At 57.0% G+C, this 60,948-nt stretch overlaps 3 protein-coding genes across 3 annotated transcripts; 2 read left to right on the top strand and 1 right to left on the bottom strand.

The window, feature by feature from the left end:
- The first annotated feature begins 26,119 nt into the window (after window positions 1–26,119).
- PDK4 (pyruvate dehydrogenase kinase 4) lies at window positions 26,120–35,190 on the top strand. The gene is made up of 11 exons (XM_031940763.1): window positions 26,120–26,458; window positions 26,855–26,996; window positions 28,425–28,496; window positions 29,103–29,287; window positions 29,380–29,466; window positions 29,712–29,789; window positions 30,912–30,988; window positions 32,530–32,628; window positions 32,751–32,861; window positions 33,065–33,178; window positions 33,910–35,190. The coding sequence occupies exons 1-11, from the start codon at window positions 26,317–26,319 to the stop codon at window positions 34,051–34,053; spliced, it is 1,251 nt and encodes a 416-aa protein (XP_031796623.1). The 5' UTR covers window positions 26,120–26,316; the 3' UTR covers window positions 34,054–35,190.
- A 72-nt stretch (window positions 35,191–35,262) lies between these two features.
- Window positions 35,263–37,671, top strand: LOC116419569 (retinitis pigmentosa 1-like 1 protein). The gene is made up of 3 exons (XM_031940292.1): window positions 35,263–35,448; window positions 35,695–35,781; window positions 36,081–37,671. Exons 1-3 carry the CDS (start codon window positions 35,263–35,265, stop codon window positions 36,939–36,941), a joined length of 1,134 nt encoding a protein of 377 aa, XP_031796152.1. The 3' UTR covers window positions 36,942–37,671.
- A 6,864-nt stretch (window positions 37,672–44,535) lies between these two features.
- ASB4 (ankyrin repeat and SOCS box containing 4) lies at window positions 44,536–60,601 on the bottom strand. Its single transcript, XM_031940764.1, has 5 exons — window positions 59,665–60,601; window positions 51,552–51,851; window positions 47,734–48,224; window positions 45,543–45,656; window positions 44,536–45,032 (listed from the first exon to the last, which is right to left on the bottom strand). Exons 1-5 carry the CDS (start codon window positions 59,843–59,845, stop codon window positions 44,844–44,846), a joined length of 1,275 nt encoding a protein of 424 aa, XP_031796624.1. The 5' UTR covers window positions 59,846–60,601; the 3' UTR covers window positions 44,536–44,843.
- Between the last annotated feature and the right edge of the window lie 347 nt (window positions 60,602–60,948).

Raw genomic sequence — 60,948 nt, forward strand, 5'->3', positions numbered from 1 at the left:
GGGAGCTCCGGAGCCAGGCTTCGGGGACAGTTGGGGACGAATCCCTATCAGGGCCAGCGCTGGGACTTCTCATTTCCCGGGCCAGGCCCACCCCTGGGTAACCGAGGCAGAGGCTCCTGGATCCTGGTTCTGAAAGCTGGAGGAGTCTGCTGTGGCCCCCCAGGAGGAGCTCGGGGAGGACGAGGGCTCGGGGCAAACTTGGGGAGGTGGGGAAAGGGAGCTCTGAGCTGGGGTGGGAAAATCATTCCCGGGAGGGATGAGCCCGCTCCTTGGGGCTGGAGGGCTGAGGTTCCTGATGGGCAAGAGAAGGAAGAGCTGCCCCTCCCCGTGGCTGATGAGGGAGCTGGTGCAAGATGAGGAAGGAGACGGGGAGACCGCTTAGCTGCCCGGGATGAACTCAAGGCACTGGTCCTGATGAGCCCCTTCTCAGGGGAAAGGGCTGTCGGATGTGATTAGGGATTGTGAAAGGGTGTGGGGGATGGGGCTGGAGGTCGAGCAGTCAACAAGCATTTTTTAAATAATAGCTTTTTATTTTCAAAGTACGTGCAAAGAGACTTTCCAACATTCGCCTTTGCAAAACCTTGTGTTCCTAATTTTTGTTCCTCCCCCCTCCCCTCCACTAAACAACAAGTAATTCAATATATGTACAACATGTACCATTCCTCTATACATATACATATACATATTTCTCCCTGCACAAGAAAAATCAGATCAAAAAGGGAAAATGAGAAAGAAAATAAGATGCAGGCAAATAACAAAAAGGTGAAAATGCCAGGTTGTGCTCCACGCTCAGCTCCCACAGTCCTCTCTCTGGGTGCAGGCGGCTCTCTCACAAGGTGTTGGAACCGGCCTGGATCACCTCATTGTTGAAAAGAGCCCCGTCCATCAGAATTGATCTTCATACAATCTTGTTGCTGAGTATCTAGCACTTTGCGAGTCAAAAATTCCAGCTCCAATTAGTATTGCTTTTAATTATTAGAGCAGAGCAATGTTCTGAAGTTTCCCTAGATTTTATCAAAGCCTCCCACAAAGACATTTATTCCATTTTGTAGAAAAGAGAGTGAGCATCAAGTAATTAAGTGAGTCAGAAGAGTTTGACCAGATGGACCCAAAGTGCCTGATTATATACTTGGAAGAGTGTCTCCAGTGTGGTACCCTATAGCATTTGTGCGCGCACGCACACACACACACACACACACACACAGTGATTCACCTGGCATAGGGGGATGTTATTGTGAGGTTTTGTCCACAAGGTTTCAGGTCTCTTTCTCCAGCATCATTTGTAACTGATTTCTGCTTTCATCTGGTCTCCTTGGCCACTTTTAGGATGAAATCCCTGAACGGCTTTTCTCTCTTTTGTGATTTTGTTGGCAGCTTCCTTGGCCACTGTATTTTTGCCCTCCTTGTGTTTCTGTTCTCTGGAGTGTTTAAGAAGCAAGTTATTTGTTCATGGCTGTTTTCCTTTCCAGAAGTGCTAGCAGCCTTTCACTGGATACTCACCTTTTTCATTAATGGGGAGCCTCAGGTGTGCAGCATATGTCATTTAGGCTCCTCTCTCTTTTTTCTTCTTTGCTCTTTGAGACTTCTCTTCCCTCCTATGGTTTCTGAGGGGCGCAGAACAGTTTTGTGTCACGTGGATTTCCTTTCCTTTTTATTTGAAGGTCTTTCTCTTGGTCGCCCGAAGAGTTTGTTGTCTGCTATGGAGTTTGTAGCACAGGTTTGGGTTTGGGGTGCTTTGTTTTTTTCTGAAAGTGATCTGTGGACCCCTTTGATTAGCACCTTGTTTACCTTCTGCTGAAAGACTCTGGTTGGGTCCTTGCATGGTTTCTTTCATTTCGGGATGAATGGATTTTTTTCACTTGTTATGACCACGGGGGCCGCTAGGTGACTCTGTGGAGAGAGGTCCCGGTTTGGAGTCAGGAAGACCCAAAGCCAAATTTGGCCACAGACACTCGCTAGCTGAGTGACCCTAGGCAAGTCATTTAACCTGTCTTCTCCAGTTTCCTCAATTGTAAATGGAGATAATGATAGAACCTTCTTCCCAGAGTAATTGTGAGGAGAAAATAGGATAATGTTTATAAAGTACTTGGCGCAGTGGAAGCTCTTGTTAAAAGCTTGCTTCCATCCCTTCCCGGTTCTGAAGGGAGCTGAGCATTCATGCAAGCAATTCCCATTCATGGGAAGAGGCTTAGGCCAGATTGTGTCAGACCTTGAATGCCAAGCCAAGGAGTTGGGACTTTATCCAGTGGGCAATGGGGAGCTCGGGTTTTCAGCTCCCCTAAAATGGCTGGGACGCCAGGCTAGGGAACTTGCCCCCATCCTGGACAATCCTCGGCCTCAAGCAGCGTAAGAGACAAGCTAAGGGCTAAAGATGTCGAAATCCGGGGATTCTGGGAGCACAGAGAAGTCAGCTTGGCCAGCCAGAGCCCATGGCACCTTCCAGCTGCAGCCCGCAACCTTGTGGGATTTGTGGGATGGCGGAGCCTCCCAGAGGCCCAGGGCTAGAACTGCAGCAAATGCCAAATGTCAGAGAAAACCTTAAAAACAGCAGCAAAGGGATCGTTTGATACAAGCTCTCCTGCACTGAGAACGAGAAAATGGGCACAGAGAGGTGCTCTCCGTGCCCAGGGCACACGGAAAGCTAGTGACCGCACATTCCCAGCATTCCCTTTTCCAGATAGCCTGGTATTCTCCTGTGGTTGGGTTGGGTTGTCCTGGGAATTGCTAAGGCAAACATATGGAATGGTCTTGCGAGTTTTAAAGGAAGGGGAGATGGAAGGAAGGAAGGAGGAATGGAAGAAAGGAGGAAAGGAAGAAAAGAGGAAGGGAAGGAAGGAGGGAGGGAGGGAGGGAGGAAAGGAAAGAAGGGAGGAAGGGAAGGAGGAAAGGAAGGAAGGGAGGGAGGGAGAGAGGAAGGAAGGGAGGGAGGGAGAAAAAGAGAGAGGGAGGAAAAGGGAGGGAGGAAGAGAAGGAGAGGGAACTGGAGGCTTGTTTAGGGTTACCCAGCTTGGAATTGTCTAAGGCAGGTTTTAAGTTCAGCTCTGTCTCCCTCTGTCTGTGGCTGTCCAATCTCCCCAGTGCACAAAAGCTGTCCCCACTGCAACATCCCAGACAGGTGAATGACTTGCTGGTTTCTTTTTCTGGTTCTACTCGTCCTGAGTGATTTCTTTCATACATCTGCTTACATGGCCCCCATTTATCTTTTCACAGTCCTTCCAATGACTGTAATTCTGATTCTTCAGCTATCCATGATGTTCCATGATTCACAGCCATAGAAAGAGAAATGTTGATTTTTTTTTAAATGGGGGTTTTGTTTTAAAGAAAATCTCAAGGTCATTGAAGGGAGTTTTCAAAGTGCAGTCCAGCGTCCTTCCTTTCTTCTGGTCTATTCTGAGCCCAATTCCTTGATCATTGATAGTTTCTGGCCCTGACACATATTCATTTTCCATCTAATTGTATGTCTAAATCTGGGGATAGGGTATTCTTTATCATCATAGTGTTTCCTTTGCTTATGGTTTGATCAAGCTCTTCCAAGTGCTTAAGAATCTTATTTAAGAGAATCTTCAGTGGTCTGAAACTCAGAACAATTAGCCCAAAGTCAGCCACAAACAGGACCTTTTGGAGGACCTACAATTAATAATGGGATCCTTCCTCACTCTAGATTCTTTGCTGAATCTCCTTCACGGCACTGAAGAGCCATTCAAGTGAACAGGCATAAACCTGAAATCTGTCTCAGTAGATGATGGGTAGATGGATACATACATACATGCATACATGGATGGGTGGATGATGGACAGATGAGAAGGATGGATGGATGGATGGATGGAGAGAGATAAATAGATACATACAGACAGACAGACAGACATGGGGAAGGATGGATGATGGAGGGGTAGATGATAGACATAAACAAATGGATGGATATAGATAATTAGATACATAGATGGATGAATAGATGGATATTGGATAGATGAGATGGATGAATAGATGATAGATGGTTAGATAGGTGATTGGGACAAATGATAAACGGATATAAATACACAGCTAGATAGGTAAATGGATAACAGATGCTAGAGAGGTGGAAGGGAGATGGATGGATAGATAGGCATTCCATTGCATTCTCATACAGATTTTATGCCAGGAAAAAAATGAACGTCTCTCTTTAATTATTGATTTTTTGACTAATACTCATAATAATAACAATAACTGGAATTCATATGTACTTTAAGATTCACAAAGCACTTTACACATATTAGCTCATTTTGTCTTTATAACAATTTTGGTAGGGACCTGCTCTTATAACCCTTATTTTACAGATGAGCAAACTGAGGCAGGCAGAGATCAAGGGATTTGCGTAGAATCACCCAGGAAGGAAGCACCTGAACCTGAATTTGAACTCAGCCCTCCAGGCCAGCAGGATTTTCTCTCTACAGCTTTGCACAGGTTTAGATCACAGTGGGTAGGAGTGTAATGGGGATAGACACATCTCCTCTGGAGGACTACAGCCTCCCCACCCTGTAAGGCATTTCCACCACGTGACAGTGGACAGCAGCTCTAGTGACCAGACTAGTAAGGAACGAGCAAGGATGGGTAGATCCCTGGGGGAAACGAAGTGATCGTGCTGGGATGGAGTTCGGCAGCCTTGTCCAGCCCACACTAGCCATTCTGGTCCCACTTCCCAGAATTTCCCTTGGCTACAGAGCACACATGGAGAAGAGGCTTGTGATCAGAATTGTGGTCTAGGAAAATTGGGAAGGAGGTGATTCGTGGCCAGGTCCTGCCTGGGACAGCTGGGCTCCCCTTTGGCCGCAGGAGCGCCCCAGGCGTTTTGTGCCCAGGACAGCCCCTGTGTTTAGCTTTGGGGGGCGCGTGTGGACCTGGTCGTGTTGTCTCCATCTAGCTGGGCACCCTGTTCCAGAGTGTGGCCGAGCCGCTTCCAGGCTGTGTATACATGCATATGCACAAGCATGGACATGTGCACCGGGTGTATGTATGTGTAAGTATATGTGCATACTACACTCTATCTGTTATGGAACGTCCATACCTCAGGCTTCCATTCTTTGCTCCCGCAAAAAGAGTTACATGTTTTTTTGCACCCTTAGAATTTTTTCTCTCAGGATTGATCCCTCTTAATCAATGCTCTCTCTAATCCCCCTCACCCTTCTCTCCTTTCCTCTTATTTCCCTGCTGAGTGAAATGTGTTCTGTGCCCCACTCGTATCGATTCTTCCTTCTTCTGACCAGTCTGAGTGTCCACCACTCTGCTACCTCTTCCACCTTGTCTGTATTGATGTCTACTTACGTACCCATCATGTGAAATAATTTCCCCTAACCTTTCCTGTCCTCCACCTCGGCCACCACGTGTTCCTCCTCTCCTTTTCTTAAGATCATCATTCTTCACTCAAGAAGCAGCCCAAAGTCTTGGCTCATTGTGCCTCCCTCTTGGATTCCTGATGATGATGGAACTCAGAGGGGACACATGCATTACCTGTCCATGTCTGAATGCCAGCAGTTTATCCTTTAGTCCTTTGGGTTCATTCACTTATGTTACTTTTCACTCCTGTGGGTCTGAATTGTAAAGTTTCTCTGTAACTCTGGTCTTTTCCCTGGGAGTGCTTGGAAGTTCTTTTTTCTTTGACTTGGAGGCATCTTTGATAATGACGATCATGAGAATTTTCATTTGGGGTTTTCTCTCAAAACGTGACCTGTGGATTTTTCCATGTTAACTTTGCCCCCTTGGTCTAAATGCTATGGGCAATTTTCTTTTAATGGGATGTCTGGGCTCTTTTTGGGTCTTGGTATTCAATGAGTCTTGAATTTGTTTTCTCCTTGATTTATCTTCTAGATTGATTGGTTTTTGCTATGGGGTATTTCACGTTTTGCTCCCATGTGAGCCATGAGGGCTCACTTGCCCTCTCTGTAAAGGGAGGGAATTGGAGGCCCCTTCCAGCTCCAACTCGAGGATCCCGAGGACTAGACCAGCTCCTGGCCTCTTCCCTTCCTCCTGCCCCCCAAGCAGGCAGCCAGGTTCCCTCCTCTCGGCTCACTAACATTTGACCCTTCATGGAGGGGGGGGGGGCGATAGTTCCCTAGCGGACTCCGGCCACAGGAGCCTTCCACACCGAGGCTCACAGCCTGAGGATGAGGAGGTGGTTGGGGAGTGTGCACGCGCCGGGGGAGAGGGGCAGCCTTTCTGGGCAGGAAGACCCCCCCCACCTTCCCCCCCTCCACTGTCGGGCCCGAATCCCGGGCGCGCACTGCCGAGCTCGCGAGGAGCCCAAAGGCCGCCTTCCAGCCAAAGTAAAGCCCAGAGCCTGAGGGACGCGTCCCCCAGGATGGCTGGGCCGGAGCTGGAGCCCTTCCGGAGAAAGGCCACGAGGGGGCACCCTGGCCCGCGCCGCGCTCCGACTGCTCCCGAGTCTCCCTGGAGCCCGCGCCTTCGCCCGAGGCTGCTGGTCCCGGGGATGCTGGGGACGGGGCTGCAGGGCCCGCTGCCGGAGGGAGCGGGTAGAGATCAGCCCCCAGGAGGGAGCTGGCCAGCCTTGTCCCGGGAGACCCTCGCAGCCCGAGCTCCGCGCCACCCACCCCGGGCCCCACGTCCTCGGCAGGTGCTGGGGGGGGGGTCGGGACACCTTGGCTGCCCATCCCCACTGGGGCGAGCCCTGGGCGGGGCCGGACAGGGCTGTTAGCGCTCTTCCTCTTGGGCGGGGGCGGAGGCACCGGGTCCCTGCGGCCCCTGGGACGAGCAGGCCCTGGCCTCTCCCGGCCCCTGCAGCGGGTATTGGGGTGCCACAGGCCCGGGGGGAGGGACAGGAGCCCGGTCACTTGGTACCAAAAGATCCTTCTTCCGGGGGCGCCCTGGGGGGGGGGGGCGGAGGTGCGTTCCAGACCTGCTCCTGGGAAGGCTTTGGGGGCCACACCTGCTCTGGGCCCCCGGGGGCTCTGGTTCCTGGGGGGGGGTGGGGCTGGGATAAAGTTGGCTCCCGTTCTGGCTCAGGGCCCTGAAGGCTTCATGGGTGTTGTCTGGGGAAGGGGCCACCTCGGCTGAGCCCTCTCGCTAAGGCCAGAACTCCCCACAATCTTCACTCTCTGCTGCCGCTGCCCCCTCTGGGCTTCCTCTGGGCATGCCCCCCTCTCCCCCCCTTGGGGGCCCCTTTCACTCCCCGGGATGAGAGACCTGGCCCCTGGCTTGCCAGGAGTCACCCTGGGCCGGCCAGCTCTGCTCTTCTTGCCACTGAGTCGTCCTGGAGCTGAAGGCCAAGGTGGGTGGAGAGGGGGGCTGCCACGGAGGGACAAAGCAAGGGGCCCAGGCTGGGCCTGGGAGGGCCTCGGGAGCCCCATCGCCCAACCCCCTCACAGACAGACCTGGGAAGAGGAGGGGTCAGGTGGGAAGGGTCCAAGTCCAGGATGAGGAGAGGGGACAAGGTCTGGACCTGAGGACCCTGATCCAGTCTCAGCTCCAGACGTACTTATTGTGCCAGGCCTTCTTCCAGCCTCACTTTACTCCTCTGGGAAATGGGGATGAGCGTCATTCCTTCAGTGTCTCCGTTTACTCCTCAGAAATGGGGATGAGCATTAACCCCCTTTAGTCCATCACAGCCCAGCCTAGTGATAAGGCCCTTCAGCTCTGTTTCTCTGGCAGCCCCCAGGGGTTCTGAAGGGAACTGGACCTTGCAGTGCCCTTGGAGCGGGGCGACCTTGGCCCGGTCCGGGAACTAGGGCTGGGAGGGCCAAGGCAGCTGGGTCTCTGGGTCAGTTTTCCTGGTACATCTGGCACACGTGGGCTGGAAGATTGGGCCACAAGCCGGTCCGTGAGAACAACGCAGGACAGTTCCCCAAATAGCCAGCGGGTCATCATGTGACCCCAGTGTCTGGCCCGAGCCGAGGGCCCAAGGACTGGAGGCTGCCAGAGGAGCCGGACGAACACTGTCCCCGTGTGGTCAGGCCCAGAAACCGCCCGGCCCGGCCTGTCTCTCCTCCAGCCTCGGGCTGGTTCTGAGGCTCTGGAAATTCTGCCCCTGGCGCTTCTCAGCTGTGTGACCTGGGCAAGTGGCTTCACCTGTCTGCCTCGGTTTCCCCAACTGTAAAATGGTGATAATAAGAGCATGTACCCACCCCTAGGGCCATTCATGAGGATCCAAAGGAGCTGTTTGGGAAGGGCTTAGGCCAGTGTCTGGCACATAGAAGGTGCTTATAAATTATTGGACCCCCCCCCCCCAACTTGAAAACATGGAAGCCCTTCAGAAATGAAATGCTGGTTGTCACTCTGCCCGAGCTGCTGAGGGGCAGGCCCGATGCCCGGGGACTTCCCACCAGCGCCCACAAGGGGAGGAAGGGGAACACTGTGGGTGACGAAGGCACCGAAGTCACAGCTGGGCTTCTCCCCCTGCGTTTCCACAGGGGCTCGCCGGCTTCTCGCCTGAAACCTGGGCTTGCTCCTGCCGGGCCCTTGCTAGCAGAGAGTCCCCGGGCGATAACCTTAACAGCTGTTTGCCTCAGTTTCCCTACCTCTAAAAGGGGTCGTGACACCCTGGCTATTCCTCTGAGTTTTCGTGCAGAAAATCCTTTGCAAACCTCACGAGGAGACCCTGCAGACAGGAGCCGGGATGAGTGGGCAGCAGGTGAGAGCCGCCTGGGGGAGAGGGGTCATGGGAAGGGGTCAAAAAGAAAGGGAAGAGGGCACCTGCTGGCCTGTGGCCTTCCAGGAGGAGGTAGAGTTTGGGGTGATGAAGGCCGGCGCCCCGACTTGGGTTCTCACAGGCCAGATTCTCCCTTCTGTCTCAGGAGTCTGGCCCGCTGGACTCTCCGGAGGTCCGAAGCCTCCAGTCAGCAGTGAACTGAGGCATGGTCTAGTTGAAGCCAGACAGAGGGCTGGGCTTGCACTGGGACTGGGGGACGTCCCCAGGCCGGCCCCAAAGCCAACTTTGCTCCCACTGACTTGTTAGCACAGAAGCGCCCCTAAAATCAAGGGGCCTCGAGATTCCGACTGTCTCCCCTAGAAGCTGGGGCTCCCAGCTCCCCGCAGCCTGCCAAGCCTGCTCCAGCTGCCGGGCCACAGCGTTATTCCTCCCGGGCGCTAGAAGAGGTCCTGAGGACGTGGTTGGCGGGACGGCCCCGCTGCCGGGTCAGGCCCTACCGGATGGGCCACACCCCTCGACCCCCACCCATTTCGGAGCCCGATGGAGCCGCGCCAATCACGGCCCAGAGCTCCGGACTCGGGGAGGCGCCTCCCCAGAACGGTGCGCACGGGCACTCGGCCAGACGACCCGGGCTGGCTCCCGCGGGGTCCGGGCTCCCCACCACCCCGCCACCGGACGCGGCCCCGGCCCTGACGGTTCCTTGCCCTCCGAGCCTCGGGTCCCGGCGAAGGCAGCTCTCGAAAGCACTGGGGGTGGGGGGCTAGAAAAGGGGGTCGCAGGAGCCGGGCCCGGGGCAGAGGGAGCCGGGGGAGGGGGAGCCGGGAAAGAGGGAGCCGGGGGAGGAAGCCGGGAGGAGGAAGCCGGGAGGAGGGAGCCGGGGAAGGGCCCCCCCCCCCCCCAGTCTCGGTCTGTCTTTGAGTCGTCCCGGGCCACGCTCCTCAGGAGTCAGTCCCATCAGCTTTTTTTCCACTGGGACTGCCAAGTCGGGGGGAGGGGCGGGGAGGAGGGAAGGAGGCGTCGGGGGGGGGGGGGGCCCGAGGCGGCTCCCGGGGCGACCTTTCCCCTACTTAGGGCCCTTCCCAGCTGCGGCGCTGGCTCCGTAATCCGACTCCTGGAAAGTCCTGCGCTGCGCTGACCCTTCACCCACTAAACTCTCCCTCCCCCCGAGGAGGCGCGCTCCCGCCCGCGCTGCTCAGGGCCGACCTCTCACCCACTTTTTCCGCTCCGGGCCGGCACTTTCCCACTTGGGCGGGGGGAGCCTGCGAATTCTCACTGCCTGTGAGCTTTCCGCGGCCCGAGAGTTCCCCCGGGCCGGACTGAGGCGTGGCCCCCGGGGGTGGGGTCTGTGACTCCCGAGGCCTGAGAGTTCCCCGCGGCCGTGACCCCGGGCCCAGACTCTCAGCCGGACTCAGGCCCAGAGCCCCCCGCCCGTGACTCCCGAGGCCCCAGAGCTCCCCGCAGCCGTGACCCCCAGGCCAGACTCGGGCCCGTGACCGAGGCCCGAGCCCCCCAGCCTGTGACCCTGAGGCCCGGGGCCCCTGCGGCTTGGACCTCCCCGCCTGGACCCTGGGGCCCAGAGCTCCTGCCCTGACCCCGAGGCGGGCCCCGCAGCGGGTGACCTCGGGTTCGACTCGAGGTCCGTGACTCTGGGCCCCGAGGCTCCCCGAGCCCATGACCCGAGGCCTGTGGGCCCGAGGCCCGTGACTTTAGGCCTTGGACCCTCAAGGGCCCGGATTCGAGCCTGTGACTTGAGGCGTGGCCCCCGCACCCAGAGCTTCCCCGCCCCCCCGAAAAAGAGCTCCCCCAGCCTGACCCCGACGTGGGCTCCCCTCGCCCGGACCCCCCTGTGACTCCCCAGAGCCCTCGCCCTTGACCCGAGGCCCGGCCCCGAGGGGTGACTCAAGGGTTTGGACTCCCGAGGTCCTGACTCGCGGGAGCCCCCCAGCCCATGACTCCCGAGGCCCGTGGGCTCCCCGAGGCCCGTGACTCCCCAGGCCAGACTCCTCGCCCGGACTCCCGAGCCGTGACGAGGCCTGGGCTCCCCGCAGCCCGAGCCCCCCCGGACTCCCGCCCGGACCCCGAGGCCCAGAGTTCCCGCGGCCTGGGCTCCCCCAGCGGTACTCCCAGCCGGACCCAAGGCCCGACTGAGGCCAGAGCTCCCGGTGACCCAAGGGCCTGCCTCCCCTGGGGCCCAGGCCTGTGACCCCGAGGCTCAGACTTTTGCCCCCGAGCTCACGCGGCCCATGACCCTTGGGCCCGGACCCCGCGCCCGGACCTTGTGGCTGGGACCCGGCTGGTGACCCCCGGGCCCGGGGACCCGAGGCGAGAGTTCCCTGCGGCCTGGGCTCCCGCACCCTATCCCGGCCCCCCGAGGCCCCAGAGCTCCCCGAGGCCCGGGGCCCCCTGGGCCCGGACCCCCGGCGGACTTTGAGGCCCGAGTTCCCCTGCCCGTGGGCCCCCGGCCCGTGACTCCGGAGACCCGTGAGCTCCCCAATGCCTGGCGGCTTATCTTTGTTTTGGGAGGAAAGGAGCGAAGTGAGGAGGGGAAGGGGCTAAGTGCCTGCCGCACCCCGGCCCCCCAACAAAGAGGCGCCGCCGGAATGGGCGGGAGCAGGCCGGAGGTCCTGGATGCGAGGTCCACGTCAGGCCCTCCCCAGGAAGGAGGCAGGGGTCCTTTCCATTCTAGTTCTCTTTCCTAGAAAAGAATCGCGGGACAAATGGGTCCCTATCCGGGAGGCTTTCAATCTTCCAACAGAAAGGGCCGACGTTCTAGAGGGTCACACTGAGGAGGGATTCAAACTCAGGACCCCCCCCACCCCGACCTCCGCGCTAACCCAGAGTCTTGCTCGTGGCTTGGATACCAGCATTTCCCCTCCCCCTTCCTCTCCTCCCCCCCCTCCCTTGGGCCCACTTTTCTCCTCGCCCCCGCCCCCGTATCCACAGGTTCAAAGCCAGTAACTGTGTGTTCCCAGCCGGAGTGGCGCATTCCTGGGCTCGGCAGCTGAGCCGGGCCTGCTTCCAGCCCGAGAATTAGGAAATGAGGAAGGACGGGCTCTTGGCGGGGCGGGGGATGCGCGCTGCCCGGCCCGTGGATTGCCGAAGGCACTGTTGAGTCCCAAAGACTTAGCGGGAGCCCAGCCGGAGACTCCCTGAGGTGGGATGACAAGCAAACAGGGAAGCAAACAAGCCGGAAGTCGGAACTTGTACCTTGACTCTCCTCCAGAGACTCTTCCCATTGGACCACACTGTCAGCTTCAGACACAGGCAGTCTTAGCCCGATGGACGTGGGGCTTCCACTGCCTGTGTCCGGGGTGCTCTCCATTCTCTTGTTTTAGAGCTCAGCGGGCGGGTGACTCCCCAACTTCCAGCCCCTTGTCCCCGGCCCTTTTCCTCTCCACCTCCCCCTCCTCAGGAGCCTTAGGACTCCTGACTGCCCAGGAGAGAGGAACCCCCGGAGGCAGAGCTTCAAAGGCCGGCCAGATAATTAGTCCCTCACCTCTGGAGAGGACCCCGAGCTAGCGGAGGCAACGAATGTCAAGCCTAGGGCTAAGGGCCGTCAAGATCGGTGGGGAAGGGGACCAGCTGCCTGGTGTTCCCTCGAGTTTTCCTGGGGATTGATGCCGCCAGGGCGGTGATCAGCAGAGGGGCCGGCAGAAAAGCTGGCCCTTCACTGTGGGTCGCAGGCTACCCAAACATCCTCTGTCATCGGGTGCCGAACACCCTCTGATAACTGTCCCCCAGGCTTCTCCCTTCCTTGATATAAATGCCCGAGGATTCATGGAAATTGATTCTGTGGTGACATGATAAACCCCCGGGACACTGTGAGTCATGCCTGGGAAGAGTCTCCTGAGAGGAAAGTCCTTTTTCCCCTTTTAACAGCTTTTATTTTCCAGACGCTTGCCAAGATAGTTCTCAACATTCACCCCTGCAGAACCTTGTGCTCCTAATTTTTTCTCCCTTCCTCCCCTGACAGCAAACAATTCAATGTAGGTTAAACATGTGCAACTCTTCCAAATGTTTTCCCCTGTTTGTCAAGCTGTGCAAAAAAAAAAAAAAAAAATCAGATTAAAAGGGGAAAAAACAAGCAAATAATCAACCAAAAAGTGGAAATACTCTGCTTTGATCCACATTACAGGCCTCCATAGTTTTCTCTCTGGATGTGAATGGCCCTTTCCATTGGAAATCTATTGCAATTAGCTTGAATCAGGGCATTGTTGGAAAAAGCTAAATCTCTCACCATTGATCATCACACAGTCTTGTTGCTGTGTACAGTGTTCTCTTGGTTCTGCTCATTTCACTCAGCATCAGTTCCTGGAAGTCTCCCCAGGCCTCTCTGAAATCATCCTGCTGTTGTTTTTTACAGAACAATAATATTCCATAACATTCATATACTATAACTTATTCAGCCATTCTCCAATTGATGGGCATGCACTCAGTTTCCATTTTTGCACATGTGCCTCCCTTTCCCTTTTTATGTCTTTGGGATCTAGACCAGATAGAAAGACACTGCTGGATCAAAGGGTATAGAGTGATTGGATTAGTTCACAACTCCACCAACAATGCATTAGTGTTTCAATTTTTCCATATCCCTTCTAATGTTTATTATCTTTTACTTCCACCTCATCCAATATGGAAAGTGTGAAATGGTACCTCAGTTATTGTCATCTGAAAATTGTTCATATCCTTTGACCACTTACCAATTTAGGAATGGATTGTATCCTTATAAATTTGAGTCAGTTCTCTATATATTTTAGAAATGAGGCATTTATCGGAAATGGATGTAAAAACCCCTCCCCCCACCCAGCTTTCTGTTTCCCTGGCTTTGTTCGTACAAAAACTTTTTAATGTAATGTAATAAAACCTGTCCATTTAGGACTAGAACCATCTAGTTCTTCTTTGGCCAGAAATCCCCTGGGAGGAAAGTTTGAAAGACCAGGTTACAATGGGGTCCTGTTTTCTGCACCTTCCAGTCCGTTTTGACACTAGACAGACAAGGTCTTCTGTGGACTATTGTTTGGGACAGCCTGCCTCTTCCTTTCTCATACCTTTGCCAAGGATGCTCTAGATGACTCTCACAACAGAGATGTTAAGAACCTGTATAGTAACATGTAGGGGTCAGTTGCGACTGTCCCAGCTGTCCTTTGGAGAATCGGCCATCTGTTATTTTTTTTATAACATCAGAGGCAATTTAATTTTCTTGAGATAATGTTTAGTACCTTCAGTTTCTCTTTTTTTTTAATTAAATAACTTTTTATTGACAGAACCCATGCCAGGGTAATTTTTTACAACATTATCCCTTGCACTCACTTCTGTTCCGATTTTTCCCGTCCCTCCCTCCACCCTCTCCCCCAGATAGCAACCAGTCCTATACATGTTAAATAGGTTACAGTAGATCTTGAATACAATCTATGTGTGCAGAACCAAACAGTTTTCTTGTTGCTCGGGGAGAATTGGATTTAGAAGGTATAAATAACCTGGGAAGAAGAACAAAAATGCAAGCAGTTTACATTCATTTCCTAGTGTTCTTTCTTTGGGTGTAGCTGCTTCTGTCCATCCTTGATCAATTGAAACTAAGTTAGATCTTGTCTTTTTTGAAGAAATCCACTTCCATCAGAATACATCCTCATACAGTATCGTTGTTGACATATATAATGATTTCCTGGTTCTGCTCATTTCGCTCAGCATCAGTTCATGTAAGTCTTGCCAATCCTCTCTGTATTCGTCCTGCTGGTCATTTCTTACGGAACAATCATATTCCATAACATTCATATACCACAATTTACTCAACCATTCTCCAATTGATGGGCATCCATTCATTTTCCAGCTTCTGGCCACTACAAAGAGGGCTGCCACAAACATTTTGGCACATACAGGTCCCTTTCCCTTCTTTAGTATCTCCTTGGGGTATAAGCCCAGTAGAGACACTGCTGGATCAAAGGGTATGCACAGTTTGTTAACTTTTTGGGCATAGTTCCAAATTGCTCTCCAGAAGCCATCTGTTATTTTTTCATTCTTTCAGCAGTTTCTCCTCTGTGAGGTCACTTGAGAATGTGACATATTAGTACAATCCTGTCCCCTCCAATATAGACTTAGTCTCTGTGCTGGTCAGACCTATCCAGCTTTCCCAATCTTATCCCAATCTCATTCCCTTTTAGGCCATTTCCACTTTCTCTTTAAGGGTCAGGATAGTTGTTCAGTTATTTCAACCTTGCCTGACTCTTCAGGACCCCTATGTGGGCACTTCTTAGCAGAGATACTGGAGTGATTTGCCAGCTCCTTCTCTAGCTCATGTTATAGATGAAGGGGAGGATTAAGTGACTTGCCCAGGGTCACACAGCTGGGAAGTGTCTGAGGCTGGATTTGAACTCAGGAAGAGGACTCTTTCCTAGGATCTGTGCCCTGTGGCACCACCTGGCTGACCTATGGCAGAAACCAAAGGGGTGAACTCACTGCATCGAGTACAAGTTCCTCATTCTTCCAATGGGGAAAGACCCAGAGAGATAAAATAAGGTGACATCCAGGGACAAGTAGACAGCAAGTGGTTGAACTAGGTCCCCTGAGCTTCCAGGTTCATCCATTAATGGCCTGGGAATATGTGGCTTTGCCCATGTCCAACACAATTTTTCCCGATTGCCATTCTCTGCCATCTTAAAGACTCTCGCCTACAGTGACATGCCATCCTCTGTAACATTTCACAGACGACTTTGGACTAGTTAATCAGTGGAATAGGTTAGGGTCAAAGGACAAAACAGCTTTAATAACTTTAATAATCTAGTGTTTAACAAACCCAAAGACCCCACCTTTGGGGATAACAACTCACTGTTTGATAAAAAATTGCTGGGAAAATTGGAAATTAGTATGGCAGAAACTAGGCATTGACCCACACTTAACACCGTACACCAAGATAAGGTCAAAATGGGTTCGTGACCTAGGCATAAAGAATGAGATTATAAATTGGAAGAGCATAAGATAGTTTACCTGGAAGGAATTTGTGACCAAAGAAGAACTAGAGATCACTATTGATCATAAAATAGAAAAATTTGATTATATCAAATTGAAAAGTTTTTGCACAAACAAAACTAATGCAGACAAGATTAGAAGGGAAGCAATAAACTGGGAAAACATTTTTACAATCAAAGGTTCTGATAAAGACCTCATCTCCAAAATATAAAGAGAATTGACTCTATATGAAATCAAGCCATTCTCCAATTGATAAATGGACAAAGGATATGAACAGACAATTCTCAAAGAAATTGAAACTATTTCTAGCCATATGAAAAGATGCTCCAAGTCATTATTAATCAGAGAAATGCAAATTAAGACAACTCTGAGATACCACTACACACCTGTCAGACTGGCTAGAATAACAGGGAAAGATAATGTGGAATGTTGGAGGGGATGTGGGAAAACTGGGACACTGATACATTGTTGGTGGAATTGTGAATGCATCCAACCATTCTGGAGAGCAGTTTGGAATTATGCTCAAAAAGTTATCAAACTGTGCATACCCTTTGACCCAGCAGTGTTTCTACTAGGCTTATATCCCAAAGAGATTTTAAAGAAGGGAAAGGGACCTGTATGTGTAAGAATGTTTGTGGCAGCTCTCTTTGTAGTGGCCAGAAACTGGAAACTGAGTGGATGCCCATCCATTGGAGAATGACTGAATAAATTGTGGTATATGAATATTATGGAATATTATTGTTCAGTAAGAAATGATCAGCAGAATGATTTCAGAAAGGCCTGGAGAGACTTACACGAACTGATGCTGAGTGAAATGAGCAGGACCAGAAGATCGTTATATATTTTAACAGCAATACTATATGATGATCAATTCTGATGGCCGTGGCCCACTTCAACGAGATGAACCAAATCAGTTCCAATAGAGCAGGAATGAACTGAACCAGCTACACCCTGTGGAAGAACTCTGGGAGATGACTGAACCACTACATAGAATTCCCAATCCCTCTGTTTTTGCCCGCCTGAATTTTTGATTTCCTTCACAGGCTAATTATACAATATTTCAAAGTCCGACTCTTTTTATACAGCAAAATAACTGTTTGGACATGTATACACGTATTGTATTTAACTTATATTTTAACATATTTAGCATGTATTGGTCAACCTGCTATCTGGGGGAAGGGATGGGGGGGAAGGAGGGGAAAAGTTGGAACAAAAGGATTTGCAACTGTCAATGCTGAAAAATTCCCCATGCATATATCTTGTAAATAAAAAGCTATAATAAAAAAAGAAAAACATCTCAAAGAAATGGTGATATTTAGAGTCTATTTCTTAGCTTGTGTTCATTTTCCACTTTTCAAAAAAACCTTAAATAGGTTAACTTGGAACCATTGTAATTACTTTCACCGTTATCTTTTTGTCCTGAGATATGAGATTTGCTCTCTCCATCCACATACTAACAGGTTGAGTCCCTAGAGCTTGAGTGTTTATATTCTTCTCAAGGCTCTAGGTAGGGGCACCCCTAAAGGTAGTGGGGTTCTATACACTGGCGTGTTTTCCCCAATATAGCATAACCAGTGGTTAGTGCCACAATTCATTGATGTCTCCCAGATAAAATGGATCGCCAATGAATTAGCTTTCACCCCAAACCCTCAATGATGAGTTAAAGCAAGAACCATGCTCAAAGCACTGGGATTGCACCCCAGTTCTGAGGCAGAGCAGATGTTGGTGGCAGCCAATTCCATGCACACGCCCCTCCTTTGATTGCAAGCTGGAGCTGTTCCGGAGAATGGCTCCTTCCTGTGCTCTGCTGCTGGACCTCTGCTGCTGCTTCTGGTGGCTAACCCTAACTCGGAGGCCAAGCTCCTCGGTCTCTGTTTTTCCTCTTAATTTGACAATGGTTTCCCCCTTTGCTCTAAAGTAGCCCTAACTGCCCGGTGATTGAGCACAGAAGCTGATTCTGTCCCACATAGGAATCGCTTATTTCTCATTCCCCTCCTTGCCTCCACTTCTCCTTCCCTGCTTTTCTCTCCCGTCTGCAAGCTGGCTTTCAGTCCCACCACTTTTCTAAAACTTCTAAAACCACAGTTTTCTAAAATTGTAACCCCTTAGTCAGCAAATCTGAGGATGGCCACTTCTACCGCCCATCCTTCCTGCGGTCATTGACATTGCCAGGCGACGCTTTTTTCTCTGAGTTTTCATGACGTGGGTCTCTCTTAGTTCTCTGAGCTGAAGGCAGAGACCTCAGCCATGAGACAGCGCTGAGTGTGACTGGAACAATAGTGTGCCTTCCATATAGGATGGAAATGCTTATTCCCTTCCCCCTTCTCCCCCCAGCCCATTTTCCAGCAAAGTAAATATCTATTTAATCAGTGCTAGTTGAGCACTCCGTGGAGAGTCCGTGGTTTCTTTCGTTTCTGGCTCCCGAGATGTATTTTCAAACTCTTTTTCTTCCCCTTCCCTGGATCAGCCTTCAGCCACAATCAAATGTGTCTCCTCTGCCTCCTCCTCCCCTGTCCAGATGTTGGGGCCTCGTCCACTGGTCCCCTTCTCTTCCCTCCTCAGGATGGGTGATTGTGAAACCTTTAGTCCTACAGGCTTGGGGCATGTGAGGAAGGTTCCTTCCTCATTTCCTTCTCCACAGCGCTGTCCACCCACTGAGCTGCTGCTTCCTCACGGAGTCGCACCCAGCCAACCCACTCATTAGCACAGAGCCCCCGGGGTGCCCACGCCGAGCTCAGGTCCGGAGTCAGGGGGCATCCAGCTGCTGGCTGCTCCTCCCAGGAACGCCGCTCTCAGTGCCAATTGCAACATCAATTAGCACTAGCAATTAGCTTAATTGACTCATCTAACTGAAGGTGGCGGGAAAAGACAGAAGCAGAAGAGCCCCGGCTTCCTATTCCAGTGATGAAGGGACTGGATCACGGGCAAGTTTCTTTCCCTGAGTTTTGTCAAGATGTTTGTTTCCCAGAGCTAAGGCCTGGCAAGTGAGCAGTACCCAGAGCCTGGCGGAACCACAATCCTTTGCACTCTGGCCGATCTCACTCTCTGGCAAAATGCATTGCTTTGATTGGTACCAAGTGTTCCCTGGGAGCTCCCCCTGTTTCCCAAGCTACAAAGGAGGATTTGGTCCTTCTGGTGCCCCCATTGTCAATGAGGAAGACCTTAATAAACTAGAGATTGTCTAGTGGTGAGTGACCAGGTCCAGAATCTGGAGCCTGGTCCACATCACACAAGGAGGAGTTGAAGAAACTGAGGGGAGGGGTATTTACCCTGGAGAAGATTTAAGGGGAGAAAAAGTCCCAAAACAGAGACAGCTCCTGCCCCAACTCCAGTTCTAGTCAGCAAATGCAGCAGATACAACAGTAACTGTGAGAGCTATGCAGGCCAAGGGGGAGAGCATACTAATTGCCCAGCCCGGGGAAGACGTCCCGTGGGAGATCTGAGCCCCTGAACTTTTTCTGTAGGAATTGATTTTTTAGGCACACATATTTATACAATAATCTTGCTGCACAAGAAAAATCAGATCAAAAAGAGAAAAATGAGAAAGAAAATTTAAGCAAACAAGTGAAAATGCTATGTTGTGATCCATACTCGGTTCTCACAGTCCTCCCTCTGGGTGTAGATGACTCTCTTCATCACAAGATCGTTGGAACTGATCTGAATCATCTCATTGTTGAAGAGAGCCCCGTCCTTCAGAATTGATCATTGTATAATCTCTTTGTCATGTACCATGATCTCCTGGTTCTGTTCATTTCACTCAGCATCAGCTCACCTACGTCTCCCCAGGCTCTCTGAAATCCTCCTGCTGGTCATTTCTTACCGAACAACAATATTCCATAATATTCATATCCCACAACTTATTCAGCCATTCTCCAAATGATGGGCAGCCACTCAGTCTCCAATTTCTCGCCACTACAAGAAGGGTGGCCACAAACACTGTTGCATATACAGGTCCCTTTCCCTCTAAGATCTCTTTGGGATATAAGTCCAGTAGAAACATTGCTGGATCAAAGGATATGCACAGTTTGATAACTTTTTGAGCATGGTTCCAAATTGCTCTGCAGAATGTTTGGATTTGTTCACAACTCCACCAACAATGTATTAGTGTTCCAGTTTTCCCACATCCCCTCCAACATTTAGCATTATCTTTTCCCATCATCTTAGTCAATCTGAGAAAAGTGTAGTGATCCCTCAGAGTTGTCTTAATTTGCATTTCTCTGATCCAAAATGATTTAGGGACCTTTTCATATGACTAGAAATGGTTTCAATTTCTTCATCTGAAAATTGTTCATATCTTTGATCATTTAGAAATGAGGCCTTTATCAGAACCCTTGAATAGAAAAATGTTTTCCTAATTTATTGCTTCCCTTCTAATCTTGTCTGCATTAGTTTTGTTTGTACAAAATCTTTTTAACAGAATAAAAAGTATCCATGTTGCATTCTATAATGTATTCCGGTTCTTCTTTGCCCACAAATTCCCTCCTTCTCCTCAGATCTGAGAGGTGAACTATCCTATGTTCTTCTGATTTGCTTAGAATGTCTGTGTCTAAATCAGGAACCCATTTCTACTTTATGTTGATATACAGTGTTAGGTGTAGTCAGTGTCTAGTTTCTGCCATATTAGTTTCCAATTTTCCCTGCAGTTTTTGTCAAATAGTGAGTCCTTATCCCAAAAGTTGAGACCCTTTAAAGAGGCCCAGCCCTCGGACAGGAAGGGGAGGGGAGCGGGCAGACCAGAAGGGTGGGGGGCCGCAGCGAGAAGCCTGCTCGACTGCTCTAGCAGACACAGGGCCGGGAGAGTGAGTGGAAGTTCCCATAGGAAGTGAGTAGCCTGGTGCAGAAAGCATCAAATGTGTCTGAAGAGTCTGTCTTATCCTGAAAAGGAGGGAGCTCACCAAAGCCTGGGGATGGGGAGCTGCCCGTCTCTGTCTCGGGGGTATCTGCTGGGGAGTGATTCATGGGGTGCTATGGAGGGGGAGAGCGTGGGGACCTGATCGTCCAGGCGAGTTGATGTGGCAGGGCTTGTGTGGAAGGAAGCAGAGACCTTCTGAGGACCCCCCAGTGGAGAGAGCAGAGGAAGACTGAGGGGAAAGACTGGCTGGAAGACTGGGGGCCCTCAACAGATGGGGACAGTTGGCAGGAGCCACTGGGCCCGAAATGCTCCTGGGGCCTCCAGGTGATGGTGACAGGAAGGAGGGCTGGGTCCGGCGTTCTGGAGCCACCTGAGCTCAGAGAGCATGGGGGAGACTGAGGGCCCCAGGCCCTTCTTCCTGTGACACACTGATGGTCAGGGACTTGCCATTGTGCAGCTCTGGGAATTCCCTTTGATTCTCTTGGCAGCTCCACCTACACGATTCTCGTCAGTCTATAACTTAGGACTCAGAAAAACTGCCTGAGGGCAGATAGGTTCACTGCAGAGTCACAGGGCTCCTAAGGGGCAAGCCCAGGACTCACACTTAGATTTTCAGGGCTCCAACAGCATTCTTCTTTCCACTCCAACCCTGTCTCCAAAACTGGAATCTCACTCCAAGGTCAGCCCAGTCCCAAGCTTCTGGGCCCAGCCTGAGACCCTCCTAAAGAGGAGAAGCCCTAGGCCCTGGAGGAGCAGACAGAGGCATCCTGGAGTGGCAGAGGGAGCAGTCGCTGTCCTTGTCCCCAGAGCCAACCTCGCCTCTTCCTCTCTGGACCTAAGTCAGTCACCAGAGCTGGTAAACATCCTTGTGCCACAGAAGCCTCCTTTTCTCACCTCTGGCCCACTTGGGCAGACTCCAGGCCTGTGGCTCACTCCTATTCCCAGGCTTTCCCGGCCAGTGCCAAGGTGAGAGTGTGGGTGACCCCCAGAGGCCAAGGCCATCGGCAAAAGCCGCTCTGGCTCATCCCATGGGAGCATCCCATGTGAGAAGAGCCACCCATGGGAGCGGAGCCCCCCACTTTGGTGCTTTTTATCTCCCTTCCTGAGAAGTGGGGGGTCGTGATCTCCTTTTTGGTGTTTTCACCTCTTTTCTTGAGAAGTCAGGGAGGGCATGATCACCTCCTTTTGAGAGCTCTCACCATCCTGAGAAGTCAGGGATGGTGTGACCACCTGTGTTCCAAAACAAAAGAAAGCGGGAGATGTAGAGGGCTGAAACTATTGGGTTGATGCACTGAGGTCGGGACTGCTGAGCGCTTGAGGCTACCTACTGATTGGATGATATTCTGTGGGCATATGTTTGGAAAACGGTTCTTTCCACTATCCATGCTGGCTCAATGATTGGTGTATAGAGGATTGTAGGAGGGACTAGGGGGGTGGAGTAAAGCTAGCCAGGGACACACTCTCAGCGTTAGATGAGGGGGAAGGCAGTTGTGGAGAATCTGCTTTCATCCTGTTCAATCCTGCATCTGGAGATCAAGAATAAAGATGAAGGACTTTTGCTTATCCTGACTCCGGCTGATTCTGGGGTGTCCTGGGTGTTAGCACAGTCGTTACACCCCATGTGAGCAGAGCCCCTTATATAAGTGGAGCCTCCTATATGAGTGGAGCCCCATGTGAGCAGAGCCCCCCATGTGAGTAGAGTCCTCTATATGAGCAGAACCCCCTATATGAGTGGAGCCCCTATGAGAGCAGAGCCCTCTATATGAGTGGAGCCCTAAGCTGGATGCCCCACTTTCCACTGCTCTCCATATTGGGGAGGAGGGGAACTCAGAGTCAGCTGAAAAAGGTTGAAGTGGAAGATTTGGGAGCAAGGAGAGCAGGCCTTCACCTCCCCAGGAAGCCCTCTGGGCCCCCCACTGTGCACGCGCTTTTTTCTCTGCTCGGGCCCCAGAAACCACGATCCAGGCGGCAGGGGTTCCTTCCACAGTGGCTCACCAACCGCTTGGTGTGGCCAGGGGCCCAGGACTTCTTTCTGGTTTCCTCATTCAGCTACTTAATGGAGGGGGGGCCGGCAGGAGAAAGATGAGCCCACCGTCGGAATGGCCCCCTTTCTAACTGATGATGCCCTCCCCTTTTGCTTTTCTCTGGCTCTGACCCACTGCCCACCTCAAGCGCCAAAGCAGCCCTCAGAGCCCGGGGAATCCCTCCGCGCCCCCGGGCGCCTCGGAGGAGCAGAGCCCCCATCATCCCTTTCACTCCCAAATTTCCGGGGCCAGAAAAGTGAGGCCAGAAATACTGGCACCTGAGCCGGGAGACAGAACTGGGGATCTTCCCCACGACGCCCCGGGCAGCCCACAACAAACGTTTTCCAGGCCGGGTCGCTCCAAGCGCTGGGGAGGGCCCTGAAACGACCTCCCTGGGAGAAGCCCCCCCCCCGCCCCCTCAGGCCAGTTCTCGCTGCTGCCTCTTACTGACCCTCAGCGGCCTCGGCTTCCTCCTGCCCACGGGAACAAACAATTCCTCCCGCCGAGAACGCTCACGCGGGTCTCGTTGGCCCGCCAGCGGTAGGCCCGGGGATGCAAAGCTCGTTCTCTGGGGGTGGCGGGAGGAAGTGGGAGGGTTACTATTGGAGCTGCACGATAATTGGGTCAAGGGGAGCTACAGATGGCGGGTTGTCCCCATTTTCTGCATGCACAAATCGAGGCAGGTTCTTTCACCAACTTGGTCTAAAGCATTGTTTGAATCCGGGTTTCGAGAACCTGCTCCTTTCCCTCCCCACCGCCTCCTGCTGCTGATGCCCCTGTCTTTGTCAATCGTGGGGCTCATCCGCGCGGGGGAGGGGGGATGCGGCGGCGGCCGTGATCAGTCGGAAACTTCATACGCTCGGGGCAGGGCTCAGGCGGGAAGTCCCGTGCAGGGGTGACTGTAAAGGCTGGGAAGAGGGAAAGGGAGGAGGGGCCGAGCCCTGCGAGAGCTCTAGGCCCAGATGCTGGGCCCCGAGTTCAAGGCGTCAGCGGCAATGGGGAGCCAGGGCAGGCTTGGGGGCCAACGAAACACGATTGGCCCCTCTTGGCCGATGGGGATGATGGGGCCACGGGGCTGCTGGGGGACCCGGCCCAGGGCCAGGATGGGAGGGAGCACGGGGAAGGCTCTGAGTCCCAGGTCCGGGATAGGAGGGAGCACGGGGAAGGCTCTGAGTCCCAGGCCGGGTCAGGGTCGGAGGGGGAGGAGGGGGAGGAGGGGAGGGAGAACGTGGAAGGCTCTGAGTCCCAGGGCCAGGATAGGAGGGAGCACGGGGGGAAGACTCAGTCCCAGGCCCGGGCCAGGGCCAGGATAGGAGGGAGCACAGGGAAGGCTCTGAGTCCCAGGGCCAGGAGGGGAGGGAGCACGGGGAAGGCTCTGAGTCCCAGGTCCGGGCCAGGGTCGGAGGGGAGGGAGGGGGCCAGAGGGAGGGAGCACGGGGAAGGCTCTGAGTCCCAGGGCCAGGACAGGAGGGAGCACGTGGAAGCCTCTGAGTCCCAGGCCCGGGCCAGGGTCGGAGGGGGGTGGAAGGGGGGGAAAGGAGGGAAGGTGGGGGGACGCGGAAGGCTCTGAGTCCCAGGTCCCGGCCAGGGCCAGGATAGGAGGGAGCACTGGAAGCCCAAGTCCCAGGGCCAGGACAGGAGGGAGCACGGGAAGACTCAGTCCCAGGCCCGGCCAGGGCCAGATAGGAGGGAGCACGTGAAGCTCTGAGTCCCAGGTCCAGGACGGGAGGGAGCACGGGAAGACTCAGTCCCAGGCCCGGCCAGGGTCGGAGGGGGAGGAAGGGGGGGAAAGGAGGGAAGGTGGGGGGACGCGGAAGGCTCTGAGTCCTAGGGCTAGGAAGGAGGGAGCACGGGAAGACTCAGTCCTGTGCCCGGCCAGGGCCAGGATAGGAGGGAGCACGTGGAAGCCCTCTGAGTCCCAGGTCCAGGACGGAGGAGCACGGGAAGACTCAGTCCCAGGCCCGGGCCAGGGTTGGAGGGGGGTGGAAGGGGGGGAAAGGAGGGAAGGTGGGGGGACGCGGAAGGCTCTGAGTCCCAGGTCCCGGCCAGGGCCAGGATAGGAGGGAGCACGTGGAAGCCTCTGAGTCCCAGGGCCAGGATAGGAGGGAGCACGGGGAAGACTCAGTCCCAGGCCCGGGCCAGGGCCAGGATAGGAGGGAGCACGTGGAAGCCTCTGAGTCCCAGGTCCAGGACGGGAGGGAGCACGGGGAAGACTCAGTCCCAGGCCCGGGCCAGGGTCGGAGGGGGGAGGAAGGGGGGGAAAGGAGGGAAGGTGGGGGGACGCGGAAGGCTCTGAGTCCCAGGGCCAGGATAGGAGGGAGCACGGGGAAGACTCAGTCCCAGGCCCGGCCAGGGCCAGGATAGAGGGAGCACGTGGAAGCCTCTGAGTCCCAGGTCCAGGACGGGAGGGAGCAGGGAAGACTCAGTCCCAGGGCCCGGCCAGGGTGGAGGGGGGAAGGGGGGAAAGGAGGGAAGGTGGGGACGCGGAAGGCCCTGAGTCCCAGGTCCCGCCAGGGCCAGGATAGAGGGAGCACGTGGAAGCCCTGAGTCCCAGGTCCAGGGAGGGAGGGACACGGGAAGACTAGTCCCAGGCCCGGCCAGGGCCAGGATAGAGGGAGCACTGGAAGCCTCTGAGTCCCAGGTCCAGGGACGGGAGGGAGCACGGGAAGACTTCAGTCCCAGGCCCGGGCCAGGGTCGGAGGGGGAGGGAAGGGGGGAAAGGAGGGAAGGTGGGGACGCGGAAGGCTCTGAGTCTCCAGGTCCCGCCAGCCAGGATAGGAGGGAGCACGTGAAGCCTCTGAGTCCCAGGGCCAGGGATAGGAGGGAGCACGGGGAAGACCAGTCCCAGGCCGCCAGGGCCAGGATAGGAGGGAGCACGTGGAAGCCTCTAAGTCCCAGGGCCAGGATAGGAGGGAGCACGGGGAAGACTCAGTCCCAGGCCCGGGCCAGGGCCAGGATAGGAGGGAGCACGTGGAAGCCTCTAAGTCCCAGGGCCAGGATAGGAGGGAGCACGGGGAAGACTCAGTCCCAGGTCCAGGAGGGGAGGGAGCACGGGGAAGACTCAGTCCCAGGTCCAGGAGGGGAGGGAGCACGGGGAAGACTCAGTCCCAGGCCCGGGCCAGGGCCAGGATAGGAGGGAGCACGTGGAAGCCTCTGAGTCCCAGGTCCAGGACGGGAGGGAGCACGGGGAAGACTCAGTCCCAGGCCCGGGCCAGGGTCGGAGGGGGGAGGGGAGGGGGGAGCACGTGGAAGGCTCTGAGTCCCAGGCCCGGCCTCAGGTGATGCTCGCGGCGTCCAAGGCCTCCTCTGCGGCCCTTTCCCTGCCCGGAAGATCAAGTAGACTTCCCAAAAGACTATAGTGGCCTCTCACGTGCCATTCCGGGGCCCCAACCAGGCTCGCCGGGTGGGGCTGTTTACCCCAAACCATGCTCTCCTCCGATTGATCGCTGCTGTCAAAGGCCGCTCCAGCGCGGACCAATGAGCGCGCGGCCCTCCCAGCTCCCAGAATTTCCAGGAGGGGGGAGTCCCCCGTCTTAGTCTGCTCTTTGCCCGGGAAGGGGGAGGGGCGGGAGAAGCCTCCGCAGCTGATTGGGGAGTGGGCGTTCCAGGCCTGCCTCTCGCTGTGGCGTCACACAGTCCTGGGGGCGGGCCCGGGGCCGGGGGCCCAACAAAAGCCCGGGCCGCCGGGGTCCCCCAGAGGCGCAGTGACCGAGCGGCGCCGGGACTCTGAAGTCGCCCCTGAGGACTGAGCAGCGGCCTCCCGTCCGGGGAGACCCCCGCGAGCCCCTGCCGCAGGCAGACCCCGCGTCCCGAGCCCCCCGGCCGCCGCCAGCCAAGCCCCCGGGATGCGCGCTGCGCGCATCGTGCTCCGCGGCGCGTCCGGCTCCTCGGCCGCCGCCGCGTCCGTGGCCCCGGTCCCGCGCACGGTGGAGCGCTTCTCCCGCTACAGCCCGTCCCCGCTGTCCATGAAGCAGCTGCTGGACTTCGGTGAGCCGGGGCTGGGCTCGGGGCGCCCCCGGCGGCAGTGTCGTCCCCTCCATTCCGACTTGGGGGCGCCAGGCGGCTGGTCCTCCCTGACAGAGGGGCGGGGGCCGCAGGGGGAGAGGGAGGGCGCCGCGGGAGCCTCCCCTGCGAGGGATCCCCTGGGGCTCCCGTCTGAAAGCGGGTCCCTGCAGGGGAATGGGGGGGCAGCCAGTGCAAGGGGCGGGGGGATTTCCCCTGCCAGGGCCGGTCTCTCCCTGGCGCCCTGCCCGCCAAAGCTGGGGCTCCCGGCCGGCGGGGCCAGAGGTGGGTGGTCTGCGTGCCCAAGGGAGCCAGGGTCCAGGCCAGCCCCTCCCTCCGGCCCAGCCCTCGGGGAATAAGCAAGGTGGCTCCCTTCTCCAGGCTCCGACAACGCCTGTGAGAGGACGTCCTTCGCCTTCCTGAGGCAGGAGCTGCCCGTGAGGCTGGCCAACATCCTGAAAGAGATCGACATCCTCCCGGACCGCCTGGTGAAGACCTCCTCCGTGCAGCTGGTGAGGAGCTGGTGAGTAGCGGGGCGCCCGTCCGCCAAGGACACTGCCCGCCCGCCAGGGGCTCTGCCCGCCCGCCGGGGACACTGCCCGCCCGCCGGGGGCTCTGCCCGCCCGCCGGGGACACTGCCCGCCCGCCGGGGACACTGCCCGCCCGCCGGGGGCACTGCCCGCCCGCCGGGGGCACTGCCCGCCCGCCGGGGCTCTGCCCGCCCGCCGGGGGCTCTGCCCGCCCGCCGGGGACACTGCCCGCCCGCCGGGGACACTGCCCGCCCGCCGGGGGCACTGCCCGCCCGCCGGGGACACTGCCCGCCCGCCGGGGGCTCTGCCCGCCCGCCGGGGGCTCTGCCCGCCCGCCGGGGACACTGCCCGCCCGCCGGGGGCTCTGCCCGCCTGCCGGGGCACTGCCCGCCAGGGGCTCTGCCCGCCCGCCAGGGACACTGCCCGCCCGCCGGGGGCTCTGCCCGCCCGCCAGGGGCACTGCCCGCCTTCCCGGCTCGGCCGACCAGCCATGGAGCGCCCTCACACGGCGGGGGCTGGACGGGGTCGGTGACGCCAAATGTGGCCGGCGGGGACTGTTTCCCAGCTTCCTCCTTGTACCGAGGAGGGAATTTCACCCTGGTCAGGGCCCGGGCACCGGGAGAGGGCAGAACTCGGGCTGGAACCCAGGGCACGGCCATGGCACCAGTAACAGGGGTAAGGGGCTAGGCAGGAAGTCCCAGCAGCTCCAGGAGGCCCATGAGGGCCAGCATCCCGGCAAGAGGCAGATTCCATTTCTGAAGCCTTCTCACAGCCGCTGTCCCCTTCCCTCCCCTGGAGGCTCTTGGGATGGTGTCAGGAGCTACAGGAGAATGTTTACAGAGACGGAGCTGCCCCCGGGAGTTCAGGGGAAAGTAGCCCAAGCGCCAAGGCCAGGCTCAGAAGGAAGCCTTGTAAGGGAGCTGGTGCCCAGGCCCCTGGGGTCTCCCCAGGACACACCCCCCCCGATGAGAAGATGGGTGGAAATTGGCAGGAGTGACTGCAGGGAGGAGGGCGGTCAGGGCAGTCAGGAGAGCAGGGAGGTCTGGGCAGTTCCCTCCCCGGGGAACAAAGGGGAGAGTCCCCCCTCCTGGGAAACAAAGGGGAAAGCCTACCTCGGGGGAGCAAAGGGAAGTGCCCCCCCAGGAAACAAGGGAAAGCCCTCCCCGGGGGAGCAAAGGGGAGAGCCCCCCAGGAAACAACAGGGTGAGCCCCCTGGCTCCCCCTGCCACCCACCCACCCAGGGGCTTGGGCTGCTGATCTTTGGGGTCCGCTCAGAGAGTGTCCGAGGCAGCTTCCCCAGTGGGTCGGCACTCTTGCCGCTCCCAAGGCTCCACTGTAACTTTCAGAACCTCTGGCCGCCCGGGCTTGCTTGGAAAAGGTCAGCCACGCTTGGCTCCTGACTCCAGGCTGTTCCGTCTCAGGTACATCCAGAGCCTCATGGACTTGGTGGAGTTCCACGAGAAGAGCCCGGAGGATCACAAGGCTCTGTCTGAGTAAGTGCCCTTTCCCTTGGAGAGACTGGCTCACCCGGGTCGGCCCACCCGGGTACCGGCTCCTGGCCTGGACAGCGGGGAACGCTGCCCATGGCCTTCTGGGTGCTTAGATCCAAAAGCAGAAGCATTCAGGGACCCCAGTCCGTCATGCACCTCCCCCCCCATCCAGCTTTGCAGAGGAGGGGCCGGGTTCAAAGTGCTGGCGATTGAGTCCAAGAAGCTGCGTGTCTGGCATTTGGCCAAGAGGGGCGAGCCCCCGGGGATGGCCTGACTTCCTTTGTCGGAGGCAGGAACGCTCTGTGGCGGGTACCGGGGTCGGAGGGTGCTTGACCACCCACGCCAATGGGGGTGGAGGCTGGAGCCGCTGGGGAGTCAGTGACCCACGTCTCCGGCAGCATGGGCAGCCAGTCCGGGCTAAGGCGGCAGCTCCCGCCGGCCCCTTCTCAGCCCCGAGCTGCCCCATCCTGCCTCGGTCCCGGGGCTCGGGGAGGTTCTGAAACTTTTCCGCTGGGGAGAGGGCAGACCTAGGGCTGGAGGCCGGGCCCACAGCCACCAGGTGCCCCCTCCCCCCATGCTGGGCTCTTCCTGACTCTGCCGCGGCTCCAGCTTTGTAGATGCGCTGATCAAGGTCCGGAACCGGCACCACGACGTGGTTCCCACCATGGCCCAGGGCATCATCGAGTACAAGGACTCGGGCGCTGTCGACCCGGTCACCAACCAGAACCTGCAGTACTTCCTGGACAGGTTCTACATGAACCGCATCTCCACCCGAATGCTCATGAACCAGCACAGTGAGTATCAGGGTTCCCCAGCACTCGGAACGGGCCCGGGGGGGCCGCCAGGGCCGCCTTTGCTGACACTGCTCCCGTGATTACTCCAACAGTTCTCATATTTAGCGATTCGAAGACGGGAAACCCCACGCACATCGGAAGCATCGACCCCCAGTGTGATGTGGTTGCTGTGGTCCAAGGTACAGGCACAAGTGCAAGCCCCGGGGGGGGGGGGGGGCGGGGAAGAGGAGCGGGAGCTGTGTCAGTTCAGCCGTGGGGAGGGGGGGGGCCTGGGTCAGGAGTGGGCTCCTCCCCCATGAGACACACTGGAGGGGACATAAGGGGGTGGGGAAGTGTGTCTGAAGGCACCGGGGCCTCCGATAGCGATGCAGGGGAGAGCCCCCCTCGGGCAGGGACAGTTAAGGGATGGACGTGTGTGTTACAGATGCCTACGAGAGTGCCCGCATGCTCTGTGACCAGTATTACCTCGTTTCTCCTGAACTGAAGCTAACCCAAGTGAACGGTAAGCGCGGCCAGACACCCACAGGAGGCACTCCCTCCTCCAGCCTGTGAGCAGCCGCCCGAGCACAAGCTCAGCCCCTGCTTGCCTCCCTGGGGTTGCCCAGGGGCCCCTCAGCCCCTGCTCGCCTCCCTGGGGTAGCCCAGGAGCCCCTCAGCCTCCCCAGGCCCTCCTTCCCTGGGCTCCGCCTTGACCTGAGCCTCGGTTGGGAGAGCCTGGTGCCAGCCTAAGCTCAAATCCTTTTCCTTGTTATTTTGGGGAAGGCTTGGATCCGGGGGAGGAGCTAACCCGTTAGTCATGCACCCACTTCTTTGAAGACTGAGGTCAGAGCAGGAGGATTTAGGGAGTGGGGGATGGGCTGGGCAGAGATGGATGACGCCAGCCAGGCTCATGACCCCGAGTTCACTCAAAGGGACGCGGGCTTCTGGCACAAGCGGGGATTCTGGAGCATTCTCTGGCGCTCCGGGCTCACAGGCAGATGAGACCAAAGTCCGTGGCTGAAAGGAGAGACGCCATCCTTCCGGAGTGGAAAGGAGTTAGGGTTTTTGATTTTTCTCCTCCACCCATCAGCCTTTTGGTAACACTTAGACCTGGTCTACACTTGGACTTACTACACGGCTTCAGAAAACTGACCAAAGCTTCAGTTTTGATATCGCGAGAAATGGGAACCTGGGACCAGCCAGTGAGGGCTAGAATGTGGCTGACCTCTGTCCTGATCTACGCGGAGGCAGCAGAGGGGAGGGGCGCCCAGGCTGGGCTTGGAGCCGGCACAATCTGGGTTCTCGATCCTGGGCAAGGCCCTTCTCCCGGCCCCAGGAAGTCCAGATTGGCTCTGCTTTGCCAGCGGGCTTTCTCATGTTCAAAATGCTCAATGTGGGCAAAGTCTAGATCCTCTCAGGGTGTCCGTAATCTCCTCAGTCCTGGAGGCTCTGCCCAGCCCTGACTCAGTGGCTTCTGGACCCTCAGATGGGGTGCAGGTGCCCCCTGCGGCTCTGGCAGGGCATTGGACCAGTGACCAGTGTCCTTGCACGTGTGGGCACTCCGATGAGCAGGAATGGGTTTGATGGTTTTATGCAAATCCTTTCTTTTCCAGTTCTTGGACAGTTTGCTTTCTTTTCTTCACAGGAAAGGTACCTGACCAGCCCATTCATATCGTCTATGTCCCCTCACACCTTCACCACATGCTGTTTGAGCTCTTTAAGGTAAGGCATCCCACCCCAAGAAAGATTGCTCATCCCACTCCCAGATGCCCTAGGTATTCCTTCAGGGCACAGGTAGAAGGTTGTTAGACATGCTGTGGGCATCCACCCATCCATCCATCCTTCCATCCATCCATCCATCCATCCTTCCATCCATTCATCATCCATCCTTCCATCCATCCATCCATCCATCCTTCCATCCATCCATCCATCCATCCATCCTTCCATCCATCCTTTCATCCATCCATGCACCTGTATCCATCCTTCCATCCATCTCCATCCATCCTTCCATCCATCCATCCATCCATCCATCCTTCCATCCATCCTTTCATCCATCCATGCACCTGTACATCCATCCTTCCATCCATCCATCCATCCATCCATCCTTCCATCCATTCATCATCCATCCTTCCATCCATCCTTTCATCCATCCATGCACCTGTACATCCATCCTTCCAGCCAGCCAGCCATCCTTCCATCCATCTTTCCATCCATCCATGCACCTGTACATCCATCCATCCATTCCCTCGCTCCTTCAACAAGCAACATCCCAAATGAGCCACCTCAGCCCTGCTCCAGATTCCGGGCTGTGAGTGGGCTTTGGGGGCTTCCCTTCAGTCTAAGAAAGTACTTTCCATATGGCAGGATGGGATATCTGGTCCAATCAGAGATTTGGGGAAAATAGCCAGTTTTCTGAGCCCTTCTTGGCGCAGAGTGGGGGAGGGCAAGCCTGGGGGCAGGGCTCTGCCGGGTTGAATGAGTTTGGTGGTTAGTTCCCAGCTCACCCCCACACGCTGATCCCCTCCCCTCCCCCCCCGGGACACCCCTGCCCATTGTTGGACCTCCTGTGGAAAGGGGGGTCCAAGAGCTAGAGCTTCCCTGCAGTGCACGTGTGGGCTCCAGGGCTTCTGTGGCAGGCTTGGCCCAGGCCTGGAGCCTGGGGCTGCCTGCAGGAAGGAACGGCCTGGCCAGTGAAACCTCCAGCTGTCACTCTGAGTATGTGAAAGGCCCCAAATAAGGAGGACGGGGTTCATGCTCCCTCCCTGACTGGAGCCCAAACTCCCCGAGTTAAGCCATCCCAAGGATGCTGGGGGGGAAATGAGAGCGGGAGCCAGGGGGGGCGGCAGCAGAACCTTGGCTTTGGAAAGCAAACGCTGAGCCAGCTCGGGCTGCCTCGGGCCAAATGGGGGCTCCTTGCCGTGTGCTCTCTGACCGTCAGCCCCCCCCCCACAGCAGGATGATACAAGAAGGGGAACGCGCTCTCTGAGTGCTCCTTGGCTACGAGACTGACCCCAGCAGCCCACAGTCACTTCCTTTCTTGGTGACCATCGGGAAAGCCCCCAGGCGGAGCCCTCGGTCTTCCTGCTCCTCCCCTAGAGCTGCCAGTTGTCCAGGGGGCTGCCGATGTCTCAGAAGTGGGCCCCCGCCTTGCCCCTCTCTGCCATTAGGTTCCCCTTATTTTAAATGGAGCAAAGCCTGACTCCCGCTAACTGTCCCCAACATGGATGTCGTGGAGTTCAGGGTCTCCTGGCTTTTCTCCCCAGAATGCCATGAGGGCCACGGTGGAGCACCAGGAAAGCCAGCCCTCGCTCACGCCCATTGAGGTCACTGTTGTTCTGGGAAACGAAGATCTGACCATCAAGGCAAGCGCCTGGTCCCCTCCCTCGGCATTGGGGGGTGGGCGCCAAGGCAGGCCCGACAGCTCTGCAGCCTTGGGGCGGCTGTGGGGGGCTCTGGACCACTGAGGGTTCTCCTCTCCTTACAGATTTCAGACCGAGGGGGCGGGGTTCCACTGAGGATCATCGACCGTCTCTTCAGCTACACCTACACGACGGCCCCCACCCCCGTGATGGATAACTCCAGGAATGCTCCTTTGGTAAGGGTCTGGGGCAGGGCGGGGCAGTGGTGGTCACTGAGGACAGAGAGGAACTGCCCTCCCCTCATTTTAGAGGAGGGAATGGTGGGCTGGGAAGGATCCAGGAGATCCGGATGGGGAGACTGGGGGGGGCTGGAGGAGAGCCCCGATTCTGGCCTGCTCTGGGGGATGGGGGCCCATGAGTCTCCGTCTCCCCCCCTCAGGCTGGTTTTGGGTACGGCTTGCCGATTTCCCGTCTCTACGCCAAGTACTTTCAAGGGGACCTGAATCTCTATTCGTTGTCGGGTTACGGAACGGACGCAATCATCTACTTAAAGGTAGGGCCTGTGGGACCCTCCAAGCGCCTCCCTCCTCTCAGAGCTATCCGCGCTGCCCAGAGGCTGGCTGAGTCTCAGCCTGGTGTCTGTATGGGGGGTCCCCCACAGGAATGAGCATCCCCGGGAAGGCCGGAGCTTCTGGGAGACCAGGCAGTCTGGCAGAAGCGTCCACTCGGTCGCCGGGGGCTGGAACCTGGGCCCCACGGGGAGTCGGGGGCGCACTGTGGCTGGGGCCGGGGGTGCGTCCCGGGTCTGCTCTGGAGGGGCGGGGGAGATGGAGCCTTTGGGCGAGGTCCCTGGGCTGCCGGGGGGAGCCATTGGCGCCTCACAAACCCGTGATCTGTCATTGGGAGTATTCACAGTGGAACAGGACTGCAGGGGCCCATCCCAGGCCGCCTTGGGCCCCATGGGGAACGCTCTGGGAGAGGGCTTCCCTGGAGGCCGGGGGCAGGGGGGGGGTCCTGGGGGCAGGGAGGAGAGCTCCTGACGGGGCTGGCTGGAGGCAAGCCCCCATGGAGGCTTTCTTACTCACCTGTTGTATACAGGAAGGAAAGAAGCTGTAGGTGCTTACTGGATGCCCAGTCTCTGCCCATAGGGAGCTCCCATCTCCCTCAGGACAAGGCAGCCCAGGCTCCTTTACGCCATTCCCACCCACAGGCTTCCACCCACGGAATCCCCCCCCCCAATGCTCTCATGTGCGTGTTTCCCATGTGCGTGTTTCCCACGTGCAGGCCCTGTCTTCCGAGTCCATAGAAAAGCTGCCTGTGTTCAACAAGTCGGCCTTCAAACATTACCAGGCCGGCCCGGAGGCAGGGGACTGGTGCACCCCGAGCAAGGAGCCCAGGAATCTCGCCAAGGAGAAGGTGGCCATGTGAGCCAGGCCCAAGCTACGGTGCTTTGGAGAACATGGGGCCTGCAGACTTGGGTGGGAACGGAAAGCGAGGCCGTCTGGGTCCGAATCCTGGTCCAAAGGGACAGGGACATGTGTGTGTGAGTGCCCTGTGGACCGACTGCATGCGAGTTCTTGGGAGGACCTGGCGGGCAGCTCCCGAGGGCCAGCCCAGGGCAGGCAGAGAGGCTGCCCCCTTCCTCCCTGCACCCCGAGAGGAGAGGGACCTGGGAGGCCCCGGAGCCTCCACTCAGCCCCACAGTCTGCCCTGATGTGGTGCCGATTGTTTGAGAAGCAGGAGTGCATAGGGTTTTGCTGTGGACCGTCCTGTGCCAGACCATCCCATGCCAACCGGACTGTTTCATGCTGGCTGGACTGTCCCGTGCCCACTGGACTGTCCTGTGCCCACTGGACTGTTCTATGCCAGCCAGACCACCCCGTGCCAGCTGGACCATCCCATGCCAGCCAGACCGTCCCATGGTAGCCAGACCGTCCCATGGTAGCCAGACATCCCATGGAAGCCGGACTGTCCCATGCCCACTGGACTGTCCCATGCCCACTGGACTGTTCCATGCCAGCCGGACCATCCCATGCCAGCCAGACCATTCCATGCCAGCCCGACTGTTCCATGCCCACTGGACTGTTCTATGCCAGCCAGACCATCCTGTGCCAGCCGGACCATCCCGTGCCAGCCAGACTGTCCCGTGCTGGCCAGACTGTCCCATGCCCACTGGACTGTCCCATGCCAGCTGTCCCCTTGTTTGCCGGCTGTCAGAAAGGCACAAGTCAGGAGCCCCTCCTTGGAAACGGCCATGTGTGCTTTAGCCTGGTATTGATAAACCCCAGAACAAGGGTAGGCAGCCTATGACCAAGGCCTCTGTCCCTTAGTGGGTGGGGTTCCTCCCCCAGCCAGTTATCTTCAGCCTCCGGGCTCTGGGGCCTGGGTGGGCTTGTGCCTTAACTGTGGAGGATGCCTGCCCAAGGGGGCGGGGTGGGCGCAGGAAGGTCACTCTATGTGGGAGGAGGGCAGAGCCGTCTACCCCTGCCGCAGGGTGGCCCCCAGCTGTCCGTGGCCAATGGGAGAAGGCTCAGGATGGGATAGAGTCGGCCCCCGAGACGGTTTCGTGGATTTGAGGAAAGTGGAAGTAGAAGGCGAGGCAGAAGTCTGACCCCAGGCGGGGTGGGGGTGTTGAGGATGTGCCCCCTGAGTGTTCTCAGGATATGGAGGAGGATCCAAGGGGCGGGAGCCCCAGCAGGTGACCCTGCGGCCGAGCGTGTGGACAGACAGCGGGCAAAGGAACGGCGGGCCCTGGGAGAGGAGCCGGGGGCTCCAGGCCGGTCCTGCCCCCTGCCGGAGGCTGCAGCAGTTTGGTTCCTGCGGGTTTGCATTTAGGGTTAGGGTTGCCTTTCGCAGAATAGCCGCTGGATTCTGGCCAGCACAGACTCCTCAGTCACGCGGGGGCTGAAGTAACGAGGGTCCCTCTCAGGCGGGGAGGGGGCAGGCGGGCCGCCCGGAGCGGGGAGCGCCCCCCAGCCAGCGAGCCCGATGTCCTGGCCCAGGGGGCGTGGCTGCCCACACACTGGGGCAGTGGCCCACCCGTGCTCCGGGAGGGAGGGAGAGTGAGAGAGCAGTCCAGGAGGGAGGGAAAGCTCAGCCCCGGAGGGAGGAAAAGTTCAGCCCCGGGGGAGAGGGAGAGCTCAGCCCCAGGGAGAGGGAGAGCTCAGTCCCGGAGGGAGCAAAAGCTCAGTCCCAGAGGGAGGGAAAGCTCAGCCCGGGACGGAGGGAGAGCTCAGCCCCGGAGGGAGGAAAAGCTCAGCCCCGGGGGAGAGGGAGAGCTCAGCCCCAGGGAGAGGGAGAGCTCAGTCCCGGAGGGAGGGACAGCTCAATCCCAGAGGGAGGGAAAGCTCAGCCCCGGGGGAGAGGGAGAGCCAGTCCCGGAGGGAGTGAAGCTCAGCCCCAGGGAGGGAGTCCCAGAGGGAGGGAAAGCTCAGCCCGGGAGAGAGCTCACGGAGGGAGAGCTCAGTCCCGGAGGGAGGGACAGCTCAGTCCCGGAGGGAGGGAAAGCTCAGCCCCGGGGGAGAGGGAGAGCTCAGTCCCGGAGGGAGGGACAGCTCAGTCCCAGAGGGAGGGAAAGCTCAGCCCGGGACGGAGGGAGAGCTCAGCCCCGGAGGGAGGAAAAGCTCAGCCCCGGGGGAGAGGGAGAGCTCAGCCCCAGGGAGAGGGAGAGCTCAGTCCCGGAGGGAGGGACAGCTCAATCCCAGAGGGAGGGAAAGCTCAGCCCCGGGGGAGAGGGAGAGCTCAGTCCCGGAGGGAGGGACAGCTCAGCCCCGGAGGGAGGGAGAGCTCAGTCCCGGAGGGAGGGAAAGCTCAGTCCCAGAGGGAGGGAAAGCTCAGTCCGGGACGGAGGGAGAGCTCAGCCCCGGAGGGAGGGAAAGCTCAGCCCCGGAGGGAGGGAGAGCTCAGTCCCGGAGGGAGGGAAAGCTCAGCCCCGGGGGAGAGGGAGAGCTCAGTCCCGGAGGGAGCGAAAGCTCAGTCCCAGAGGGAGGGAAAGCTCAGCCCGGGACGGAGGGAGAGCTCAGTCCCGGAGGGAGGGAAAGCTCAGCCCCGGGGGAGAGGGAGAGCTCAGCCCCAGGGAGAGGGAGAGCTCAGTCCCGGAGGGAGGGACAGCTCAGTCCCAGAGGGAGGGAAAGCTCAGCCCGGGACGGAGGGAGAGCTCAGCCCCGGAGGGAGGAAAAGCTCAGCCCCGGGGGAGAGGGAGAGCTCAGCCCCAGGGAGAGGGAGAGCTCAGTCCCGGAGGGAGGGACAGCTCAATCCCAGAGGGAGGGAAAGCTCAGCCCCGGGGGAGAGGGAGGGCTCAGTCCCGGAGGGAGTGAAAGCTCAGTCCCAGAGGGAGGGAAAGCTCAGCCCGGGACGGAGGGAGAGCTCAGTCCCGGAGGGAGGGAAAGCTCAGCCCCGGGGGAGAGGGAGAGCTCAGCCCCAGGGAGAGGGAGAGCTCAGTCCCGGAGGGAGGGAAAGCTCAGTCCCAGAGGGAGGGAAAGCTCAGCCCGGGGCGGAGGGAGAGCTCAGTCCCGGAGGGAGGGACAGCTCAGCCCCGGAGGGAGGGAGAACTCAGTCCCGGAGGGAGCGAAAGCTCAGTCCCAGAGGGAGGGAAAGCTCAGTCCGGGACGGAGGGAGAGCTCAGTCCCGGAGGGAGGGACAGCTCAGCCCCGGAGGGAGGGAGAGCTCAGTCCCGGAGGGAGGGAAAGCTTAGCCCCGGGGGAGAGGGAGAGCTCAGTCCCGGAGGGAGTGAAAGCTCAGTCCCAGAGGGAGGGAAAGCTCAGCCCGGGACGGAGGGAGAGCTCAGTCCCGGAGGGAGGGAAAGCTCAGCCCCGGGGGAGAGGGAGAGCTCAGCCCCGGAGGGAGGAAAAGCTCCGCCCCGGGGGAGAGGGAGAGCTCAGCCCCAGGGAGAGGGAGAGCTCAGTCCGGGAGATCGGGCGGGACCGCTGGCTCTGGCTGCTGGTGCTGCAGACCTGAAGAGAGTATGGTGCAATTGTAAAGTCATTGCCGTGTGGATTAAGCTTTGTACATATTAGAGACCTTTTGTAATAAATATTTTTACAATTAGTGCGGCTGGTGTCCTGAAGTGCTGGAATCATTTGGGTTAAAGGGAAGCTTCAGTTCCCCACTGGAGATGAAATATGGAAGTCCCCGGCCTGCCCTCCCTACGGCCTGTCCTTCCAGCTCTCGCTCCTGACCTGAGCCCATGTCCCACTTGCCCCATTCCCTAATTCTGGGGGTAATTGTTGCCGGGGTTCAAGTAGACCATGTGATGTCACCCTTGAAAGAATTCGGGACTTGGGCAACCTCCGGCCTAGTACCGGCCTTAAAGCTTCGTGGAGAGTCACGGACCAGGAAGCGCCAGGGCCCGACAGCCCACGGGTGGAACCCATTCGTGGAAGCTGCTCCCGTCACAAATCTGCCGATTCTGAGCCGCGGGAGGCCTTCACCCCCCCTTCCCCCCGTAGCCGCCCGCAGCCCCGTCCGAACGGGCCGTCGTGGGGCGCAGGAGCCGTGAGAAACTCCCCAAGCTTTGTGTGGGAAGAATCCAGGGAGCCGAGAAGCGGGACTGGCTCCAAGGCCTTTATTATTCATCCTGTGCTGGACTCGCTCTAGAAATACAGTGCGAGCAGAAGTACATGCAAACGGGTGCGCCGCCGGCCAACAGCGCCGAGGAAGGGCGCGGGAGCCCCCAGCCCCCAGCGGGAGGTCGGGAGGAGTGGAGGTCGGGACGCTGCCCAGCGGGGTTCACAGCAGCGGAATGGCTCGCTCTCGCCAGAGTGCTAGAGTAGTCCGGAACGGAGGAACACCCTTGACTTGGACGGTGTCCGTCCACCCAGAGGGGACGGTGTTTGTGCCCACTGAGTGGGTATTGAGGGCGGCGGGACATGGGTCGGGTCAGGAAGATCGGTCCCACGGCTGAGAGGTAGATGGCCTGGGGCGGTGTGTGTGTGTGTGTGTGTGTATGAGGCCTGAGGCAGGCCACGGGTGGAACCCATTCGTGGACCCCCCAATGGGGGGCCGGGGGCGGAGGGAAGGCGTCGGGAAGCAGAAGGAGCGGCTCTGGCAGGGCGGGAGCCACGGATTTGGGGACCGTCTGAACAGAGACAACGGCTGACCTGGGGGGGGGGGCCGCGGGGAGCGGGGACTGGCGCCAATGCCGAGAGAGAGGGAGGGGGCAGAATCCCAATCCAGCTAAACGGATCCTTCGGAGCTGCAGCGAGGGCGGCAGAGATGGGGCGGCTGCACAGGGCGGCGGAGAACCTGGGCGCCCCGCTTCTGCGAAGCCGTGCTGAGGGCGTGGTTGGCAGCGGAGGGTTTGATTGGACAGCGCAGGGCGTGGTTGGCCGGGACTGGGTTCCAGACTCACCTGTTTCCCCGCCTGGGAGCTCCTCCCCGAAATGTGCTCCCACATTCCCCAAAGCAGGACGCGGGCAGCCGAACTCGCTTCCCCTGTCCCCGCCCCATTTCCTCTCCTGATCCTTGCGGGGGCTTCCTTCTCACGGCTCCTTACCTCCAGGGGCTCCCTGGGCTCACCCCTTCCCCAGCCATTGCTCTGCCCCAGGCCTAGCTCTTCATCAGGGTCGTAACGACCCGCGGCGGGGCCCTGATCCCTGGCTCTTAGATGGCCCCCTCCCTCTGCCCCCATCCTCTGCCCAAGTGCTCCCCTCCCAGCGGGGGCGGGGGGGGGGTGCTTCACTGGCTCCAGGACCACGAGACTCGGGCTCCGGGGAGGTCCTGGGCTGCTCCGCCTGGGTCAGCCCAGAGCTTTCTGCAGACTCAGAGGCAGAGGGGCCACGGGGCGGGCAGGGAGGTGGGCAGAAGGGGCTCCCAGCATAGCCCTGGGAGGTCGTGAGCTCCGTGACCCCAGTGATTGACCTGTGGTGATGCACGCTGGGCCCCGAACTGGCCAGGGAGCAGGGGTGGGCACTGCCAGCGCTTGTCGTGCCAGCCTGGCACCTCCTGACAGGGGACAAGGACAGGAAGGAGACCAAGGCCTCATAGCCCAGAGAGAAGCAGGAGAACCAGCTTCCTGCCCTTTTTTCCTCATCCCAAGCCAGCCCTCACTGGTCCTGCCTGGAGCTAGCTGGGACCTGGCTCCCTGCCCGGGCTCCTCTCCCATCAGCCCCTGCGGCCGGGGGCAGGTGGTCCTTGCTTCTCCTCACATCCCCGGCGCCTTGGGCCCGGCAGCCAGTGAGCACTCGGGAAGTAGGCCAGGTGACCTGATGCAGCACCACAAGGAGGAACTTCAGCAGAGCTGAGGAGGCAGTTTCCGTCCCACCTCGGCCTCCCCGGCCACTTTTAAGTAACCTGTGGACCCAGAGCAGAGGTTGAGAGGCGGGGGAGTGGGGCGCACCACACTCTGGGGGGCCTTGCCTCCGGGCTGGGGCCCATGGGCCTCTGGGAACCGAGTGCCCCCTGGCCTTTGGCCCGCTGCCAGAGGAGCCCTGGTTCAATCCCCACACAGGAAGGAGGGAGGCCGGGGCTGTGCCGTGGGCTGTCCTCGGAGGCCGGGGCATGTCGGCCACTGGGCAGAGAGGCCACAGCTGCCCCTCCCCTTCTTGGAACTGCCCCGCTCTGGCAGCCGCCCAGAAAGGACAGCCTGTTCCCTGCCCGGAGCTCCAAGGCCTGGTAAACATGTTTATGAGTGGGGAGCCCGGGCTGAGTCATGGTGGCCCCTCTTAGCGCCTCCTGCAGGTCCTGACTCGCTCCCGCCATCCCGGGCCGGGTTTAAATATAGAGATCCTGCTTCTGTCGGCAATCCTGCACCTGCCACCGGGGGCAAGGCCTTCCTGAAACAGGCACCTGAAAGGCCATCAAAAGAGAGGAAAAAAGGAGTGACTCATAGCTGAGCCTCCTGCGGGAGGGGCCAGGGCCCAGGCCTGGGGGCAGGAGGGGGCCCAGGACATGTCAGTCACAGGCCTGGAGGCAGGAGGGGGCCCAGGACATGTCAGTCACAGGCCTGGGGGCAGGAGGGGGTGGGTGCAGCCCTGGACCGTCTCCCCTCACCTTCCACTGACTCCCAGTTGAACAAGTTCAGGGATTTGCTCATCTGTACCTACTCTGGTAGGTGGGTTACTTGAGGGTCTCTGAGGTCGTTCTTTGGCCTAAAGGCTCCTCAGGAGGCTCTCCTGTCTCTTCCTAAATCGAGCCAGGTTCCTGGGGCAGCCAGGGCAAGCTTCCTTGGCAAGGGAGCACTCAGCTGCCCCCCGGCTGCCCCCAACTGCCCACAGACCCCCAGAAATCCTTGGGGTAATGAGGAAAAGCAAGGGCCCGGAGAGCTGGGCCCCCAAGCAAGGGGTTTCACCTGAGATCCTACGGCAGGGCGCTAAGGCCCAGCCCCAGCTGGTGCTCCTGCTGGGGGAGGGGGGCTTGGCTCAGAATGGGCTCCAAAGGGAGCCTCAGACCCCACCTCCAGTGGAGGCCACTGCTCCTCTGTCAGAGCATTCAGGGGAGCTCCTCACGCCAGCGACACCCTCAGTCTGACCCTTCCCCCAGAACTGGGGGAACAGGCCCACTGGGCCAGAGAGCCGGCGAGCTGTGCCAGGGGGCTAACCCTAAATGCCTCCCGACTCCCGACTCTAACCCGACTCCCGACTCTAACCCCCGACTCTAACCCGACTCTAACCCGACTCTAACCCGACTCCCGACTCTAACCCGACTCCAGACTCTAACCCCCGACTCTAACCCGACTCTAACCCGACTCTAACCCGACTCCCGACTCTAACCCTAACCCTAAATGCCTCCCGCCTGGCCCCGCCACTTGCTGGCAGGTGACCCTGAACCCCAGTGAGTCTGTGCCTTCTCTGCTGCAAAATAGGGAGAGGGCCGCCCCGGGTCCCGCTCAGCAAGTTCGGGGGGGGGGGGGGGCGGGAAAGGCTAGCCCTCCCCTCAAAGAAAGCCAAGGGCTGGAAGGGGCTCCAGTGGCCTGGAGAGCCCCCTGCCGGGGTACTCTTGGGAGTGCTACCAGTCACTCGGGCTGGGTGACCTTGGCCATGGGGCGGCAGCATCCCCTCCCTGGGCGGGCGGCTCAGAGCTCGGGGGTCCCTGGGACTTGCAGAGCCCCGGGCAGGGCAGGGGTCACCGGGAGCCTCTGCCTCAGAGGCTCTGCCTCCCTCCCCTTTCCTATTCCCCGTCCCCTCAGTCACTGCTTTTCTCTCAGGGACACAGGTTCCTTGTCACCCTGTGGCCAAAGGGCCAGGGCGGGCAATAGCAACAAACGGCTATTTCTAGGTGAGGGTAGAGATCGAGGCCAAGAGTGCAAGTCCCTGTGGTACCCCCCCCCCCAGGATGTGGGCTGTCAGCCTCCCTTCATGGGCCTCCAGCAGGAACTGGGCGGGCTGGCTCCATGTGGGGATCTGTAGAAAGGGGGAACTGGCCACACCTGGGGGGGGGGGTGGAGGCTGGCTAGACCAGGCCAGGCTGGGGAGCCTCCAGGGCCCAGACTGGCCAGGCGGGAGCCTCCAGGGCCAGGGTTCAAGCTCCATGCATCCTCTGACTGATTTCTGGGGGCCTCTTCCCTTCGCACCCTCCCCCCCCCGAGAATTCAGAAGAACCAGGTTGAGAAAGTGGCACCTCATGCATACATGTGTGTGCAGGAACACATGTGTGCAGGAACACATGCATGGGAGCATGCGTGTGCAGAACACGTGCATAGGAACATGCATGTGTGTTCCGATCGCTGGGGGGAAGCATGGCCTCCTACGTCTCTGGCTGGGGTCACTGGCTCCAGACGGGCAGCAGAGGGCCAGAGTTCAGCTTGTGGCTTTGCCAGTGACCTTGGCAAGCCGCCCCCTCTGTGCCAACAGAGCGGGGAGACCTAACGGTCCCGGGCCTTTGGGTGAAATGAAAGGAACGCTCAGGAACCAAGGTCTGAGAGGTCCCAAGCGGGGCCCATTTCTCCCAGCGACTCCATCCTGCTGGAGGGAGACCCCGTGGTCCCAGGGGGAGGGGACGAGGGCTGGCACAGGGAAGGGAAACCATGGCAACAGCGTAGGGCAGGAACCCCTGCCCACATCTGTGTCCCTTCTCCTGCCTAATACAGCAGCCAGGAGGCCCTGCCCTCAGGGATGGAGGCTGCACCCCTGGGCCTCCAGAAACGCGCCCACTCAGAGGAGCTCGGTTGTCACTCTGGGGTAAGGTACAGAGAGATGATGGGGGCTTCCAGGGCAAGTCTGTGGCCTAGTGCGGCCTGGAGAGAGGGGAGAGTGAGAAATACATAAATAAACAAATAAAGCAGTGAGTCAATGAATGGATAAAGACATAAATCAATCAATGAATGAACACAACAGCTTCTGGGGTGAGAGGGGAGAGTAATAAATAAACAAACAAATGAACCAATGAATGGATAGAAGAGCTTCTCAGGGGTGGGGGTGGTGAGAGGGGAGAGTAGAAATACATAAATACAAGAGCTTCAAAGGGGTAGCCTGGGGGGACAAGGCTGAGCCAAGAAAGCCACCCTGGACAAGCCTTTTAATCACTGCCTACCTCACTTTCCCCATCTGTGAACTGGGGCTAATGACAGCATCTGTATCCCAGGGCTGGCAAAGGATCCCAGCAAACACTTAGCAGCCTCCTCACTAAATCAAGAGCCCGGCAAATGCTGCAAGGGCCAGACGCAAGGAGCTGGCCACTTCCGGGGGAGGCTGAAAGGGGGCTTGGCAGGGTCTGCAGGGAACAGCAAGAGGGCGGCCTTCCAGGGACTGGCAGGGCTCCCACAAATGGCCGCCGCCAAGGCCGAATGCGGAGGGAAAGGCCGACATCCGGAGGGGCAGATGGGAGACAGGGAGGCCCGGCGCCCGCACCGTGCCAGGGGAGGAGGCTGAGACTCCCGCCAGGGAGCGCAGAGCGTGGGCCGCAGGCAGGCGCACTCAGGGGAGACTCCTACGGGCGGCGGCAGCCCCCTCCTCCCTCCCCCAGAGTCTGCCCGGAGGCGCTGAGGAGGAAGCCCCCTCCTTCACCCGCCGGTGCCGGGGCGCCTGTTCCTCCCTGTGCTCATCGGCCTTTCGTCCTCCCCTCTCCCCCACGCTCCCCAACCCCATCCCCCTTCCCCCCCCCCCCCCCCGCCAGGTGAGCTCTGGGGAGGGCGAGCGTTGGAGGGGGCAGTTTTGTTCTCTACACACTGATCCCAGGGAGGGGTTCCCCAGTACCACGGAAACATCTCATTGGGGGAGACACCGGAACCAGACCCCCCAAAACATCCCCGACAGACAGGCTCTTGGGGAAGCGCCCCACCCCGCTAAGCCCCACCTTCCACTTTGGAAGGTTTGTCCCTCTGCGGACCCTCCCCATGTTGGTTCAGGGCGGTCCCCAAGACCGCCCCTCCTCCCTCTGTTTCTCCCCTCTCTCCACCCCTCCTCAGACCCGGCCCTTCGACAGCTGGGGCGTCTCCTCTTGTCACTGGGGTGGGGCCGGCAGAGGCGAACCCCAAGCTCCCGGGAGGGCTCCCTCCATCCCCGCTTCTGCTGGCTGTCCTTCCTCACCCCGCCCCAGGGGACCAGTCAGGGGCGAAGAGGGCTGGCAGGGGGGCCGCCCAGGGCCTGGGCCGGACGTCCGGCCGCCTGGGGTTTCCGGCTGCCCCTGTTGTCCTGCCCCCTGGGGCTTGGGCCTGGCCCCTGGGGTTGGGTCCCGGCCGCCCTGGGCTTGGGTCCTGGCTGCCCTGTTTGGGTCCGGCGCCCTGGGTTTTCCTGCCGCCTGTTTTGGGTCCCCGCCCCTGGGTCTGGTCCCCGGCCCTGGGGCCTGGGTCCTGGCTCCCCTGGGGTTTGTCCTGGCTGCCCCTGGGGCTCTGGGTCCGGCGCCCTGGGTTGGGTCCGGCCGCCCCGGGCCGGGTCCCGCCGCCCTTGGGGTTTGTCCCCCGCCTGGGGCTCGGGTCCCCCCCCTGGGCCTGCCCCTGTCCCAGTCCGGCCCCCTGAAACCCTCCTCACACTCAGAATCAGCACCGGCATTTATTTAGAAAGTCGCCACCAGACCCGGAGGCGACTGGGGGGAGGGGCGGGGGGGGGCGGCTCAGTCCAGGTCTCCTCACCACGATGAGTCTTGTAGATCCTCCCAAGACGGGAGCTCCTACCTCCCGGGGCAGCCCCTTCCATTTGGGACAGCTCTCGTTGGGAGCCAAAATGTGGCCCCCACCTCTCCCCTCTCCTCGCCCCACCTCACCCCTGGCCCCCTCCTCTCCCCAGAGGGGCGGAACAGTGGGGGCAGGGCCGCCTGCCCACCGGGGCCCTGCAGCCACGTGCGGCTCAGTACACGACGCCCTCGGGCTCCAGAAGCAGGTAGCTCTTGAGGTGGCCCGGCAGGGGCAGGAGGGGGACGGCCCTGTGGCAGCCGCCGAGCAGGGCCCTGCGCACCGCACATCTGGCCAGGTGCAGGAGGGACCTGGGGGTGTTGCTGCAGACGGTGAAGAGAGAGTGGTAGAAGTCCCAGTGCCTCTGAGAAAGAGGGAAGCGGCTCAGAGGGGGGGAGGGGGGAGTCCCGCCAGCCTCCCAGCCAAAGGCCCCCCCTTTCTTTCTCTCCAGCAGTTGCCCTCAAGGAGCCCATTGAACTTTCCCCAGACCATGCGCTCCCTCCCCACCTGGGCCTGCTCTGGAGCACCAGGTGGGGGAAAGGGCCTGGGCTGTGCCCTGGATGCAGGACAGTGCTGACCCTTCAGAATCCGTCCCTGGGGGGGTTCTGGGCGCCTCTCTAACAATCACAGGCCGCAGCTCATAACCAGAGGCCTGGTCATGGGGGGGGGCCCTTTGTGTGTCACAGACAAATAAGGCTGAGGCCCCGGCCGGCCCCCAAACCACCGGGTGCTTCTGCTCCCTGCTCGTCTCAGGACAGGTGGCCAAGAAGCCTGGCATCGGCTCAGTGGGCATCTCCCCCGCCCCCGGGGCACCCTTTGTCTCCCAGCCCTGACCCGCAGTCAGAGGGCCCCGGGGCCCAGATGGCCCCCTCACCTCCAGGCTGTCCTCTGGAACCGCCTTCTTCCACTTAGGGGTCCATGCGATATGCTCGTAAGCATTGACGACCACCTCGACCGCCAGCGGGCAGGCGTGGCAGGACTCCAACACCTGTGTGACGGCACAGGAGGTGAATGCTCCCGCATCGGGCCGTCGGGGCCGTCCATCAGCCGGGCGCCAAGCACCCCCAAGCTCTTGCCACGGAGCGCCCACCACCAGGACCGAGAGCGGGGCTTCTCCCAAAGAGCTTCCACTGAGGGGAGGCAAGGAAGCTGCGGGAAAGGGCTGCCCGTCCCCACCCAGCTGTCAGTCCCAGGGCAGGCAAGCCAGCCAGGCCCCTGAGGGAGAGTGTCCCCCCATTCCCTAGTGAGGACGGCCCAGGACTGCGTCCCAGGCTCCGGGGAACATTGGTGCCCCCTGGACCATCCAGCCTCCACAATCTCCACCCCCTGGAGGTGTGACCTGGAGGTTTCCTCTGCAGGGGCTGTGGGCCCCACTTTCCCAACAGCCCAGCTGCTGAACGCCCAGAAGAGAGCTCGGCAGCCCAGGAGCTTCAGAGGGTTCACGCGTGGTGAGAACAAGGCTTTCTGCCCCACCAGAGGGCGTCCCCTCTGCCACACGGCCTAAGCTGGGAAGTGCGGCCTTCCCTTAGAAGGAGGGCTCCGGGGGAGCCGGGACCGGCCAGGGTTTCTGTCCGGAGCCCCAGAACCCAGCGCGGTGCCGGGTACCCAGAGGGCGGCCCTGAGCGCCTCTCACTCCCTCGCCCATTCACTCGCTCGTTCCCTCGGTCACTCATTCCTTCCCTCCTTCATTCCCTCAGCCACTCACTGGTTCCTTCGGTCACTCACTCATTCCCTCAGTCAGTCGTTCATTCCCTCGGTCACTCGTTTGTTCCCTCGTTCGTTCCCTCAGTCACTCATTCATTCCCTCCTTCATTCCCTCAGTCACTCACTGGTTCCCTCGGTCACTCATTCATTCTGGCTTATTCCCTCAGTCACTTGCTCATTCCCTTGGTCACTCATTCATTCCCTCCTTCATTCCCTCAATCACTCACTCATTCCCTCAGTCACTCACTCATTCCCTCTGTCATTCATTTGTTCCCTCGTCCGTTCCTTCAGTCACTCGTTTGTTCCCTCAGTCAGTCGCTCATTCCCTCCATCACTCATTCTTTCCCTCGGTCACTCATTCATTCCCTCCTTCATTCCCTCCATCACTCACTCATTCCCTCAGTCACTCACTCATTCCCTCAGTCACTCACTCATTCCCTCTGTCATTCATTTGTTCCCTCGTCCGTTCCCTCAGTCACTCGTTTGTTCCCTCAGTCAGTCATTCATTCCCTCCATCACTCACTCATTCCCTCAGTCACTCATTCATTCCCTCGGTCACTCATTCATTCCATCCTTCATTCCCTCAGTCACTGGCTCATTCCCTCAGTCACTTGTTCATTCCCTTGGTCACTCACTCATTCCCTCAGTCAGTCTTTCATTCCCTCGGTCACTCGTTTGTTCCCTCGTTCATTCCCTCTGTCACTCACTTGTTCCCTCGGTCACTTGTTCCCCAGTCACTCGCTCATTGCTCTGTCCCCTCTCCTGGCCCCGGGGCAGACTCCCCAGCATCTAGGCCAGACCCTGGGCACCTTCTTGGGCTCAGACAGGACCGGGTGCGATGTCCCACCCCTAGGTCTCATCAGCTGCTCGCTCGGGACTTCCTGAGTGTCCTGGAGATCCTGGCCCAGGCTTGGTGGCTGGGGTGGGATGGGAGAGCCCCCGAGAGAGCTCTTGGCCAAGGAGAGAGGCTCCTGTGGGGCTTCAGCCTGGGACAAGTATACCTCAGCCCGGGCTTCCCATGCAGTCTCACAGAGGATGGCACGTGCGGGGCGCCTGTGTGAGGAAGGGGCCTGGACCCCCGGCCCACAGCCCAGCAGGGGCCAAGGGCCTGGGAGCCAGCCAGCAGCCCAGCCCGGACCAGTGTGTGACGCAAGAGGCCCTGGGCCTGGCTCCCCGGGCATTTCTGACCGCGGGACCCATTTTCCCAGGGCCCCTAGGGCCGACTCAGGGCAGGGCTCTCTGGGTTCCTGATGAGGGCACGGGAGGTGCGCTGGGGCTGCGGGCCCATCCTGGGGCTGGAGTGCCCAAGCCCCCCGTGGGCAGAGGCTGTCCCCCTTCCTCTCTGGAGGGCCCCCATTCACCTTGTGGAACTGGGGCGGGTAGATGCGCGCGGCCCCGTGGTTGAGCAGCAGCTGGTAGCAGCGATCGGGACGGGCCGCGGGGCGCACCGGGGTCACCTTGAGCACGTACTGGATGGCGGCACAGCCGTTGACGTCCAGCAGGTTGGCCTCGGCCCCGGCCTCCAGCAGCAGCCGCATGGCGCTCTCGTCGCAGTTCCAGGCCGCCTTGTGCAGCGGTGCCTTGAAGTCCTCGTCGCGGGCGTTGACCTGGGCCTTGGCCGCCAGCAGCAGGCGGCAGGCACGGTGGTGCTGGGGGCTGTACTCCTGCTCCCGGAACCGCAGCGCCCAGTAGGCGGCCAGGGCCAGCGGGGTCTCCAGGTGGGCGTTGACGCTGTCCACCAGGGCGCCATGCTCCACATAGAAGGCGGCCAGCTCGGGCAGACCACTGCGCACGGCCACGTGCAGCGGCGTCTCCTCGTCGGCGTTGTTGGTCTTCATGTTCACGTTAGCGCCTGAGAGCGGGACGAGAGAGGAGAGGAGGATCAGGAGGGGGGAGGAGAGGAAGATCAGGAAAGGGGAGGGAGAGGACTCCGGGTCTGGGGGTGACAGGCCCATCCAGGCATCTCAGCAGAGATTCAGTAGCAAGCCTGCAGGCAGAAAGACTCATCTCCTTGAGTTCTAATCTGACCTCAGACACCTACCGCCTGTGTGACTGGGCAAGTCATTTCACTCTGTCTGCCTCAGTTTCTTCACCTGTCAAATGAGCTGGAGAAGGAGTGGCCCCCCTTCCCAGACAGGGGCATGAAGAGTGAGGCAGGACTGGACAAGGTCAGCAAAGCCCCCACGGACACAGACTCAGTGAACTCGGGGTCAGGTGCGCTGAATGCACGCAGGCCACACATGGGGTCCATACATGGGACCTGCGTGAGCCGCCTGCTCCTCACTGCAGACCATCTCCCAGCCAGCCCCAAGCTGCCCTTAGAGTCCCCCTCTGGCCGTGTGGCCCCCTCCCCGTTTGGGGCGCTCCAGGGGCTCCCATGACCTCCACATTTGGATGTAAAAGGTCTAGCACCAGATGCTGGCCCTTCCAGGAGCCCCCCGCCCTTCCAGGAGCCCTCCTGCCCTTCCGGGAGCCCCCAGCCCTCCCTCCCTCCCTCCACAGAAGGCTACGGTTCAAGGCCCGGCTAGCCCAGCGTCCTGCTCACAGGACAAGGCTCGAGCATTCTCCCCAGACGCGGCACTTCCTCTGCCTCCGGGCAGGGAGACCAGGCTTCCTTAGGGCCTCGGCCTTTCCCCATCCTACGTCAGGGGCTTCTCTCCGAACCCCCCCAGCGGATCCTGTCTGTGCCGGGCACGGGCCTTGCTGGCCGCGGTCTCCCCGGTTAGACCGGGAGCTCCCGGGGGCAGGCGCTGGCTTTCACCACTTTGTGTCCCCTGTGCTTGGCCCGGCGCACAGTAGGCACATAATAAATGCTCCTTACTGATTTGTTGGCCAGAGCCCGGGTGTGCAGGGCCGCCACGGGCTGGGAACACGCCGCTTACTGTGAGGCAAGGTCGCCACCTCCTGGTCCCCCGGAGAATGCACCACTGAGGGCGGAGGCCTGGGGATGGGCCCAAGGGCCCAGCCGGCCCAGCCTCCGCGGCCCCTGCTCCGGACTCTCCCCCCGGCCCCGGCCGCTGCCTGGCCCTGGCCTTGGTGCTGGAAGGCCGGCCTCCCCAGTGAGTGAACGGCCCGGGGCTTTTTAGAAGAGCAGCCGGGGACCCTCCTCCGCCGAGGGTCCTCGTGGGAAAAGGAACGAGCCCGGGCTCGGGAGGGCTCCCCGAGCTGCCCCCACGTGATGGGACCCGGGACGGGCCGCCCGAGCCCAGCGGGCGCTGAGCAACTCGTCCCTGGCTTGGGACACTCATAAAACCGAGAAAGGAAACGCCGGGGGTGGGCGCGTTCCGGGTGCCGCAGAACCCCATCTTCAGTCCGGGCCTCCCTCTCACTCCCCCACAGCCAGTGAGGGCCGGGCCTCTCTTGCCCGCGCCGCATCATTACCCCCTTGGTTACATGGGGCTCCCTCTGGGCAGCCTCTCTTTGTGCCCCCTGCGCAGCTCCCAGCTCTCCAGTCCGACCGTCTCCAGAACACTTCCCTGCCCGCCGCGCTCCTCCCCGGTCCCCAGGCCTGCTGGGAAACCTCCGGGTGCTCGCGACCTCCCCCGGCGCTCAGTCCTGTCAGATGGGGAGCCTCCCGGACCCCGTTTCTGCAGCAGCCCTTCCTCCCCTCCCGGCTCTCCTCTTCTCCTTCCCGCGGCCCAGGGCTGCACCCCTTCCAGGCCTGGCCTGTGACAGCCACAGGTCTCCCTGACTCCTCCTCTCCCCCTGCAATCTGTCTTTCTGTCAGCCACCAGGACAGGTAAAAAGCTTTGTGGTGGGGCAGCTGATGGCGCAGGGGATGGAACCCTGAAACCAGCAGCACCTGAGGTCAAGTGTGGCCTCAGGCTTAAATCTAACACTCACTAGCTGTGTGACCTTGGCCAAGTCACTTTACCCCAATTGCCTCCCCCCTAAGCTCCCAAAAAACCCTTCAGAGAGTCTGTTCTGCCCTCAAAGTAAATTCCGACCGCCCTGCCCAGATTTAAGAATTCACCACCCAAGCAGATGCCTCCACCTCATCAGTTGTCCCAGGCCTCCTGGGTATTCTATACTCCAGGCACCCCCCTTCTCCCCCCTCCAGCTTAACACTCGCAGAACGTCCCACGGCTGGGGCCCAGCTGCAAGGGGTCGCCCCTACCTCCTGCTCAGACACAAGCGGCAGGTTCACCTTTTAAACCAAAGCTCCCAAGCCCCCGCGGGTGACAACGAGCGAGATCAGCCCAGGTCAGAGGTATTTCAGACACTCTGAGGTGGTGAAGTGTGAAGTAGCAGAAGAATCCCCACGAGCTCGCAAACCCTGTTCTTATTCTCCTACAAAACCGCTCACCATCAGTGGGAACAGCAGGCATGAACCAGGGCAGAGGAGGGCATATCTCGGGCAGAGGAGGGCGCACCTCGGGCAGAGGAGGGCATATCTCGGGCAGAGGAGGGAGCACCTCGGGCAGAGGAGGGCCTACTTCAGGCCAGCAGATGGTAGCAAAGAAGGACAGCAGCAGCGGCATCTGGCTGGCACCAATGTATGAGAGAAGGCAGGAGTGTATCCCTTCTGAAGTGCCCAGTTGGCACTGGCCACGTGTTCCCCGACTGAGTGCTCCCTGCCCCGTGGATTCCCTGCATGTGCCCCCTTTCCCACAGAGGGGATGGCAACCTGTAAGGGTATCCATCCGTGTCCAGGGGAAAGTCCTTCTTGTCTCAGCTCATTCTATTATTTAAATCCCCTTTGTTTTGAATGAGGAGAAACAGTGTAGAGAGGACTTGACTTCATCTTGCCTTTGACATACTCCAAAAGGGGCGTTTAGGAGAGCCCATGAGCAGGCCCTTTGGGGGCGCCCCCTCCCCGATGACTCTCTGCCTCCCAAGGGCTGAGCCGGACAGGTGGTCATGGCAGACTCCATCCAGAACCAGCCTGGCTCAGCTAAGGGACACTGAGGCCGGTGCCTTGGGTCACAATGACTATGACAGGCACCTGTCCGTGTTGGATTAGGGAAAGAGTGATTTCCATGGGCCCAGGGTCTCCTGGAGGGTCTCTATGCCAGGCCCTCCCTTGGACCTGTGGAGTCCCGGGGTTTCCATTTCTTTTATCATGACGGGCAGAGTGAATTAATCACACGCGCTCCACCGATTTTGTCCCACCAGGAGCCGGTTTGGAGACGGGAGCCCCAGAGGTGCTGCCGGGAGATCCGGATCGGCCGTGACTTACCTCTCCACACCAGCTGCTTGGCGCAAGCTATGGCGCTCTCCGTGGTGCACAGGTGTAAGGCTGTGTGCCCGCTCAAGGAGTAGGCGTTGAGCTTTGCCCCATGGTCGCACAGGATCTTGACGCACTCGACGTCGGCCACCTCACAAGCCACGTGGAGGGGGGTCTTCCCATTGGGGCGACAGTTGATGGTGGCGTGATGGTCCAGCAGCACCAGGAGGCTCTCAGTGTGACCAAAGAGAACGGATAAATGCAGCCCAGTGGCCCAGGATGACTTCAGCTTGTAGTTGGGCAGCCAGTAGCCTGGAAAACAGAGTCGAGGTCAGGGCCCCGGGCGGGCCGCCCGCTCCATGCTCTGTGGCCAGGGCTTAGGGCCGGGGCTCTCTGGAAGGACAGCAGCTGGCACGGAGGTGCCCTGCTCCAAAGGTAAAGGAGATGCCCAGGGGGCAGCGGGCTGTGCCAACCCTAGTCCCTAGTGTTTTCACTTATCTAAAATCCTCACCTGCCCACCTGACATCTCCACTGATGAAGCTTTGCACCCAACAGATCCCAAACCAAACTCATCACCTAATCCTGAACACGGGGTCACCTCCCCAATTTTCCTGACTGTTGGTGATGTCATCACAAGACTCAGAAGGTTAGTATCATCACTGACTCAGCCTCCACCTTCAGCTCTGATGCCAGTATCACCATACTCTCTCTTTTTTTTTTTCTTAGAAATGATCCTCAGAAGGAAAATCAAATATGAAAATGTGATTTAAATTAATGTGATTAAAATTACAAAAGACAGAAAATTATCAGAACGCAATTCTCTAAAAATATGAACCACCCAATTATTAAGATATCAGATGAAATCATAAATTATCCAGTTTCAGAAAACATGCTTCAAACAGCTATAAGTGACACTAACAAGCACTCTTGCCTATCTGGACTTACAGGAAAATATTCTTAAGATGTAAGTGAATGGATCTTAGGCATCCAATTTTAAGAGAGGCCACCAATGAACTAGAGAGTGGGAGACTGTATTCTATGGAGAGCTGTCCCATGGAAGAGGAAATAGCTTTTTCCATCCTTCCCTTGAGAGCAAGGAGCAATGGGGAGAACTTGTGATGTGTTCAGGAAGAAGAATTCATGAAGGGGAAGCAGGTGCCAGAAGTCTGGAAATGTCCTCTGGAACCCGGCGATGAAGGGCTGGAAGTTCCCCACAGAGCAGCTTGTACTTTTTCATAGGACTACAGGCAACTGCTCTAGACTTGGGGACTTAGGGGAACGCCGGGTCGCTCGGCAGGGGTGCGGTTGATGGATTGGAGTGAGGAGGCTGGAAGTGGGAGATCAAATAGGAGACTGTAGCCTCAGTCCTGGTGGGGAGTGAGGAGGGCTGAGGCTAGTGGCCATGTGAATACGGAGAAGAGGGCAGAGAGGTACAAGTCATGCTGTCAGGGTCCATTCCTGTCTGAGTCTTCAGGAGGTTTTCCTGGCAAAGATACCGCAGAGGCTGGCCATTTCCTTCTCTAGTCCATTTTACAGATTTCTATTTTCTAGAAAACGAGGCAAAAGCAGGACTAAGTGACTTGCCCAGGCTCACCAACTCCTGAGTGTCTGAGGGCAGATTTGAACTCGGGAAGATTCCAAACTCAATCCGCCACAGTGCCGCCTAGCGCCCACACGCAATACTGCAAGAGCCAAACAGGCGGACTGGCTGGGTTTGGAGAACGAAGGAGCGGCGGGAGTCAAGGAGGCTTTAGAGACTGGACTCCGGGAGACCCTGAGGACGGTGGGGTCCTCACCAGAGAGAGGGAATGTTGGGAAGGATAGCTGGCTTCGGGTCTGACAGTGGACCTGAGACTCCCAGAGGACACTAAATGACGGTGGGCAGTAGGTGATAAAAAAAAAAAAAATGTTCAGGAGAAATTCTGGGGCTGAAGGTGTAGCTCCAGAGTCATCGGAGTGGGGAGGGTCGTTAAATCCCGGGAGCCGGTGAGATCCAGGAGTGAGAGATTGTAAAAAGGGCTAGGAGGGGAAAGGGAAAGGAAGGGAGGGAAAATAGGGGAGAAAGAGGAAGGAGGGGAAAGAGGGGGGAGGAGGGGAGGGAGAGGAAGAAGAGGGGAGGGAGGGGAGAAAGAGGAGGGAGGGGAGAAAGAGGAGGGAGGGGAGGGGTCCTCTAACACACTGCAACTTTTCTTTGGAAACCCCAACCTCTTCATATGTGTGTGCACCCACCCAGAGACAGACAAACACAACCTCACACACACACAACCTCACACCCAGACACACAAATACACCCTCACACACACAGAGACACACCTGCACAGACCCACACGCCTAGCTGGAGGTTCTGTCTCCTTGAGGCTTAGATTGGAAGAGCCCAAAGTTGCTTAAAATGTAAAGAGGAACTAATAGGTATAGAACGGGAATTATTTTCAAAAATGGATCAAAGATTTTATAAGACAATATAATTAATAACACTAATGCCTACATCAAGAAAAGATAAAGGAAAACAGAACTCCTGTGGACCATGAATAAATATGGATATAAAAGTTGTAAAAAAAATTCTGTCCAAAAAAGAAATTAATTTATTCTCCAAAATAATTTACTATGATAAAATCAGATTTATGCCAGGGATTCAAGAGAGATCCATTCAAACAACATAACTCATATTGAAAACCTTAAATCCCCCAAATCACAAGATCATTTCAATAGATGCAGAAAAGTCCTTTGATAAAATATACTTTTTTATGTTAAAAACGAAATAAAACTTACAAATAATAGGCATAGAAAGGTGTTTTTCAATATAATAAAACTAAAAATTGGCATTATGTGCTTGAAATGCTAGACACATTTCCAGTAAATACAGAATACAGAGAAAAGCAAGGATGCCTTTTTCCCTGACATAATTCTAAGAAATATCCATTTGACAAAAATCTAAGAAATATTTTAAATCTAATTCACAAGAAATCAATGTCATTAGCGGAACGTAGGGATAATGGATTAGATAACAGTTGCTCTGATAAAGATCTAGGATTTAGTGGGCTTCAAAGATTTTATGTAATTTTAATTCTCATTAAGAGAAGCACAGCTTATGGGAATTGGGCAGTGATAGTCCTATTGTTTTGTCCCTACACAAGCCCTTATAGGGAATAATGTCCATTCAGGGCACCACTGATCATCTGGAGATGAGGATAAACAGGATGATGAAGAGCTCTGAGTTCATGCCATATGAGGTTTCATTAATGGCCTTTGGCATAGAGATAAGAAAACTTAGGGTGGGAGTGGAGGTGACATGATAGGTATGTTATCTGTGTTTAAATAGTCAAAAAACTATCATGTGATGGAAGGACTTGTCTGAAGAAGGCAGAATTAGGAATAATGATAATTATAACAATAACAATGACAGCAACAGCCACCACAATAATAACAACAACAATAGCATTTTACAAATACTATGTCTTTTTTTTTAATCATCACAACAACACTGGGACACAGAGGTTGTAATTATCCTTTTTTTTTAGATGAGGAAATAGAGACACAAAGGTGGAGTGACTTCTCCAAGATTAAAGAGCTGGTAAATGTCTGAGGCACTGTTTGATCTGAGATATTTCTCACTCCAAAACTGTGATATTTTATGCCAATAAACTTCTTAACAATTTGAGCTGTCCCGAAGTGGAACAGGCTGCCTTGGGAAGTAGTGGATCTCCCCTCCCCGGAGCATCCATCACTTGGGTATGATATAGTGCAGATTTCTTCTAAATAGCTTCTGGTGTCCCTTTCAGCTCTCAGTTTTGTGAAGCTGTGATAGAAGACTTTGCAATGACAGATGAGAAAAATAAATTAAAGGCACAAATGTAGACAAATAGCAGACAAAAGGATTTGTTTATGACATTATGATTTACATAGAAAATCATAGGAATTAATTGAAACAATTAATTGAAAGTAGTAAGATTCAAAATAATCCCCCCACATACAATTAAAATAATTTCTACACAGCAATAACAAAAAATTCTGAAGAGAATGATAGAAAGGGAAGTCCTATTCAAAAACACTACAAAATACATAAAATGTTTGTGATTCAATCTACCAACCCACATTTCTATTTAAACAGATTCTATTATAAAGTTCTCCTCAAAAAAAAGAAAGAAAGAAAGAAAGAAAGAACTCAGATGACTAGAAGACATGTGTAAATGGCTAGGTGCTATCAACATAATAAAATGATAATACTACCTAAATTAATTTATGTTTTTAGTACTATATCAATTAAACTACAAAGGGGAGACTTTAAGGCTACTAATAAAAAGCATAAAATGTATTTAAAGGAACATAAAAACTAGAATATCATGGGGAAATGGGGGGGGGGGGTAGGAGAAATAGGAATGAAGAAGAAATAGCGTTTCTAGGTCCCAAGTTATATCATAAATGAATTGTTGTTTAGCTGTTTTTAGTCCTATCGGAATCTTCATGATCCCATTTAGGATTTGTCACTTTCTTCTCCAGCTCATTTAATAAGTGAGAAAATTGAGGCAAACAGGATGAAGTGACTTACCCAGGCTCAAACAGCTAAGAAGCATCTGAGGCTGGATTTGAACTCAGGCCTCCTGATTCCAGGTGTAGTGCTCTATCCACTACACTACCTACCTGCCCCTTTTAAAGGAATAGTCATCAAAATTAGTTGGTCTGACAGATGAAGATTCTTGCTACCCACCTCCTGACAAAAATGAGACACATAATTTTTGGATGTGGCCAATGCAGGAATCTGTTTTGCTTGAATATTTGTCACAAGGGTTTACTTCCCTTTTTCTCCCCTCTCTTTTTCCAGTTTTGGGATGATTAAGTAGAATGGAGATTAAAAAAAAAAAAACAAACTAAGATTCAATTTAAAAAAATTGGAACTGATTGAAAAATAGAGGACAGAAAACTGCAGAAATAGTTGACCTCAACAACCCAGGACACAATAAACCCTAAAACAAAAAATCCCTCAAAATGAACTCCCCATTTAAAAGAAGGAAAACAAATGAAAAACCCGGTAGAAATTCAATTTAGACTGGCATCTTGTGTTACGTTGCAATAATGAATGGATACTGAATATCAAAGGGTATATCATTTTAAAAGCAGAGAACCTTTCAAAGATGGGCTTTTAATTAAGAAAGGGATATGGATGGTTATGAAAGATGAATTCGATTGGTTTGATTACATGAAATTTTAAAACTTTTGCACACAAAAATAATGCAACTGGGATAAGGGTGGAAACAACTGACTGGGGAAAATGTAGACAGCCAACAGAAATGTATAAGGTCAAATGTCACTTCCCCTTGGATAAATGGTTACAGAATACAAACAAGCCCTTTTCAAAAAGAATTGCCAACTATTTTGAGTGGAAAAATGGTGCATGACTGTATTGCTGATGAATGTGCTCCATGCTAAGAAACAGGAAGACATCTTAATGGATGCAAAGTAAAGAAAGTAGAAAGAGGAACACAAGATATACCAGGACTTCAGCCACGGATGGAAAGAAAAACAAAATGGCTATCTCCAAAAGAGATAAGAGAAATCACCTCCCCTTTTCTTTTCAGAATTCTGTGAGGATAGAATGTTGTAGATAATCCCAGACTTGCTGGATACATTATGTTGTGTAGTTTTGATGAACTGAGGGGTTTTTGGTTTGATTTTTGTTTTGCTTTTTTACTTTCTTATGAGGGATGGATCTTTGGAGTAGAGGGGGAGGGAAGCACGAGGATACATTAAAAATGTTCATGAAGTAAAATTTTTGAAAATAAATGGAATTTTTGAAAAATGAACTATAGAAGCAGAGATGAATAGCCTTTGACATCATTAGGTCACTATTTTTGGCATTTTGCTGAGTGTGAGGATCCAGAGGAGGAAAGGTTCAGCTCTGGTCTTGTTTGACAGTCCCTTCCAACTCTGGGATTCTGGGATTCTATGAGTTTCTCCATGAGGAGTCTTCTCATTTGCCCCTCCCCCCCAGAGCTGCATTTGTGACTTCAAAAATGAGCAAGATCTTTTGTTCTGGCCCATACTCCATGGCCATTCCCTCCTAAAAAAAACTACTATATGTATATTGTCTCACTGGAGTCTCACCACAAATCTCTTTTTTACACATGAGGACAGTGAGATGGACAGAGGCAAGGTGATTCATCCAATGTTGCACCCCCTAGGAAGTAGCAGTGGCAGAATTTGAACTTTCCTGACTCCCTGTCCATTGATTTTAGCCTTAGCTCCCTCAGATCCTTCTTAAGGGCACTGGACCAATATACCATTCTCTTCCTCAGGCAGGGGGCAGGGGGAAATGGCACTTGCTTTTTCTCACCAAATCAAACACCCACTTACAGGAGAGAGCTCAACAAAGGAATCTAAACTGACCCAAGCATTAAAGACGGCACCTTGGAGCCCAGGGTCCCTCCTGGCCTCAGAGGATCTGGCCTGGAGCTTGGTGGGGCCACCCTGTGGATGGGGAATCGCCAGCTGGAGATCTTAGAGCAGGGATGTTAAGGGACCAACCAAGACTTTTATGATGGAGTAAGCAAATCAACAAATGAAAGCTCTCTGAGCACACCCCAGATGCCGTCAGTGCCCACCATCTGCTGGTCAGAGTCAGGTAGGCAACGAGCTAAACTGATCTTAGACTCTCAGAGAGGCTGCTTAATGTAGGAAATTGAAGAGCAGGCTTGCAAACTTGAATTCCACTTACTGTCTGACCACTGGGCAGGCATCCCCTCTCCAAGGCTCAGTTTCTTTATCTGTAAAGTGGGAATAATAATATGTATAGCCTGAATATGGGACGCCACACACAATCTTTGGAGAGAGGGCTGGCCTCAGGATCATGAAGATCTGTGTTCAAGTGCTCCCTCTGACACTTATGGGGGCTGCCTGGACCACTCTCTCAAGCTCTCAGTTACAACTGATTGCTGAGCTACATATCAGGGGGATGAAATCTCCACAACAGGAGATAAGAGCTCAATGTCAAATTGGCCCTTCCTCCCGGTGCAAGAAAAATGGCTAAGGGGCTCTCTGGAGTGCAGGCAGAGCCAGCGTCAGGTCCATTCTCCCATTCTTATCATTCACCTAAATTTGTGAAATTCGCTTTTCCTCCTAAACCCCAAAGCCTTCTCCAGTGAGCAGGAGCTTGGGAATGGGGCTTTCTTCTCCTTTTTTAGGCAAAACCAACAAAAAGGTTACTTTGCCACAGTCTATCAGCCCAGCCTCCCCCTGCCACGGTCGCCATCCCAGCCCTAAGCCAGAACCCTCCAAGTTCTGCTTGAGAGGGAAAGCTGGGGGTGCTGCTGGTACAGATGGGCTTGCAAAGGGCCAGTTCCTGTAGGTCCCAACCTTGCCTCCAAATTGCCAACCCATGCTAGAGCTCTATTCTCCTCTTTGTGGGGATCCCCGCTGAACTGTCCTCAGGGGGAGGATGAGACAGGCTTACAGCTGCCTCACTTCCCCCCCCTAACCCTAACCCTAACCCTAACCCTAAATTCCCTAACCCTAACCCTAAATTCGCGCCTCCCGACTCTAACCCTAAATTCGTGCCTCCCGACTCTAACCCTAACCCTAAATGCCTCCCGACTCTAACCCCCAGATGGTTCAAGCAAAAGTGGGCACAGACAGACGGCTGCAGCTCTTCTGGAGAAGAGGAGGGTTCTGGGCTTGGTTCTGGAGGGGACCCCTCTCCGGCAGCAAGGAGAATCTGTTTGAGCGGCTGGCTCAAAGTCAGCCCACTCCCCGTGTAACAGCGGGCCCCATGCCCAGGACAAGGCTGGGCAGACGCTGGGCCCCCAAGGACGCAGGGCTGGAGGGAACCCTTTGGGAGACCCGAGGACAACCGTGCAAGAGTCCCTGAAGCTCGAGTGCTGGACAAATCCCTTCATCCCAAAGGAAGTTAGAAAAGACAGACCCCAGTGGCCGTGTGGCTAGAGGGGTGAATAAGTGGATTCGAGCAGACAGCTGGACAGACACTGCGGCCGGGCAGCTCCCGGGGCCAGAGACCAGATGGGGCGGGAGCCAGGCGCTTCCTTTGAAGAGCGCCCGTGCAGAACCGGTCCCAGGCCATCGGCAGCCCCCGGGCGGCCGTGTGGGCCGGGAAACCCTGGGCACTCCCCGTCTTTACCTTGCTTATAAGATGCCAAGACCATGTTCTCATCTTCCACTTCAAACACTGTGTCCACATCGACTTTCCTTTGCACTAAAAGCGCCTTCAGCTTCCCAAAGTCATTCGCTCTCAGAGCCTCAAGAAAGGTTTTCTTGGTGATTTTGGTGGAGGCCCTGGCTGTGGAAACGGCGCCTTCCATGCTGCCCTTACCCCTAAGGAGCACCCCAAGCGAGCAGCGGAGCTGGGAGGGCTGAGGCTGCAGCTAATTTTATCCCTGAGCTGTGCTGACCCGGGCTATTTATGCCCAGTCCGGCCTGGGCTTCCAAACGTCCTTGTCAGCTGGTCTGGCTCTTGCAGGTCCTGGGCTCGGCCTCGCCTCTGACTGTGCAGTCTGTAGGGCCCGGGCTGACCACCGGACCCACGGGGGCTCCCCATCACACTTTCCAGGGGGATCCATGGGTCAGAGTTGGGAGGAGAAGCCTGGAGGACCCCCCCGTGGCCCTAGAAAATGCATCGGGGGGGTCCCTGAAGAGCCAGACCTGGCTTAGACTTGATGTCACATGAGCAGCACTGGGCAGGCTACCCTGGACCTCCTTCCCTGTCTCCTCTCAGGTTCTGGGATCCTGTGACTTGTCAGAATAGGAGCCCTAGCTCCAGGCCCCGGGCATCCCAGAGAATATGGGCAAGCAGAGGGGAAGGCCCAGCCCCATGAGGCGCTGCCTGTCTGCAGACCACCCCCAGGAAGGGCTAACCACTGTGCAGAGGGCAGCGAGCCCCAGCTCAGGCAACGTACGGGGCAGCAGCCATTTGTGAAAACACTTGGCCAGGCATCTGTCTGAAATACAGAAATGACCCATCAGCCCTTGGAGTCGGTGAGATCACGTGATCACATGAAATGAGAAATGCAGGGAGGAGAGCAGGGATAGAGTGTCCTACAAGCCACCTGTGCGCGGACAGTGAGGGAGGTGCCCGCCAAGGAGCTGGCAGACAGGCTGGGGAAGGGGCGGGACAGAGCAGTCACCCAGCTAGAGGAAGAGGGAAGTTCCAGGGAAAACCGCAGAGGGCAGGAAGGAAAAGCTCTAAGGAGAGGGGATTTAGCAGTGAAGGCATTGGGGGGCAACCTGGAAAAAAGCAGTCGAGTGTTCTGCCTCCCTCTCTCCCCCTTTCCTCCTCATCTGTCTCAGTCTCTCTGTCTCCCTGTCTCTGTCTCTCCCTTTCTCTCTGTCTTTCTGTCTCTGTCCATCTTTCTGTCTCTGTCTCTGTCTGTCTCTGTCTCAGTCTCTTTCTCTGTCTCAGTCTCTG

This window comes from Sarcophilus harrisii, chromosome 5, assembly GCF_902635505.1.
Source record: "Sarcophilus harrisii chromosome 5, mSarHar1.11, whole genome shotgun sequence".
NCBI classification, from domain to species: domain Eukaryota; kingdom Metazoa; phylum Chordata; class Mammalia; order Dasyuromorphia; family Dasyuridae; genus Sarcophilus; species Sarcophilus harrisii.

Coding starts and splice junctions, on each gene's coding strand:
- PDK4 (XM_031940763.1), top strand. CDS start 26,317: ATGCGCGCTGCGCGCATCGTGCTCCGCGGCGCGTCCGGCTCCTCGGCC. Junction 29,790..30,911: donor GAAGCTAACCCAAGTGAACG/GTAAGCGCGGCC, acceptor TTTTCTTCACAG/GAAAGGTACCTGACCAGCCC. Junction 32,862..33,064: donor ACTCCAGGAATGCTCCTTTG/GTAAGGGTCTGG, acceptor TCCCCCCCTCAG/GCTGGTTTTGGGTACGGCTT.
- LOC116419569 (XM_031940292.1), top strand. CDS start 35,263: ATGTGCCCCCTGAGTGTTCTCAGGATATGGAGGAGGATCCAAGGGGCG. Junction 35,449..35,694: donor CAGCAGTTTGGTTCCTGCGG/GTTTGCATTTAG, acceptor GGAGAGTGAGAG/AGCAGTCCAGGAGGGAGGGA. Junction 35,782..36,080: donor GAGCTCAGCCCCAGGGAGAG/GGAGAGCTCAGT, acceptor GAGCTCACGGAG/GGAGAGCTCAGTCCCGGAGG.
- ASB4 (XM_031940764.1), bottom strand. CDS start 59,845: ATGGAAGGCGCCGTTTCCACAGCCAGGGCCTCCACCAAAATCACCAAG. Junction 45,657..47,733: donor ACCCGCCCCAGTTCCACAAG/GTGAATGGGGGC, acceptor GCCGTCACACAG/GTGTTGGAGTCCTGCCACGC. Junction 45,033..45,542: donor TTCCAGAGGACAGCCTGGAG/GTGAGGGGGCCA, acceptor CCTCTTTCTCAG/AGGCACTGGGACTTCTACCA.